This window comes from Notamacropus eugenii, chromosome 2 (assembly GCF_028372415.1).
Source record: "Notamacropus eugenii isolate mMacEug1 chromosome 2, mMacEug1.pri_v2, whole genome shotgun sequence".
NCBI classification, from domain to species: Eukaryota; Metazoa; Chordata; class Mammalia; order Diprotodontia; family Macropodidae; genus Notamacropus; species Notamacropus eugenii.
In genome coordinates this window covers 399,579,235-399,640,182 of record NC_092873.1, presented here as the reverse complement: position 1 = coordinate 399,640,182, position 60,948 = coordinate 399,579,235, and the positions used below count along the sequence as shown (strand labels likewise).

The window sequence follows — 60,948 nt, the reverse complement described above, 5'->3', positions numbered from 1 at the left end:
TACATGTTCTTTAAATTCAAATTAAAGAAAGTTTCAGTACTCACTTATGTCTGAATAAAGGTTTCAGTTCTTTGTTTTGGATGTTGCCAAGATCTTTTTCGCATAAGGGTGTTGTTATTTCTAGAAGCATTAGTTCATTGGTATCACATTACAGACAATTAGTTGCACAGTATTTTCATAAATGATGCACTAGTTTGAAAGAAGTCAGTTTGAAGTATCTGAATTTAACTGTTAAGACATTGATATTAGATTCTGATTATAAAATATATCTCTTTCAAAAACAATGTTTCCCCCTCTTCTCTTAGACTTGACCCTTCTGTGGGTGGTGATATAACTTTCATATGTTACAACTCCTATTACTGAAAATAGATATTGTCTTAGTCTTCAGTCAACTCTCTATTTTATATTAAATTCTAATTATCTGTGTAGTTTTTTTAAGCTTCATTTTTTTTCTTACTCTCATTTCAGGCAAAATCACCTTAGGCATAATTTTTTTAAATGACTAACATTAAATGTATCTTTTTATTCTAAAATCTATTCTTTAAAATAAATTTAGATAGGAAACTTTCTTTTTAATATTTTGTATTCAAATGACTTAGTCACCACATTTATTAAGCATTTACTATGGGCCAAGCACTGTGCTAAGTGCCAGGAATTAAAAGAAAAATAGATTTTTAAAAATACTCTAATGAAGGAAGAGAGTACATAAAAACTGAAAGAAACTGAAAAATGAAATGAGAGGTAGAAGGGAGATGAAGGTACCTAGTGTGAGGCTGTGATAGAGAAAGTCCAGAGGAGGAGAGAGTACAGCCTGGAGAGGAATGACAACATGGCTGACCTTGATGTCCTCCTTACAATGGTGATCAGGGGAGAAACCATCCAGTCAAGGGGATAGGCCTTAGTAGTGGAATATGCTCCACTACTAATGTGAGAGTTCCAGGGGTGAAGTGACCTTCTAGGATCAAGAAGGTTATGGTGGGGGGAGGATTCTGGGAAAATGGAGTAGGCTTTCCAAATTTCCTCCACACACAAAAAAAGACAGAACAAAGCCTTGGAACACATAGAGAAAAGCAATTGTTCTCCTAAAACAATGTGAAAAAACTTCAGGAAAGACAGGATGTCCTGGGGAGAGGCTCAGCCTAAGTGAAGTACAAATACTTCCAGGACAACTCTGCAGAATCAACAAACAACAGTTCTGGAGGGCATCTGGGTTGAGAGTCATTTTCAGAGTTAGAAACATTTTTTGCAGTGTGAGGATCTGATAGCTGAGTAGGAGAAGACTGAAGCACCCAACTCCAAGCACACCGGTGCTGACCAGACAGCTTTGGGGAGAATAGCACATATCTGGTGAGTACAGTAGCAAAGGGGCAGGGACCCTATTGGCTGCTGGCACTTGCAGGAAAGAAGAATACTTAGTTTCACCTCCAGGGCAGAGAGGACAGCTGTAGTTTGCAACCACTAAAGGGACCCTAGAGAGCAAGATAATTTGTTGGATAGTGTAGCTGGGGGCCCTAGCCATAGCTTAGCAGTGGATTGCTCAATGTTGGGTCCCAAAACAGACCTCAGAAAATAACAAGAACTACCTGAGACTTGGGGCATCATTCCCCATACCTTAGGACTACAATTTGATTACAGCAGTAGTAGCTAAAAACAAAATAAAACAAAATGAGTAAATAAACAAAGAAGAAACAATCCAGGTAGTTACTATGGAGATAGAGATACTATGGGTTCATATTCAGACAAAAACAATGGAACTAAAAAAGCCACTCCTTTTTCAATGAGAAATGTCAAATTGTCCCAAGCACAAAAAGAATTCTTAGAAGAACTTGAAAAGGACTTTAAAAATCAAATAAAAGAGACTGAGGGAAAATTAGAAAAGAAAGAGCAATCCAAGAAGGAAAAAATAATTCCTTGAAAACCAGAATTGAGCAAGGGAAGCTAATGACATTCTAAGACATCAAGAAATAATAAATCAAAACTGAAAATGAAAAAAAAAAGTAAAGGAAAATGAATGAAGCATCTCATCAGAAAAAGAACTGATCTGGAGAACAGATCAAAGAGAAATAATATAAGAGTAGTCAGACTATGCGAAAACTATGATTATAGAAAAGAATCTTGATACAGTATTAAAAGAAATTATCAAGGAAAATTGCCTTGATGTTCTAGAACAAGAAAGCAAAGCAGAAGAAAAAAAAACAACAACAGTGATCACTACCTGAAAGAGATCCCAGGAAGAAAACTTACTGGAATATAATCACCAACTTTCAAAGTTCCTAGATTAAGAAGAAAATATTGGAAGCAACAAGAAAAAAATATCGTGGAGTTACAAGATCTGGCAGTAAGGTAGGTCTTGGAATACTATGTTCTGTAGAGTAAAAGAGCTAAAGTTACAACAATGAGTAACTTACTCAGAAAAGTTAAGTACAGTCTTGGGGGAAAATGGACACTTAATGAAGTGAAAGACTTTCTGGTATTTGTGACAAAAAGGGAAAATTTGACATGACATCAAGGAGAAATGACAGATAAATATTAAAGACCTATTATAAGGGAATCAATAAGGTCAATTTTTGTTTACTGTGTGTATGTTAAAGTATTAGTAATGCTCTTATGATTGTCATTACTTGGGTAATTTCAAAGAAAGGCTTGGGCTCAGTATGATGGGGTGATTCTAAAAAAATGAAACTGTGTAGGAAGAGACAAAAGGGAGTAATTATCTCATACAAATGAAGCATAAAATAAAAAAAAAAAAGATACAGAAAAAGCTGGGGGGAAGGGTGGGTAGTCCAGCAACCTTTCATCAGGAATGGATTAAAGAGAGAATAACATTTATATCTAGAATGATATAAAAGTCTGATAAATTCAGAAAGAAATAAGAGGGTAAGGGGATAGGGTGGGGAGAAAAGATAAAGGAGGGACTTTAAGAAGCATGGGTAGATTAAGTTAAGGAATAGGGTGGTAGTAGGCAGAAGTAAATCAGAGGAATAAAGAAGAATAGGGTAAATAGGATGAGAAAGTTAGTGAGGAAAATAGGAAGGAAGAAAATATACAAGTTATTATAGTTTAGGATGTGAATTGGATGAATTTACTCATAAAACAGAAATGTATAGCATATTGAAAATCTGAATGCAACAACACATTGCTCTTAGGAAACATTGTAAAAATGAGAGATACACTCAAAGATACAATAAAGGGCAGGAGAAGAATTTGTTATGTAGAAAAACAGGGACAACAATCATGATCTCAGACAAAGTTAAAGTTAAATACAAAAGTGAAAAATAAAGAAACTATACTGTGTCAGCAATACTGTTCAATATTGTTTTAGATCATTTTAAATATCTAGACAGTGTAAAATACTTGAGTATATATATACCTGCTAAAACAAACACAGGAACTATATGAAAATAAAGATAAAACACTATTTATACAAATAAACTCAGATCTAAATAATTGAAATAATACTTATTGTTCATGGGTAGGTAAAGCCACCATAATTATTAAAATCACAGTTTTACCTAACCTATTTATTAAATCTCATCCTAATTAAATTGCTGAAAAATTATTTTGGTATGTTGGAAAAAATAATAAATTTCATTTGAAAGAGGAAAAAGTCAGGTATTTCAAAGAAACTAGGAAAAAAAATGCAAAGGACATAGGTTCAGCAGTATTAGACATTAAATTATATTATAAGGGAGGGCATTGTTGAAGTGTAAGAAATGATCATTTTGATTATTTGAAATGAATACTTTCTTGTATGAGTAAAATATATGTAGCCAGGAATAGAAGGGATAAATAAAATTGACAAAATTGACAACCTCTCAGATGTGCTGTGATTGGATTGGAATACTGCTGTGGTGTAGGAAATGATGAGCTGGTTGATTTAGAAAAACATGGGAAGTGTAGGAGTTAAGAAGGAAGATTCTATCTACCTTCAGAGAAACAGATGACCGGTGGAAATAAGCATAGTAGTCTTAAATACATGTGTATGAGTGTATATGTGTATATAAGTGTATGTTTATAACTATGTGTGTATATACACACACAAACACACATATATACACACACATTGGATACATATGTATGTTTGTGTACGTGTGCATGTATATGCATAATGGTACACTTTTGGAGGGGGGTAAATGGGGAAAAAAGTAAAAAGTGCACAGCAGAGAAAAAAGAATCCTAACAAGGAAGCAAAGAAAAGGTGGACAGTAACAATGTGTAGTATTTATTACGTTGTTTTTCTGGAAACAGAAATTCATTGCTTTATATTGAATCCTCTCTTATGGTCTTCTGTGTACATGGCAATGCTTTTTTTTTTTCTCATTTTATATTTAAGTTTAAAATTTTAAAAATATCAAAAAAAAAAGAGGATTCTTGGACATTAGAGAGAAAAACATGAGTCAGGAGTCTAGCCTCTACAGGAACTTTAGAAGTCACTATGTTGATAGTCTTGTAGGAATTTTTTTTTTTTAAATCTTTGCCATGTAAATCAATCAACAAGCATTTAAGTGCCTCTTATTTGGCATGGGCTATGCTAATGGGTTATGTATATAAATACAGAAATGAAATAATCCCTGAGTATTTTTATAGATTGCCAACAGGTCAGAGATTAGTAGCCATTTATGAAGACTAAGGGAGAACGGTAAACAAGAGTCCATGGGTGGGATGTAGGTATATAAAGGGGAAATTAAAATTTACTATATTAAGAGGTTTATCATACCAACTTCATATTCCCTTGGATCTTAAATAAGACAGTCTGCTAGGACCTAAGAACTATGCAAACTTTTTTCTTCAGATGTTGGGGTAGATGCAGCCCTGGGCTATGTTTATACAATGAAAAGAATGGATTAAAATGTCGAATTCAATGTTTTTTATTATCTTAACAACTAAAGTATATTGACTGAATGACTGTAGTAGTATGATACAGTGAAGAAATTCACTTGCCAGGAAGATTTAGGGTTCAAATCCAATCTCTGACTTTTAGTAGCTTTGGGAGGATGGGGATATAATTTAAACTTTCCCTGTCTCAGTTTTCTCAACTGTAAAATGGAGATAATATCTATAGTAACTACCTTATAAGGTTGTAGTGAGTTCCAAAGTAGGCAACATATGCAACATATTACAACCTTGCCATTTTCCTTTTTTTAAAAAAAATAAATTTCATTCTTCAATACTATCTAAAAACAATTACACATTTTAAACCCTTTTTTGGGTTCCAAATTCTCTCCTTCTCTTCCTTCTCTCTCCACCTCATTGAGAGTGCAAGCAACCTGATATTGATTTTGCATATTCTGCTATTTTTGGGGGTGAATGATTGCTTACACTTCTTATAAAAAATGATGTATAAATCAATCTAAGAACCTCAAAAATCTATTAATTAAATTAATTAGCTCTTTTTCTCTTTGTGTAAATAATTAAGTCACTGGATAGAAAACTACATATTATAAGTTTTAGACTACATATCCACAAAATGTTAAATATGTCAAGAACAGAAATGTTGATATAAATAATGACCAAGATATACCTAAATGCAAGTTCATGTAACACTGTCATCTGGTTAGTATTGCACAATGGAGATCATGAATCTCCTTCCTACACATGCCAATGTTTGGTTCTTTTAAAGAAAGACTTTGTGCACACAGAGCAGATGTATGGGGGTGTGAAGACAAGATCTACCTTGTATAAAACCAAACTTTTCTAGTTGGTTTTCAAAACATGTTTTATTTTCTAGAATGTGAAAAAAACAAAAAACAATGATTATGTTAGAATATTTTTTTATTTGGATACACTTTAAAGTGACCTTGTGGACAGAACATTTGAACAACTTTAGAATTTTTGAGTTAGAAGTTTTTTAGAGAAGAATTATCTGATCTCCCTTTGCCCATTGTATTGAAAATTGTGGCTCAGAAAATTATGACTTACTTGGGGCAGTGGATAGAGCATGAGCGCAGGAGTCAGGAGGACCTGAGTTCAAATCTCACCTCAGACACTTGACACTCACTAACTGTGTGACTTTGGACAAGTCACTTAACCCCATTTGCCTCATCCTGGGTCATCTCCAGTCATCCTGATGAATATCTGGTCATTGGATTCAGATGGCTCTGGAGAAGGGAGGCTGGTGATCTGCACAGCCCTCCCTCACTCAAAAACAAAGTCAAGTGCAAGTCATGTCATCATTTCTCTGATGGCATGATCTTCTTTGGCAATGAAGGATGAACACACACACAGACACACACGTGACTTACTTAATGTATTTGTCTAGGATTTTCAAGAGTCTTAGATCATTGCTTTTACTAAATCATGTTTGAAAGGATGACAATTTCATTGAGGTAATAGTTATTCTGGACAAGCTTCTGGGCTGCTATTTTTAAATTGGCCCTTTAAAGAGAAAAATCTGATGAGATTTGTTCATGATACAAAATTTATTTTTCTAGGATGTCTGGTTACCTAGATGATTTTTCCTGAATGTCAGAATTTATGGCTTCCTATAATGTGCTGAATGACCTTAGAAAAATGCAATTCAGTTCTATAAATTCAAGACACAAAGACAAAAGTGAAATGGCCCTTTACTTTAAGGAATTTATATTCTGCTGAGGATAATCAGCATACACACAACAAAGTAGCTACAAAGTGTATTCAAAACAATACAAAACAATTTCAAGATAAAAAAGTAGTAACAAATGGGAGAAAATGCTTTGTGTTAGAGTGAATACTTACTTGAGTGGGACTTTTAAAGGAGATAACATGAATTATGAAGCATGATTGTATTCTAGATGTGGAGAATGATGTGTGTAAAAGCAGAGAAAAAGAAAATATACTCTCATGCATGGGTAACAGCCATTAGACTAAATTTTATATTAACAAATTTTATTTTTTAAATGAATGAACAAAAATCAATATTCTCTCCCTTTCTCCCAACAATATGGAGTGGGGGTGGAACACTCATGGAAAAAAATGAATAGTGAAGCAAAATAAATGTGGACATTGGACATGTGTGTATATTATACACACACACACATGCACATTTTTGCATTGTGAGCTTATGTTTCAAGTATAGGATATGGGTGACAGGCTTTCTTATTGGTCTTCTGGAATCAGTTGGTCTTTGTGTTGATTATACTAAGTCTTTCAAAGTTACTTTTTTTAAATAATATTGTGACATATAAAATTTTCTCCTGCTTTTTTACTCTGCATTGATTTATGCATTTTTCTCCAGATTTAATTGAAACAATCCCTTTCATTTTTTCTTTTAGCTCAAGTATATATTTTTGCATTCATATGCCATAATTTGTTCAGTCATTTCCCAATTGATGGATACTGCCTTAGTTTTTTATTCTTGTCACAAAAAAAACTGCTTTAAATGTAGTTTTTGTACATACAAAGTCTTTTCCTCTTCTTTCATCTGTTTTGCATATACCTCTAGCACTAGCCTCTCTGGGTCAAAGGCTATGGAGAGTTTAATGACTTTTAGGGTATAATTCCAAATTTCTTTCCAGAAGGGTTGTAGCAAATCACACCTCCACCAACTGTGCATTAATCTAAAGGTTTTCTGGTTTTATCAAATATTTGTCATTTTCAGTTTTATCAACTTACTAAACTGATGGGTATGAATTGGAATTTCAGAATTGCTATAAAATATATTTTTAATTGTTAATGATTTGGCTTATTTTTTAAGATATCAATAAATAACCTTGATTTCATCCTCTGAAAACTACCTATTCATATACTTTGACCATTTATCAAAAGGAAAAATGTTTCTTCTTACAATTTGAATCAATTCCATACATATTTAAGAAATGATCCCTTTATGAGAGAAAATTGCTTCAAAGATTTTCCCCCAGATTTCCTGTTTCTCATCTAATTTTTACTGCATTGGTTTTGTTTCCACAAAAAGTTCTTAATTTTGTATAATTGTTTTGTCCTTTTTTATCATCTCTATTCCTTGGTTGGTCATGAACTTTTCTCCCATCCATAATTCTGAAAGGTATTTACTCCCTTGATCCTCTGATTTGTTTATGATGCACTCTTTATGCTCAACTCATGCACCCATTTGGACATGTTTTGGACTAAGGTGTGAGATATTTGTCTATACCATCTCTTCTTAAACCATGATGCTATATGGGTTCAGGAAAATTTTGACATCAGTAAAAAATTTATGAATGTTCAATGATAAAAAATTAATTAATAATCAAAAGTATAATGAATCTGAGGTCTTTCTGGAAACACTTGCTGTCATTGTATCGTACAACTTCACTGAAGCCTTGGTTCTGAACACTAAGCATGCTCATTTTGCATTGTGCATGCCCTTATGCACTCTAAGAAGTCCTGGTCTATACCAAGGTTTTGCCTAACTATTTTCCAGTTATCCCAAGAGATTTTGTCAAATAGTGAGTTCTGGGGTCTTGCAGGTTATCCAATAGTAAGTACTATATTCGTTTCAAACTCTATGGTGTGTAATTAATCTGTTTCTCTGAGTAACTTCTCTATTTCTTAACTAGTATCAAATCTTTTCAATAACTGTTCCTTTTAGTACAATTTAAGGTAAAAAGTTACTAGCTACATTTTATTTCTACTTTTTTCCTCATTATTTTTCTTGAGATTCTTGACTCTATGGTTATCTACGTGCATTATCATAATCTGTAAAGAGCAATTATTTGATTTCTCCTTTGGTTATAGAAGGGTTATTTCACTGGGTATGAAGGAAACCATTTTGTTTAAAGACTAGAAAGGTAGGTGGGAGCTAGACTGTGGAAGACTTTAAATATCTGGATGAGAATTATGAAATTTATGATAGTGACAATGGAAAGCAACCAATAAAGATATACATATATATACACATATATATATTTATACACACACAGGGAGAGAGGGGATAAAAGTAATAATTAAAAACTCATCTGAAGGAAGAAGATACCAATAGTAATAAAAAAAAGTAACAATGAAGGGGAGCAGTTCTACTCCAAACTGAACTAAAAGGAAGATTCATCAATATATTATATATACATATGATATTATGTATTATATATATGTGTATATAAATATGTATGTATATATATATAGTTGTGTATATATATATGTGTGTGTGTGTGTGTATATACACACTTATATGTGTTACTTTAGTCTATTTCTTCTCATCACTGACTACTGAAATTTTGGATTTCTCCACATATTTATATCTATAGATATTTATATCTAGATCAATATTAGAAATGCTCTAAACAAATGCAGGACTATGGGAGAAAATTTTATGTAATGGGTTATTCTATAAGCTGCCTACGATCTTTGGCAGAAATCAAAAAGGTTGGGCATATTCAGCCACAGCTGCATCCCTCACAAGCACCTTTTGAGTTTGTGCCTCTTTTCTTGGGCATCCTGGGTGCTGACAGTTTTCAGGTCATTGGAGCATTACTCTCACTTTTTATGCCTGCAAAACTGAGATGCTCAGTTCTTTGTGCCTCGCTAGCAAATCCTGCTGTTAAGTCTCTTGCTCAAGTGCCAGCTTGCTGCACATTTTCTCTCTGCAGTGGGCTGTGATGGAAAGTCTCCAGTTATATTTTTATAGCATAATCTACCATCTTTTCTAGTGTAATTTGTTGCTTTTTTGCCAAATTGTAACAGATCAGCCATTAGAAGATCCTCACAATTACCTAAAGAAAGCAGCAGGTATATTCAACAAATGTCTACAAGCCAGTCTTCTGGAGAAAAAAAAATAATTCACACATAATCTCCTCTTGCTTTTCTTCTTCCTGTTGGCTAGTTATGAGCCACTCATGATTTATCTCTTTCCTGTGCTACTGGAGAAGCCCAGTTCTTTGCATTTCCATTTCTCTTCCCTTCCTACCTGGTCAGATGGTTTTAGGTCTTACATTTACTCTCCATTTTTACTAAACAGGCTGGTATATAATGAGTGCTTTCTGAATTGAATCAGATTCATCTTATTGCTTACACTCTATTGCACCAATATGCAAAGAAAAGTCATCCAGGTAACCTGATTTATTTTTTTTTCCTTTAATGTAGCATTTTATTTTTTGATTACTTGTAAAGACAACTTTAACATTCATTTTTTTTAGAATATAATTTTGAGTTGCAAGTTTCTCCCTTCTTCCTTCCCCTCTCTTTTTCCTAAGATGGTAAACAAATTATTAAACACACACACTTATACACACACACATACACATATATATGTATATACATATGCACACACACATATGTATATGAATACTTATGTGTATATATACACAATCATGTAAAACATAGTCATGTTGTGAAAGAAGAAATGGAGCAAAAGGATAAAAAAAAAACATAAAAAAAATAAAGTGAAAAGAGTATTGGTCTGCAGACTCCATAAGTTTTCTCTCTGTATGTGGATAGAATTTACCATAATGTCTCATGAAATTGTCTTGGATCAGTTTACTGTTAAGAAGAGCTAAGACAATCATAGCTCATCATCGTTTGGTGGACTACCTGATTTCTTGAGAGTTTCACTGTTTTACCATCACCTTTCTTTCTTTTTCTTCTTCCTTCCTACACTATGAGCTACATACTCAATTTAAATGACAGTTTAGGGAAACTAGCTTTCCTAAAGAAAAGACCTACATTGGATTCTAGTGACTCTGCTTTCCTTGCTGTTCCCCAATGCCAATTGGATTGCATTTCTTATTTACTTCTCTCATATTATTAATTCAGTAAGCTACCAAGTTATGCCAACTACTTTTTAGAGCAAAATTGGCTTCCCTATTCTAGCCTTTTTCAAATCCATAGTCATTATCTTACTGCATATTCTTACCTCTTAATAAATCAATATTACCTCTTACCTCTTAATGAACAAAATACTAGCTAGTCTCTACTGCCAGTCTATTTCCATCTCAATCTTACTGTCTAGAAAATGAGGAAGAAGTGAACCTTCTAATCATTAAAGCCCTATTCAAAGTATCATAGATTTAGAGCTGGAGAGGAACTTACAGGTCATCTAATCCAATGCTTTTCTTCTGCAGAAAAAGAAATTGAGTCCCAGTGGAGAGAATCAAATCATAGAAGCAGTAATTCCCAAGTTATTTGGGAATAGAATCCACATCCTCTGATTCCAAATCAATTTCTCTTTCCATTATTCTACACGTGGCCTTGATTCCATCCCTTTTCAACTTCTGCAAAGGATTCCTATTGGTTTAATTATCTCTATACCAATGACTGCCGCCATTGGACTTTGGAGTGATGGATAGAGTGCTGGACTGGGAATCAGGAAGACCTAGGTCTAAATTCCACCTCAGATACTTATTAGTTGTTCATCTGTAACCTAATTTTCCTCATCTGTAAAATGAAGGATGATGAACTTTAAACTCCCTTCCAGTTCTAAATACATGATCATATATTTATGTGTGATGATATACATATGTATATGAGTAGATGTACATATATGTGTAGATATACATATGTGTATACAGATACATCCATTATACATTCACGCACACATGCATACACACGTATATTCTTTTGTTTGGACTATCACAATTGGTCTAGATGTTTTGTTTTTTTTAAACTCTTTTTACCCCAACCCATCTTCCACATAGCTGCCAAAATGTTTTTTCCACTGAAAGTACAAATTTAACCATTTTCTTGTATGAGGCTTTCTGTTACTTTTAGGAATATGTTGAGTGGACAGAGAACCACCTTCAGTGTGTATACTGTCAAGGTTCAAGTCTTGCTTCTTACACATAATGTTTGTCACTCCTTAGCAAGTCACACTGTGTCAGGGCCCTGTGCAACTCTGCAGAATTTGTGGAGAAAATGCAAACTTTTATAGGTAGAAGGATTTCCCTCACCTGATACTTCCCTATACCAGTAAAATCACAGATCTAGTACAATTCATTAACTATAACCTTCTCTGTTTTGTGTTTAAAGCTCTTCATGTCCTAACCCCATCTTATATTTACCATCTTATTACACATTACTCCCCTCTACTTCACAGAACAGTTAAAATGTCTTCCTTCCTGTTTCTTATAAACCATATTTAATTTCACTCTCCCATGCCTTTACAATGGATTCCATCCCCCATCTGGGTGTGTTACTTATTCCTTACTTCCTCTTCTGGTAATTGCTACTTTTTTTTCAAACCAGTTCAAGGACCACTTTCTTCAAAAGTTTTATTTTTCAGCATCCTCTACCCCCACTGCTTGTCACCAACTATTAATCTAAGATTATCTAACATCTCTTTTGTATATCCCCATGCATTTTCACATCACCCCTCCCCCATTAGGGCATGAGCTCCCCAAAAGTCAGGAAACTTCATTTCTGTAACCTAGTCTAGCACCCAGCGTAATGCCAGGCACATAAAAGACTTTTAATTAATCCTTGTTGATATAGAAGAGAGAGCTTAATCTTAATGCACTGGGGAAGAAAGCAGATGGTATTATGTAGTTTTAACAAGCTCCCAACTGTAACTTTAAACACTGGAGTTTCTGTTTTAAAATACAGCACAAAATACTTGCTCTTCAAAGACTATTTGGCTTGGGAGTGGTGGCTGAAGATCTACTACTCTAAGGGCATGTCATTGTAAGATGACCCTGAAAGGAGGAGCACTCAGTCTACACTGCAGTGTCATGGAGATCAAGATTAACAGGCATCTACAGGACTTCTTTTTCTTAGATACTCAAAAGTTTTTGTTGACAGTCTGGCTATAATTGCTTATGGAATATTGTAACCATCAACCTGAATTCATACTACAAGTAAAAGTATTTTTCCCTTAAAGTTGAAGTCCCTTTGCATTATGTCTAGCCAAATCTACCTTGAGAAAATTTAGTTTTATGATTTTTTAGGTAAAATAGCATTTGAAACTTATTTTGTTTTTTTCTCAACATGTTAATAGCATGGGCTATAAGTACCAATTTTTCATAGAGTGAATATTTTTATTTTTAATTTGCAATGGGAACAAATTAGCACTAAGATGGTTTTATTAACTATATAAAAGTGAAGTTTAGAATTTTGAATGAGTTAGGTTCTGTAAGTGAGATGACTTTCAGTTTATTTGTTCAATTAGCATTTCTTTAACTTCAGTTGTGGGGGCATCTAAGCGATTTTATTCATAGAACTAAACTATCTCTGAATTGGAATTGAGCTAAGTAATCCTCTGGATCAACCTATATCTGAGCCAGAATTTCCTCCATAACACCTATGAAATGTCAAAATTCTGAAAATATTTCAAGACTTTCAGCAATGGGGAAACAATTGATCTTCTTCTTCTTCTTCTTCTTCTTCTTCTTCTTCTTCTCCTCCTCCTCCTCCTCCTCCTCCTCCTCCTCCTTCTCCTCCTTCTCCTTCTCCTCCTCCTCCTCCTCCTCCTCCTCCTCCTCCTCCTCCTCTTCCTCCTCCTCCTCCTCCTTGTTCTCCTTCTTCTTCTCCTTCTTCTCCTTCTTCTCCTTCTTCTCCTCCTTCTCCTCCTCCTCCTCCTCCTCCTCCTCCTCCTCCTCCTCCTCCTTCTCCTCCTCCTCCTCCTCCTCCTTCTCCTCCTTCTTCTTCTCTTACTCCTTCTCCTCCTCTTCCTTCTTCTATTTATTTATTTTTTAAAAGATAGTATTTTTCCCAAGTATGGGTCAGGACAATTTTTAGCATTCATTTTTACAAGATGTTGAGTTCCAAATTTTTCTCCCTCCCCTTCCTTCCTTATCTATGCCTCTTCCAAAAATGGTAAGCAATTTTATATAGGTTATACACATACTATCACGTAAAGTATATTTCCATATTAGTCACAGTTGTGAAAGAAGAAATAAATAAAAAGGAAAAAAAGCAAAAAATAATTTTCAGTGAAAAAAATGTTCTTCAATCTGCATTTATAGTCCATAAAATCTTTATTTGGATGTGGATAGCATTTTCCTTCATGAGTTCTTTCTACTTGTATTGAATTATTGTCTTTCTGAGAAGAGCTGAGTCATTCATCATTGACCATCACACAATATCGCTGATATTGTGTACAATGATTTCCTGGTTCTACTCATTTGCATCAGTTCATGCAAGTCTTTCCAAATTTTTCTGCAGTCTGGTTGTTCATCATTTCTTATTGCAAAATAGTATTCCATTGCATTCATATACCACAGTTTGTTCAGCCATTCCCCAATTGATGGGCATGCCCTCAAATTCCAATATTTTGCCACCATGGAAAGGGCTTCTATACATATTTCTGCACATGTCTGTCCTTTCCCCTTTTCTGTAATCTCTTTGTGATACAGACCTAGTAGTGGAATTGCTGGATCAAAGTGCATTCACAGTTTCATAGCAGTTTGGGCATAGTTCCAAATTGCTCTCCAGAATGGTTGAATCAGTTCACAACTCTTCCAACAGGGCAGTAATGTCCCAATTTTCCCACATCCTCTTCAAACTTTATAGTTTTCCTTTTTTTCTCATATTAGCCAATCTTATAGATATGAGTTGTTACCTCAAAGTTGTTTTAATGTGCATTTCTCTAATTAAAAGTGATTTAGAGCACTTCTTCATATGCCTCTAGACAGCTTTAATTTCATTATCTGAAAACTGCTTGTTCATGTCCTTTGGCCATTTATCATTTGGGGAATTGATATAAATTATCTTATAAATTTGACTCAGTTCTTTATATATTTGAGAAATGAGACTTTAATAAGAGACAGTGGCTGTAAATATTGTTTCTCATTTTACTGCTTTCCTTCTAATCTTGGTTATGTTGGTTCTGTTTGTGCTAAAGCCTTTGAATTTAATATAATCAAGATTATCCATTTTTATTTCTCAAGCTCTCTCTTATTTTATCATGAATTCTTCACTTCTCCATAGATATGACAAGTAGACTACTGCTTGCTCTTCTACTTTGCTTTTGGTGTCACACTTTATGTCTAAATCATACACCCATTTTGACCCTATCTTGGTATATGCTGTCATATATTGGTATATACCCAGTTTGTGCCATAATGTTTTTCAGTTTTCCCAGCGGCTTTTGCCAAATAATGAATTCTATCTGCTTCCATTTCATGTGAGAGTCCATCCTATTCACATTCACAGTTATGATTGCTTTATATTTGCTTCCATCTTATTTTTCCTCCTTTTTTCTTCTCTCTCTTTTCATCCTTTCTCTCTTTGACAATATTTTGCTTCTGTCTGCCACCTCACCCAGTCTGCCCTCTCTTCTGTCATTCTCCTCTTTCCTTCACCTCCCAGTCCTTTTCTTAATTTCCTTCCCTCCTACTTTCCTGTTGGGTAACATAGATTTCTTTATTCAACTTATTGTGTACATTATTCCCACTTTGATCCAATACTGATGAGAGTATGGTTAAAGCAATGCCCTTGCCTACCCTTCCATCTTTCTTTCCACTGTAATAGAATTTTTACATTTCTTCATGTGAAATAATTTATCTTATTCTACTTCTCCCTTTTGTCTGCACTCAGTGTACTCCTCTTTCTCATCCTTTAATTTTTTCATGTTATTCTCTCAAATTCAACTTATACCCTTGCCACTGTTTATTAGTTATACCGTTTTTAAGAATTACAAGTATCATCTTCCCATGTAGAAATGCAGGCAATATAGCTCCCCTGAATCCCTGTTTTATTCCCTCCCGCCCTTTTCTTTTTTACCTTTGTAGGCTTCTCTTGGGTCTTGACATTGGAGATCAAATGTTTGGTGTAATTCCAGTCTTCTCCTTATGAAAGCTTGATATCTTTATATTTTCATTGAATGGCTATTTTTTCCCTTCATGAATTATACTTAACTTTGTGTGTAATTGATTCTTGATTATAGTCCTACTTCCTTTACTTTCCATAATATCATGTTCCATGCCTTCCAGTTTTTTAATGTTGCAGCCTATCCATTTTCAACTCAAGTTGAGCTTTTTTACACTTCTATTACTTCTTTTGACTTCCATCTTATAGTCACATCTTTTTGAAATCCAAATTGATTAGAGGGTACTGTACATGTACATTTATCTCTACACAGAGAACTAACCATTTTTTTTCCTTCTGTGAAAATGTGTTTGTTTCTTTGAAATTTTATTCTTGAGAACTTCCTTTTCCTCTCTGGTTAACTTCCCCTTTGAGTATAACAACAACAGCAACAATTGCTCACATTTGTGTGTCACTTTAACGTTTCAAAAAAACTTGATTTATCAGTTCAGCCATGGCAGAACCCTGTGAAATGGATGCTAATATTATTCCAATATTACAGATGAAGACATTGAGGCTAAGTAATTGCCAAAGTTGATATTTAGTCAATTTCTAACATAGGAATTGAATTGAGGCCTTCATGACTTGAAGTCCAATGCTCACTATTCTCTACCAAATAGTTGCCTAGAATTTTTGACCAAGAGATGCTACCTCTCATTTCTTTGAGTTCTTAAAATTCTACTTTCCTCAATTCTAATGTACATTTCATAGTACAACCAAATTATCTCTCATTATCTGTTATTAATTCTAATAAGGAGTGGTTATCTTCTAGTTCTCACAAATTCTTCAGTTGTTCTTTAATGGTCAGGATCACTCAGTACTTATTTCTTAATTGCCTGCTAAGTGACAGGCACTGGAGACACAAACATAAGGACCTGAAAAAGCCTCTCCTCTCAAGGAACATGAAATCTATTGGGAAATAAAAAGTACAATACATACAAGTAAAAGTACAATGCATACAATGTACGTATGAGGTGGTTAGGTAGGAAGACACCAGCATTTGGGGGGAATAAATAAAAGTTTCATGTTCTAGGTGATGTGTACTGCAGATTTAGTCTCTGGGGTCATTCTCCCAAGTGCCATTCTCATTTATAGTCACATCCCCAGCCACTACAGCTTCTCTCAGGGTCTGAAGGTAGTCCTATGGACTAGGATTATTTTAATTGGGGACATTGACTGATTGAGTCTAATTGACCCCCACCTTTACAGATAATTGAGTTATGTCATGAAGGAAAACAAAGATTATATTAGTTGGGGGAATGGTTTTTGCAGGAGCCAACATGAAAAGGTTCTTGAAAACTGCATTGTAAAAATTTCAGCATGAGCATTTATACCTTAGAAATGTGCCAATGTCAAAAATCTTAACTTAATTTCTTATCTTTTTTTTTCTAGAAAATAAAGTGATACACAGACTAGACCAGTGAGTGGAGCACAGACCAGACCAACTTGTGAAGTGAAGACCAGAACGGAGCATCAGGGACAGGACTCAGAACAGGATTCAGGGTACCACTGGCAGCAATTCCCACATTCCTTAACCCACAAATGCCACAGACAGCTTCAAAGGTCAGTGGGAGGGCTGTTCCACCCAGGAGAGGGGAGCATGGTCTGGTCCTCAAACAGCACGCACTGCAATGGCAGCTGTCATTTTCAGACCCCTCCACTTAGAACCCCTGGGGGAATTGAAGGGTTGATCCAAATTCAGCCCTGAGTAGAAGCCCTAGGAGACCTCAGCCTAAAGCCTCTGGGGGAATTGAGCAACTGATCTGATTCTCAGCCCTGAGCTCCATCCAGGGGTGAAGAAGAGCACTGGCTGAGGTGATTGTGGTGAGAGAATTCAATTGCAGATTCTGGACAGAAAAGTTTTTGGTTGCTCCCAGACCAGTGTGCAGGCCAGGAGAGGAATAAACACTTCACCTTTGACTGTGCCACCTTGGAGGAACTGAGAACTTACAAGTCCCCAAACCATACTCTCCTGTTGACAAAGGTCTCAAAAGTCAAGTAACTAACTGGGAAAATGCCCACAAAAGGGACAAAAATAAGACTATAGAAGGTTACTTTCTTGGTGAACAGTATTTTCTTCCATCCTTTTGGATGAGGAAGAACAACGCATATCATCAGAGGAAGTCAAGGCTCCTGCATGCAAAACCTCCAAAATAAATATGCAACGGTCTCAGGCCATGGAAGAGCTCAAAAAGGATTTTGAAAATCAAGGAAGAGAGATGAAGGAAAAATTGGGAAAAGAAATGAGAGTGATGCAATAAAATCATGAAAAGCAACTCAACAGAATGCTAAAGGAGACCCAAAAAATGCTGAAGAAATTTACGCCTTTAAAAATAGACTAACTCAATTGACAAAAGAAGCCCAGAAAGCCAATGAGGAGAAGAATGCTTAAAAAAGCAGAATTAGCCAAATGGAAAAGGACGTTCAAAGGCTCACTGAAGAAGATAGTTCTTTAAAAATTAGAATAGAGCAGATGGAAGCTAATGACTTTATGAGAACCCAAGAAATTACAAAACAAAACCAAAAGAAAGAAAAAAATAGAAGATAATGTGAAATATCTCGTTAAAAAGGAACTGATCTGGAAAATAGATCCAACCAGGATAGACAATTTTCCTGAAATCCATGATCAAAAAAAAAAAAGCCTAGACATCATCTTTCATGAAATTATCAAGGAAAACTGCCCTGATATTCTAGAACTAGAGGTGTAATAAATTGAAGTTGTTGATTCACTTTTCATGATTTTATTGCATCACTCGTTTCTTTTCTCAATTTTTTCTCCACCTCTCTTACTTGATTTTCAAAATCCTTTTTGAACTCTTCCATGGTCTGAGATCATTGCATATTTATTTTGGAAATTTTGGATGCAAAAGCCTTGACTTTTCTGCCTTCTGATTCTATTTTTTGTTCTTCGTCATCTGAAAGGATGGAAGAAAATACCTGTTCACCAAAAAAGTAACCTTCTATCGTCTTTTTTGCCTTTTTGGGGCATTTTCCCAATCTGTTACCTCACTTTTGAGTCCTTTGTCAAGTGAAGGGTATACTTTAGGGACCTGTAAGTTCTCAGTTCCTCCAAGATGGCACAACCAAGGGAGAGGAGTTTGCTCCTCTCATGGTCTGTGCTCTCATCTGGAAGCAACCACAAGTTTTTCTTCCTAGGATTTATGAGTAGAATTCCCTTTCCAGAGCCTCCACCAACTCCACCACACCAGTGCTCTTCCTCCCCCTAGGGCTGCCACTCAAGGCTGAGACCCAGATCACCTGCTTGATTCCCCCAGGGTCTTTAGGCTGAGGGTTCCAAAAATTGGCTCTGTTACTGTTGGCACAATACCTGCTGCCTCCCTGGGATTGTGATTGAGGCTGGTCCCTGCTCCCTTCTCACCTAGTTAAAAGAGCTTTCTCATTGATCTTTGAAGCTGTCTTTGGCATTTGTGGGTTGAGAAATCTGGGAACTGTAGCTGCTACATGGGATTCCATGCCCTGAAACATGCTCCTGGGACATGTGGCTCTGCTCTGAGACCTGTGTGATAGACCTTTCCTGTCAGCCTTCCAGGTTGCCTTGGGCTGAAAATCTCTTTCACTCTGTTGTTTTGAGGTTTCTACTGTTCTAGAATTGTTTAGAGTCATTTTTCGCAGATATTTTATGGACTATGGGAATAGAGCTAGAGCAGGTTGGTCCTTATACTCCACCATCTTGGCTCTTCCCCCAGATTATTTTTTTTCTCCTGTGAATTGCTTGTCCTCTCTATGGTTATTTTTTCTTCTTTGTAGCTATCTCTTTGTATTCTCATTTTTGCAAATCAGACATTCAAAGGCAGTTTCTTGTACCACTTTTCTTTTTAATTTAAAACTCTTTGCCTTGTGATTTGTGATAATTTGGGTAAATATACATTTTATCAGTCTTTATTATGTTCCAAATTTCATTTATTTATTATTGTCAAGTATTGCTTATTTCTATATTTTATGCCATGGTCAGAAATTCAGTTGTTTTATAAGATGTCCATATCTTCAATTTACAGAAGTGATGAAAATTGTACCTGTGTCTTGAGGACTCTAATTTCTTATTAACCAATCAATTAATAATTCTACATGTATTAGTCACAAGCTACTATGTATTACAAACTATTCTTGGCAGTGGGGAGACAAGTACAAAGACTGAAAGAATCATTCCATTTGAGAAACTTCTATTTTAATGCTTCCCAGGCTTTTTTGTTGTTGTTGTTGTTAACATTACTCTCTACATCTGTAGCCAAGAATGGGTAGTGTTCAATGGGTTTAATAAGTGCCAATAGGCTCCATATCAATCCATTCTGATAAGACAATAATCTTTGCTGTTATTCATTTGAGAATGTCTCCCTTGGTAATTCTCAGTTACTAATCACAAGTACTTAGATACTTAGTACTTACTTTGAGCATTAAAGTATGACTTTTTTTCCAGTGGATCCTGTCAGCTCCCATTCATGCCTAATTTCCCATTTTCTGTGTCTGTGAAAAGTAGTAGTTGGGAAGGGCAGAGCTAAGATGGCAGAGTAAAAGCAGAGACTTCTCTGAGCTCTCCCCCAAAGCCCTCCAAATATATGTAAAAATGACTAGATAAATTATAGAGCTGCAGAACCCACAAAATGACAGAGTGAAACAAATCCCCATCCCAAGACAACCAGGAAAGTTGACAGGAAGGATCTTTTGCACCAGATAGGGAGTGGAGTGCAGTCTAGCATGGACTGCACTGGTACAGACAGGCCAGAGCAGGTCACAGGGAACTGAATCATTGAAAGCTATGACAATTTTGAGATTTCTCAACTCACAAATGCCAAAAAGGTAAATGGAAAAATTATGTGGGACCTCAGTGAAAGAAGAGCACACAGTTGGCCCAGGTTGGGCAGCAGAGGTGGCAGAGGCTGCTTCAGGAACTCTGGGTCCACAGAGAGTGAGAGATTGAGTGACTGATACAAAATGCCTGAAACCTGGAACAGTATACCCCGCCTCCACCCCCACCCCCACTGGAAGGAGCATCCTACTTTGACAAAGAGTTAGAGAGTCAATTGTTTGGCTGAGAAGATGAGTAAACATTATAAAAGAACTCAGACTATACAATCTTACTTGGTGATAAGGAAGATCAGGGCATAAAATCAGAGGAGGACAACAGAGTCAAAGCTCCTACATTAAAAGCCTCCAAAAGGAATATGAATTGGTTGCAAATCATGGAGGAGTTCAAAGAGGAGTTTGAAAATCAAGTAAGAGATGTAAATGAAAAATTGGGAAGAGAAATGAGAGTGACGCAAGAAAATCACGATAATTGAGTCAACAGCTTGCTAAAGGAACTCCCCCCCCATACTTAAAAATAGACTAATCCAAATGACAAAGGAAGTCCAAAAAGCCAATGAGGAGAAGAATGCCTTAAAAAGCAGAACTGGCCAAATGAGAAAGGAGATCCAAAAGCTCACTGAAGAAAATAATTCCTTCAAATTTAGAATGGAGAAAATGGAAACTAGTGATTTCATGAGAAATCAAGAAATTATAAAACAGAACCAAAGGAATAAAATAAAGAAGGCAATGTGAAATATCTCATTGGAAAAACCACTGACCTGGAAAATAGATCCAGGAGAAATAATTTAAAAAATATTGGATTACCTGAATGCCATGATAAAAAAAATACAACCTGGATATCATCTTTCAAGAAATTATTAAGGAAAACTGCACTGATATTCTAGAGTCAGAGAGTAAAATAGATATTGAAAGAATCCACTGATTACCTCTTGAAAGAGGTCTGAAAAGGAAAACTCCCAGGAATATTGTAACCAAATTCCAGAATTCCCAGGTCAAGAAGAAAATATTGTAAGCAGCCAGAAATTTTGGTACTGTGAAAATAAAATCAGGATAACACAAGATCTAGCACCTTCTACATTAAGGGTTGGGAGGGCTTGAAATATGATATTTTAGAGGTCAGAGGAGCTAGGATTAGAACCAAGAAACACTTATTCAGCAAAACTGAGTATAATAGCTCAGCGAAAAAAATTGACATTCAATGAAGTACAAGGTAGTTGGAGGAAATAGATAGATAGGTAGGTAGATAAACAGATAGATAAATAGACAGACAGACAGACAGACAGACAGACAGACAGACAGACAGACAGACAGATAGATAGATAGATAGATAGATAGATAGATAGATAGATAGATAGATAGATAGAGAGCACAGGGTGGCTTGAATATGAAAGAATGATATACAAAACTAAAATTAAGGGGTGAGAGAGGAATATATTGGTAGAAGCAGAAAGGGAGAGATAAAATGGGGTAAATTATCTCACATAAAAAAGGCAAGGAAAAGGTTTTACAGTGGAGGGAAAAAAGGAGGAGGAGAGAAGGAATGAGTGAACCTTCCTCTCACTGGATTTGGTTTAAGGAGGGAATAACATACATACTCTATTGAGTATCTTATCCTACAGGAAAGTAGGGGGGAAAAGGATAAGAGAGAGGGATGATAGATAGGGAGGGCAGTTTGAGGGAGGGAGGTAATCAGAAGCAAACACTTTAGAAGAGAGACAGGGTCAAAGGAGAAAACCGAATAATTGGGGGGGTGGAATAGGGTGGAGGGAAATACAGTTAGTCTTTCACAACATGGCTATCATGGAGGTGTTTTACATAACTGCATATGCATTTGAGTTGCTTTACTTCTCAGTGGGAGTGTGTGGGGAGGGAAGAAGGGAGGAAATTTGGAACTCAAAGACAAGATTCCTAGGTTTGATGCTTATACTAGTTTTAGCCTTTGCCAATTGACTGTCAATTTGTTGTCCAAGTGCAAGACAGGATTGTAAATGGAAAATGTATATTTTTCCATTATTATATCTTCCATTACTTCCATTGTACTGATTGGGAAGTTTATCCTCTTGTTTTCTCTTGTGCTTTATTAATCAAAGTTTCTTTTAAAATTGATGACAAATTTAAGGAGTTCAAATTGTAGATACAATTAGAGTTGAAATAATCCTGCTGTTATTTTTGTAATGAAATGCAATTAATTTTGATCTTCTAAAATCCTGAAATGAAAGGAATAGGAAAGAACTTAAGAAATTACAACCAGCACTGTGAAGTAGTATATCCCTCTTCTCTTTAGTTGTATGTGTGTCTATGTGTGTGTGTGTATATGCACGCCTATGCATATGTTTGTATGTTATGTTTGCATACATGTATATCCATATTTGTGCATATATATGTATATGCGTTTGTACATCTGAAACATTTTTAAACCAAGATGGCATTTAATGGTATTCAGGGTATGAGATTGAGAAGTAGAACTGAAATTTACAGCTGCAACATTGTTGTTTCCCATTTAAGGACATTCAACAAAATGATTCTTCAGTAATTGGACCACAAACACTAATGAAAACAATTTCACTACTTTTATAACTATTCAAGGACTTACTGGGTGAGGAGTCAGGACAACTATATTTTCATCCTAGTGCTATTACTAACTAACTCTGTGATTAGACAAGTCCCTTAATCTTTTTTGCATCAATTTTCTCATTGGTAAAATGAGGAGGCTGAACTAGAGTAGCTCTAAGACCCCTAACTCTAAAACCTAGAATTCTCATATGTTAGGATTCTATAATGAATGTCTGATAGTAGTATTATCAAGTCCAATGAACATTTTCATTGTCTATATACTTTATGATGGTTTATATATAAATAGGAATTATAAGGGTAGAAGGGATTTATTGACAGGATTGTATTTCAAAATAGTTCAGAGAGGTTGCAGTTTACCCTTTAAAATTCCCAATGAAAATAAACACATATTTCAGTAAAAAAAAAAAAAAAAAAGTAGTAGTTGGTCTCTAAAATATAATTCCCATTAAGTAAATTACATAGTTTTATCCATGTCCAATGAAATCTTACAGTAATGTGTGAAAATTATAGAGTGTATACCACTTTTAAAATGCTAAATATCACCTTTTATTTCAAGATTATGGACTGATCGTCAAGTACAGTTAGGCAAAAGGAGCATTTTGCTTCCAAACTACTTTGAAGAAAAATATTGCTATATTAATTATGGAGGGAACATTGCTAAGTATAATGAAGCTATACAATAATTTAGATATCTTAGATAATAAGACATCATGGAAATAGTATTGTATTATATATTAAAATAATATATAAAGAATTTCCAACATTCCTAAGAGCCTTCTTAAAACTTCTGGGATTCTAAGAATCTATGTTTCTATGAATTCATATTCAAATCTTTATATTTTTACCCTTAAGACCAAAATTAATCTGTCTGAACTTCAATGTACTCGTCTATAAAGTGAGGAGGTTGGAATAGATGCCTTCGGATCTCCATTTTAGTTGTGTTTCTCTCATGCTATGGTCCTAGCCAAGTTCTTTCACAAGAATCATTGGGAAACAAGGATACAAACATGAAATGCTCAAGGGTTAAATTTAGAGACCTCACTTTAATCAATGATTAATTCACCATTTGGTTAAAAAAATAAGGCTTCTCATTATAATTCTTGGTTAATTTTAAGGTCAAATTCAAATTATTTGCTATGTGACAGATAAAAAGTGATCTTCACTGCTCCCAGGGGGTACAGATATCCTTGTGGGAAACAGGAATGTTCTAATCCAGCTCTTACAGGTAGATGTGAAAATAAAATTTTACCTCTGAGCTACTTGGAAGACAAACTTGAGGAAGGCACAATTATTATGTCATCATTACTGTTGTTAATTATGGAGTAAAAATTGCCATAATAATAAAGAATTAGCTATGAAATCAACATTGAGATGCTCCTTTGAGAATCTGAATTCAAAATTCTTCAGTCAGTTCACATAAGCTCTTGATGGTCAGACAATAATTTTCCTAGCTCACACAGGGGGATCACTGAATTCTGTCTAACACCCTTCTGTGGTCATTTCTCATTGGAGTAGGCAAGTGTGAGGTCAGAGTTGTGCGTGGAGGAGAATACTGAGAGCGGAGAATGAGATCAGGACTGCACAAATGGTACAGTACTGATTGATCCCATGACAGATAGAAGCAGAGAATTCAGTGATAAAGAGAAATGGTAGGTGTGAAAGGAGTCTCTTTGCTTGGGATTTCACTTAAGTGCATTCTGCTATTCTGCAGGTGATGAATAGGCACTGAGATCTTGTCTGAGACCCTATATAAGTCAGTGCAAGATGCAACCCATACTAGGAAGTTTTAGGAAGACAGGATCAAAAGTAGCAAATAATAAAAGAGCAGTGAATGAGGATAAAAAGGAAGATTTGGTGATCCAGTTCTCAATGAAATCACCAATTAGCCATTGGCCCTATAGGAAATGAAGAGTGTAACAACATTTTTTAGGTCTTTGTGGGAGTTACTAATGAGTAAATCTGTGGATGAGCAACTGATTGATGTTCTTTAGTTGCCTGCCTTTAGAGTATGCCTATAGACTACTTAAGGTAAATTTGAGTGTAGGTGAGGTGGGAGTGGGTGAGGAATCCTTGATATGAGCTCACATTGTATTTATTTTAACGTATTTGATTTTATTCCTTTTACATTCTTTGTTTTTCCTTTGGAATGTATGTTGATATGCTGAAGATTATCAATACCTCTCACATAATATTATTTCCCAGTAGAATATGATACTTGAGTGTGAAGACTAATTTCATAATCCTAATGCCTAGTACAGTAATTTGCAGAAAGAATGTACTTAATAAGTGTTTTTCATTGAATTAAATTCAGATTAGAAGGTTTTTAATATCCTGCTATATTATCAATGTGTTAGCTTGTATTATCCTTATTGAATAAAGATACTGGAAGTTTTAGAGACAGCATCATCTAGTAAATAGGCCTATGTGCTTGAAGTTGGAAGGTTAGGGTTTGTGACAATGTACCGACACTATGAGTTATTAGACTATCGACATTAGATCTCTATCATATCAATCTGCTTCCCGTTCCTCATTTCCAAAATTGGCATATGAATAGATTAGCTCACAGGGCTATTTTAAGGAAAGTATACTGTTAACCTTAAAATTCTATATAAATGTAAACCATGATTACTTTTCAATAATCATATTTTTCAACTATCTAAAAGAAAAATACTTTTAAAAATAGACACCAGATTCACTTTTCTAACTTAAGAGGAGAAAAAAAAAAACCTTTCTATTGAGCCAAATTGCTGCTGAACTTAATTTATTAGAAGTATTTACATATAGACAATTTATATAGATAAGAAAGAGAATTAATTCTAAATAACTGAATCCTGTCAAGATATGGACATGAATGACATTCAGCATTAAACATGAAAGAATTCTAACCATTCCTGCTCCCTTTTTATTTAAAAACTTTAAATATTATGGCTTTGATGAAGTTGGAATAATTTGAAAGTATGGCTAATTACTTGTTCCAAATGAGGGGATAAAACTAGTGAATTGGTCTACTCACTTAATGGACTGAACCATCCACGTTAACTACATCTTACATTATTTGTTTGGATTCAAATGAAAACAGTTAATGGTCAGTCATGAGTTACTGGTGCAAAAGTCCTAGATACAAATTTAACCTAGGATTATCATTGACTCACTGCATTATCTTGGATGCTTAAAGGAACTTTCTCATTTGCTAGCTACAAAATAGGTATACAATACTCAAATGGATTTGTGACCCATTTATTTGAATATTCCCTCCAGTGATGAAATAAATAGTCACAGGCACAGAAAGAAATTGAGTTGCATCTAGAATCTAAAGTTAAAAGGAATAAGAAAGAAGTGGGTTCATCTTATTGGAAAGCTTAAACTCTGCTCCCTCATTTTAACTGTCTGTAAATGTTTCCTGGGCTTCCCTCCTATTTATTTTGTTAGTCTGCCTTTCACATTTTCTTCCTTCTTCCCACCAGAGAGGGAAACTACTGAGGTTAACACTTCTAGTCACAACACTTGAATATCCATCCCTCTGTGAAAAGAATAGAGGAAGCAGAGCAAAGTGGAAAAATTCATTCCCTAGAGACCTAGATCCCAGTCCTGCCTTTGGTGCATCCTATTTATGTGACCTAAGGCAAGTCACATGACATCCTTGGGCCTCACTTTTCTCATCTGTAAAACAAAGGCCTGGGATTAACTGCTTTCTGAGGATTTTTCCAGTTCTATGCTCTTTGGAATACTAAACCCTAACATGACAAGGAAGGTTGAACCTGGATTTTGAAATGTTTTGAAGGAGGGATGAATGTTTGTAAGGCATGCTAGAGAGACTTAAAATATAAACTCAGATATCAATACAATTCTTTAAAAAAAAAAAAGGAAAGACTTCCCTTCCATTCCTTAAGTGGTGTTAGTGATTAGAAAACATGCTATAGCTCCATGAGCTGCTTGTAATAATAGGCTATCCTCAGCTGACTCGTTACATCATAGAAATTATAAACTTCTCACAGCTTAGAAAAACAACATGCTGCAGGGCACAGTGTAAACAGCTAAAATATTGATCATTTTCAGATCATGATTTTTAGTTATGTCAATGCTAAATGCTGTATTCAGTTAAGAACAATCAAACCATGTCATCATGATAATTAAAAGTCATTTTTTAAGTGTACACTAGCATGTGGTATTAGGATGAGCACTGCACAAAGTAAATAAATATACATAGGCTTTAGAGCTCACAGAGATATTACTGGTCATTTGCCTTGCCAACATAGCAGTGATTCAGGAACAGCCAACCTGCCAGACCTGTCTCCAAATCAAATGGTATTCCTACAAGAATATATTACATTATGGTTTTTGTAAACCAACAATACTAATTTAGCTGAATGAAAGATACATGATCCCTGAGGAGGATATAATAATAATAATAATAATAATAATAATAATAATGAAATAATAGCTAACATTTATATACTGTTTTAAGAATTGAAAATACATTACAAATATTATATCACCTGATCCTCATAAGAACCATGTGAGTTAGGTAATATTATAAACTCCATTTTATAAATGAAGGAATTGAGGCAGATAGAATTAAGCCACATATTCACCTTTCTATTAATGTCCTCCATTATCTCGTTTTCTTATGGAAGAGATTCTATTCTTGAAGGTTGTGAAATTGGACCACAAATATTGTAGGACCAGAAAGAGGAAAGAAAGTTTAAATACGGGTCCAGTGAAAGACAGCACCAACTAATCTAGTTTCAGAGTGTCTACTACAGCAAGGCATAAACCTATGTTGTAAGGTATATGTATGTGTATATACTCACACATAAAACCTTTTTTCATGATTGAGGGGTCTGAGGTTTGTTCTAGAATGATGAAAACTAGAGGGTATTGACAACACTTGTACTCCTTTAACCAATAGACACCACTGATTCTAGCATGTAACACATAATAATTAGTTAAAATGAAATTCCTAAAGGTGGTGTTTCTCACTTGGAAGTTCACTCCCATACTGAATTTTTCCCTGGCTTATCCCCTTCTTAATTCCACCCCTATGGTTAGCCTCTGTGGTGGTGCCTTCATGATGTCCCAGGCGATTTTCCCTCATGAAGGCATAGTATTTCTCTCAGAGGCCTTCCCCTAACATGAATTTGTCTTAAGGTGATTTGAGGATGCTGTACATGCTGTCTGTCCTGGGAGATATTTTGTATACTTTTTCCAGGTACCAAAAATGTTTAATTTTTATCATGCTTACACATATTAGATATTGTAAAAATCTTTGGTGAATTGAATTTGTTGAATAAGCCAGCACCTTTAATGATGAACTGCCTGAATGAAATACTTCTTGGAAAATTAACAAGATGCTGGATTTGATTTTTGGTTTTTGTTTTTGTTTTTTGTAGGAAAAAAGCAAGCAGATTGGTATCATCTATGAGGAGCTAATACTGATAATTATTTTTTTCTTTTCTAATAGCAGAGTAATATGACTGTAAGTAGATATTTAATAGCAATGATAATGCATAACTTATAAATAAGGGTCCTATGGTTGATACTTGCAATATTGATACTGGAAGCAAAAAGCACAAAAAGGACAAAAAAAGCCAACTTAGTGATTCACAGTGTGAAAATAATAGGACTGGTTAGGTTAAACCCGAGTGAATATGATGAGAAATTAGTCACTGTAATGGCTTTCACATAGAATGTGATTACCAATATAATTTTAGTAATTTTAGTTAATTACTAGTCCTGATGCTAAGGTCAGGATTTTTTCTATTCTACTAAATGATTGTAAGATATTTTTGCTTCCTTTTCATTTCAATGCCCTGGGACAAAGATCTGATGACTCTACCGTAGTTATATCTCCCATCACTGGTTGCCACAGTTTTGTTGTACCATTACTAAAACAAGCTAAGAAACTAATTTTGTGATCCCTCAAGCTTTGTATGGAGGCCATATGGAGAAATAATAATATTCTTGCTTGTGAGAATACCTTAATGATCTGTTGCCAAAAAGAAAACACCACTTATTTTACTAAGAAAGAAAGTCTCAGACTCACGGTACATTTTTCTCTTTGATAGTGATACTAAGAGGCATGTCATGGAAAGACACTGTTTTCTTCATTGACTATAACCTGAAAGGCTAAAGATGTGTCCCAGATATCCTTGGCTGCTTTGGATCTGTCACCTATGAATTTATTCAAACTTTTGAAACAGTTATTCACATTTTCAGACTGTATTCTGTCATAGCTAATTATGGTTTAATAGTAATAACAATATTCTTGTGGGGACTTCCTTAGATGAACAGGGATCCCCCAAACCTAGTAAGTCAAGGAAAAAAAAAACCAATTGATTTTGAAGTGTTGCCACATATCTTACTTCCCACTAAGCATTTGCAGGTTTACTTTGTTTATCTACTTGGACTTTGTGGACCACAGGTTGCTTTGCCCATCATTTTAGCATAGTGCCTATTACAGAGGTGGCACTGAAATATTTATCATGTATTGTACTTCTTTGTAATAATAGAACAGAAGTGAGGGCAGAGCCAAGATGGTGGAGTAGAAAGATGCATATACTCTAGCACTTCCCCCTCAGCCCACAAAATACCTGTAAAAAATGACTCTCAACAAATTCTAGAGCATCAGAAGCCACAAATCAACAGAGGAAAAGAGGTTTCCAGCCAAAGGTAACCTAGAAGGCCAACAGGAAAGGTCTCTCTCATGGGACAATGAGCAGAGCAGAGCCCAGCCTTGGCCATGAGACACTGGGAGGAACAGAACCTGAACAAACCTCTGGGGCAGAGTTCCCATCAGGGAGGGTCCCAGATACCTCAACCCACAAGCAACAAAGAAAGCTCTAAAGGTCAGTGTGGGAGTGCTTTCCCAGCCAGGGGAGAGGGGAATTCTTCCGTCAGTAGCCCCAGGTGATGGCAGCAACAGCAGCAGCAGACTACAGGCAGCTAAGGTGGCCAGGAAGCAACAAGGGTCCATAGTCCAGGTAGCTCAACTTAAAGCCTGTGGCAGTAGGGAGCAGTTGATCTAAACCTCAGCCCTTAGTGACAGCCCCACCCACACCCAAAGCCCTGGGGAATTGAACAGCTGAGTCAAATCTCAGCCTTGAACATGGTACTGGGGAGAGCAGGGGCAATAGGATCATCCTCTTGACAAAGGATTCAGAAGTCTAGTAACTGGCTAGGAAAATGCCCCAAAAAAGGAAAAAAAAATAAGACCATAGAAGGTTACTTTCTTGGTGAACAGGTGTCTCCTCTCATCATTTTTAATGAGGAAGAACAAGGCATACTGTCACAGGAAGTCAAGGTACCTGCCTCCAGGGCCTCCAAAGTGAACTTAAATTGGACTGAGGCAATAGAAGAGCTTGAAAAGTGAGTTAGTAGCTTGCTAAAGGAAAACCAAAAAAATTGCTGAGGAAAATAACACTTTTAAAAAGAGGCTAACTCGATTGGAGAAAGAGATCCAAAAAGCCAATGAGGAGGCTGAGGCTTTAAAAAGCAGAATTAGCCAAATGGAGGAGAAAGTTCAAAGGCACACTGAATGAAATAGTTCTTTGAAAGAGAGAATTGAGTTCAGGGAAATGAATGACTATGAGATAAACCAAGCAGTTAAAAAACAAAACCAAAAGTTTGAAAAAAATAGAAGATGATGTGAAACATCTCATTGGAAAAACAGAAGTGATTTTTGTTTCATTAGTATTTTTTCCAAGTTCCAATTTGTGTTCTCCACTCAGATTCTTTCAAACTTCTGCTGTCATCTTGATCTTCTTAAATTAACATTAAAAAAAAATCTGTACCCTGAAAACTAATCTTTCTTTCCCTATAGAATGAAGTACAACTTTCTTAAGTTGACACTTGAGGAGCCCTTTGTAATCTGTTGCTAAGGCACCTTTTCAGGTATCTTCCATTTCTCTTCTATAGGAAAAAAATCAGTTATGGACATCTTCTAACTATAACCTAAATTTAATTTACACATTCTTAATTTGTGCCTTTTTCATTCTTTCCTATGTGGAAAAACTGCCCCCTAAAGAATTTCTACCTAACCTTCAAAGGTCAGCTCACATCCCATCTCTTCTATGAAGTCTTCTTTGACTATCCAAGTCCATGGTAAAGCTTTTCCTCTTCTTAATCCCTGTATCACATTGTATATACTCCTTATTTTCACTTAGTTTTTTTATTACCTTTTTTTGTTTAACCACAGCTCGGGCTGAATCTTGGGGTTGGGAGTCCCTTTACCACTAAGATCCTTCTAGATGGGGACTCAAAGTTAGTCTTACATTGGAGACTGGAGGGAATTCTGGGCACCAAAGAAAGGAGTCAGGGTATTCCTCATTATCTTTGACTTTTTTACAACCCTTTCTCAGAAGCCTAAAAAAAAGTCATTTAAAATTTAGGTTTGGTTCATTTCTAGGATGTCCCCCTAATGGTAATTAGAAAGATACTCAATATATAGTGTAGAAAAAAAGCACTAGAAAACTATTTCTTCCATAAGAAGCAATTAAACACACACACACACACACACACACACACACACACACACACACACCCCTTCATCATACAAAAGTATTAATAGAACAAATTGCCTCAGTTTCCTAAGCTGGAGTAGGAAATGACAAACCACTCCAGTATTTTTGTCAAGAAAATCCCAAAAGGGTGACACAGATAATCAGGCATGACTGAAAAACACCCGCAGAACAACAAAAAGAGAGAAATATTAAGTAATTTGCTTGTGGTCACTCATCTAATATGTGTCAAATGCAGATTTTGAATCCCAACTTACCTTACTGCCAGGCTAACCTAGCATTAATAAATGTTTTATGCCACCTTTTGTTCCTAAGGAGGGGTGTATTCAGGTGTGCGTGTGTGTGTGTGTGTGTGTGTGTGTGGTTCTTCCCAATTTACATCCTATTCATACACCCTCAAGGAACTCAGTAGACTAAGGTGAAATCTTTTCACATACTCACCTAAAGTTTCCAACTGTATTTGGACTCCCTTGGGTAGGGTAAAGATGATGCAGCCTTTTATTCTATAAAATGTTTCTACATTCTTGCTCAGGTTGTTTCAAAGTTTCCTGTATATCTAATGGAAGCCATTTTCACCTCAGGTACTGGAAGAGATTTGGTTTATTCTGTAGGACAGATAGGTGGGTCTCCACAAATATACACAGTATTAGGATCATCTTGATAATTTCACATTCACATATGACACATAACTTATCCCAGAGCAACAGCTAATCTCCTTTGTGGAAAACAACAGCTATTTGACATTAAGCATTATTACTAAACAATTTTTAAGAGGATGTACAAAGAGTGCTTCTCTTTATTGGAAGTATTATGTAGTTTTCAAATGCAAGAAATAAAATTTGGTTAGGGTTCTAGAGTTTTTAACTCTAGATTTTTAACTCTGATTTTAACTTTAATCTTTGTATAAAAGTGTAACCCATTCATTCTGTAAGTAGTCATATTAAAAAATTGTAGAGATTACAAACAAAACATCCTTTTAAGATTTGGAGTGGTTCCATTCTCAAAATGTAAGGAGCCAATATGAGAGACAATGACATGTAAAAGTGCCACCATGGTCTCACTTTTAGTGTGAATTTGCAGTTTGAAAGGGCTTTACAGAAAAACAGCAAAAACAATAACAGCTTTTCAGAGTTTGAGTGACAACATCATTGCATATGAAAAGATCAGAAATGTTGTCCCTTATCTATAGAATTTCCCTGCCATCTTCTGTCTATCCACTGAGGAAAGGGAGAAATTTAGAGTTTGAAAATTAGGGATTCCTAAAACCCAAAACTATTTGATAATAGTTAAAAAATCATTATCTGGGGGAGGGGGTGGAGCCAAGATGGTGGAGTAAAAAGACACATGTACGCAGGGTCTCCCCACACAGCCCATAAAATACCTCTGGAGAAGGACTCTCAACAAATTTTGGAGCAGTAGAAGTGGAGAAAACAGAGTGGAGGAGATTTCCAGCCAAGGGTGACCTGAAAGGCCCATGGGAAACATCAGTTGCACCGGACACAGAGCGGAGCAAGGAGCCCAGCCTAGCCTTGGCCTGGCTCATGAACAGCCCTTGGGGGAGGAATTTTCAGTCATGGAATCCCCAGTCCCAGCAGCAGCAGGTTCTCAGATCCCTCAACTCACTGGTGACAAAGGTCAGCGATGGGGTTTTTTCACCTGGCCAGGAAGGGAGAAGGGCCTTCCCATAGTTCTAGCCTCAGGCTGTGGCTTGCAGAGGCCACATTGGGCAGGCAGCAGCAGATCTCAAGGCAGCCCCTACAGCAGCCAGAGACCAGTGCTGGATTGTAAAAACCTCTGGGAGCACTGATGGAGCTGGTCTTTGTCTCACACTGAATGGTGGCCCTGCCCCCACAGCTTGACTGAATCCCACTCCCCCAGTGCTAGCTTGGTGGAACTGAAGGTCAGGTTCCTGTGGAGAGGAAACTCTGCCAAGATTCTGGGCACAAAAATCCTTCCCTGCACCTAGACCAGTACACACTTGATTGTGCCACCTTGGAGGAACTGATATCTTACAGGTCCCCTACTCTTGACAAATGACCCAAAAGTCAAGTAACTGGTTGGGAAAATGCCCAAAAAAGGGAAAAAAAATTAGACCATAGAAGGTTACTTTCTTGGTGAAGAGATATCTCCTCCCATCTTTTTGGATGAGGAAGAACAATGCTTACCATCAGGGAAAGACATAGAATTCAAGGCTTCTGTATTCCAAACATCCAAAATATATATTCAATGGGCTCAGGCCATGGAAGAGCTCAAAAAGGATTTTGAAAATCAAGTGAGAGAGGTGGAGGAAAAACTGGGAAGAGAAATGAGAGAGATGCAAGAAAAGCACGAAAAGTGGGTCAACACCTTGCTAAAGGAGACCCCAAAAAGTGCTGAAGAAAATTACACCTTTTCTCTTACAAGGGGTCATCCAGGCTTCTCTTGAAGACCCCCAGCAAAGGAGAAGGACAACCTCTTGAGAGAGTAGCCCATTCTACTTTTGTTGCTGTCATTTGGTTGTTTCAGTTGGGTCTGACTCTGTGACCCCATTTGGGGTTTCCTTAGCAAAGATACTGGAGTGGTTTGTCATTTCCTCCTGTAGCTCATTTTACAGATGAGGAAACTGAGGCAAACAAGGTTAAGTGCCTTGCCCAGGGTAACACAGCTATTAAGTGTCTGAGGCGGAATTTGAACTCGAAGACAAATCTCTCTATCCACTGTGCCACGTAGCTCCTTTTAAGGGACATTACATTCCGTTTGGGGATAGCTCCAATTTTTATTCTTCCTAAGTTTTCTCTTCTTCCAACTAACCAGCCCCTAGTTCTTCTAATCAATCCTCATCTGCCATGATCTTGAGGACCCTTTACCATCGTGGCCATCCTTCAGCTTATTTTTTGGTTATTTCATTGCTTTCGGGAACTCCCAATGAGGAATTCCCTCCACAACAAAGTCACACATGTTGTATAATTTGTCATCTCAGAGAGGTGCCTGGGCTTCTGAGAGGTTAAGTGATTTTTCCAGACTCCCACAGCCACCACAGGTCAGAGAACTTGAACTCAGGACTTTCTGACCCCAAAGCCAGCCTGCTATCAGTTACACCACACTGCCTCTCCCAGGTGGTCACAGTTCTTCCTAAACTGAAGTGAACATAATATTCCCTATGAGGGTTGATCAGTAAAGGATATGGCCAATATGATTGGCAATGCAGTTTAATATCATAATAAAAACTCTTTTGGTTGAAATATAAAAAAAAAAAAATAAATAGGCTAACTCAATTGGTAAGAGAAGTTCAAAAAGCCAATGAGGAGAAGAATGCTTTAAGAATCATTATCTGGCTTACAGTCTTACCTATAGAGATGATTATTTGAGAGATTTATTGGCCAGTCATCATAAATTGTGTGAGATCTCTCACCAAGGGAAATAAGTTCTTATCAAAACAGGTAATTAAAATAAAATACTGAGTGACCAGACTTCTGGGTTGTGTGATCAAGAAAACAGATGACTGGACATTCTTACTGATCCAATTTCAAAGCTTCTTCTATTAAAAATTATATGTGGGAATCAATTATAGCTATCTTTGTAGACCAAGACACCAATAAGTCTAGTGAAGTAAAAACTTAATGATTTAACACCATAGATGGCTAGCCTTCTAATACCTAATAAGCTCACTTAGCTTCCTCCACCAGCTGCTACATTCTAACAGATCTGCACATTCTGACCTAGCAATTCTACTCTGCAATTTCCTCATTGCTACTGTAAACCCTGCCAGAATATACTTAGGTTGTCCTTACCAGCATCCCCTCTTCTTTGGCAGCAAGCAAAAGAATACAACTCTATCCCTTTTCTTTCTCTATGATGGAGGAGGCAGGGTATGGGAAAGCAGAAGAGTTCTCTTCCTTAAGACTAAAGATTAGAGAAAATTGAATTGGTTGCCAGAATGTGTTTGGGCCTGTACCAGGCCTGAAGGAAAGGGAAAGGACATCCAGCTGGGGTCAGTCGTGTTCCCTCAGAAGTCACTGGGGACAGGAACAAAGGAGACTGAAAAGTGAATTTCCAAACATGAGTAGAGTTGTAAACAATTCTGAGGTTCTAACCTTAGGGGTTCTGCCACCAAATGGGCAAGTATCAGAAAGTGATCAATCAGCGAATATAAAGGAAAAAAGGCTGAAATTAACAAAGATTTCAGGAGGAAGAACCATTAAAAACCAGGAGCTTGAGCAGATAAATCAAGAGAGATGAAATTAAAGCCTACAAAAATGAGTTCTCCAGAGCATCTCCATGAGTCCAACAATCTCTGAATCAATATTAAAAGATTTAGAAAACTGAACCAATACTTGATCACACAGATGGTCTATGGATTCTCATTAGAGCATGGAAACATGATAGCATATTCAGGATATGACCGAAAACTTCAAAAGAAGATTGATTCTGAATCATGAAATTGAATTTATGACTTGTATAGCAGAAATAAAGAGGTATGATAGAAAACTGAATCCACAGGAACCCACCACACCACTGAAATAAAAGAGCACAATTAATTGGAAATAAAAATATGCAGAAGTGAAAGACAATGTTGAAGAAAAGAAATGAAAAGCTATAACATTAAACAAAAACATGATCTCTATACAAGCAAAAATATATTGATTTCCAAAACAGGATATAAATTTAAAAATTCTTCCCAGAAGCAAAGGACAGGTCAAAAAGCCCGAAAACCACCATGCAAGAAATAATAAAAGAAAATTACCTAGAGCTTCTGAATGAAGAAAACAAGATGCTTATGGGGGAAAAAAAAGCCTCCAAAAAGACTCCAAAAAAGCAAACACATCAAGAAGTTTTAAAACAAATCGTATGTTGCAAACTCCACATATACATAGTAGTTTAATTTAGTAATTCCAGGGACAAACAATAAATTCTGCAAATGACTAGGAGAAAAACATCTAAATATAAAATGAAAGGAAATTAATATACTCCTTGGGAAACTGAAGAGTTTCATTGCAGATCTGGTGGTGGTCTCTGAACTGGACTTATACTTCTTACTGATCTACATGTCTGGCTAAGTAGAACAGAATTTAAGAATTGAGGAGGAGCTAAACATTTAGGAATTTAGAAACCCTTCAGCTCAGTCAGTTTTGCAACCTGATTGGGTCTGGAGGTAACTCAAGTACTAGTTTCTTGATTAGAGACCAGTTCCAATATACTCCTATATTAAGGCAGTTCCAAGTACCAGACCAGTTTCATTCCTTTTTTCTTTTTTTGTTTTTTTGTGAGGTGCCTCACCTGCTTAATTTTCCTTTTACCTCAAATTCTCTATGATATTCTCACTTGTTTGTTAGAACTGTCAGATCAGAGTTTGTACCTAATATCCTGGTACTCTTTTGGGAAGATATAATCTTGTGATCTTGTGATAATTAAGATAGAATGACTTTTTTCTCAGCCCTCCCCTACCTCCATGTGTCTATCGGTGGAATCATATACTTCTAGTGCATTGCCTTAGGTGACAATAGCCAGCTCCTTAGTGCCTTTTATGAGAATAAATTGTGTTCAGCATTCACCCACCTACCCACACATACACCAAAACAAAGTAATATTCCTTATAATATCCAAAAGAGACAGTGTAGCATAACAAAAATAGCAATAAGGAATAAGAACTAGGGTTTGTTCTTGACTCACTAAATGGCCATTATATTTGTGTATTATATGTATATATACAAATATGTATATATACATATATATATGCAGTTATATAAACACACACGCATACATATAACACACCCTCTTTCCTATACTGCAGGAAAGAATTATCCAGTCATTGTCCAGAACAAAATTTATATTGTGACTTCTTATTGACCAGCTGGCAGTATGTGATTTGGATAAGAAGAAATAATACATTTCTCTTGTTATACGTGGGCAAACTGAGTTTAATATATGAACATTGTGTTTATGTCCCCAGTGCTTAGAACACTGCCTAATACATAGTGGTATTTACTAAATGCTTTGTTGTTTAACTATTAAATACTTCTTGAACATACCCGAGATCACTAAACCTATAGACATTGCTATGACATAAAATTATCACTTTGGTACCTGTGGTGATGATTGGTAGAAGAGTTAAATTATGGAAGAAACTTCAGCAAGGCACTAAATCAGAAGGTTTTTCAATATTTGAGTTGTCTTAATGTGGGCCTGAATGAGTACAGAGAAACGATGAGGTAAAATTGAAAAGGCTAAGCAACTTCTTGGATATAGGATAAGAGAAAGTGCAGAATTGAGTTTTTATTTTTAAAATTATTTTTATTTATTTAAAAAATAACTGTATTTTTCTTGCTCCTCACCTCTCACCATTCATTGAGAAGAGAAGCAATAATAGATAACTTTTTCATGTGAAGTCGTGAAAAATTTACTTCCATATTAGACATTTCAAAAAGCAAAACAAGCAAAAAATTAAGGAAGTTTAAAAAAATATGTTTTAATCTGTACTCAGGCTTCATCAGTTTTCTATAGAGGTGGATAGCATTTTACTTTATGGGTTCTTTGGAATTATGTTAGATGGCCTTTATTAGAGTAATTAAGTCTTTTATACTTGATCATTGTACAATACTGTTGCTACTTTGTATCTTGTTCTCCTGCTTCTGCTCACTTCAGTTTGTATCAATTCATAACAATCTTCTCAGGTTTTTCTGAAATAGTCCCTCTCATAATTTCTTAGAGCACAACAGTAGTCTATCAAATTACATAATGCAACTTTTTCAGCCATTCTCCAATTGATAGGCATCTCATTAATTTCTAATTATTTGCCACCACAAAAAGATGTTATAAATATTTTTGTACACGTAAGTCATTTTCCCTTTTCTTTGATCTCTGTAATATAGATCTAGTAGTTATATTGCTGCATCAAATCATATGCACAGTTTCATAGTCCTTTGAGCATAGGTCCAAATTGTTTTTCAGATTGGTTGGACCAGTTCACAACTTCACCAAGAGCACAACTTCACCCCCCATCTCCTCCAGCATTTGTCATTTTCCTTTCCTTTTATCTTAGGCAATTTGATAGGTATGAGTTGGCACCCTACAGTTGATTTAATTTGCATTTCTCTAATCAATTGTGATTTAAAACATTGTGATTCTAGAGAGCTTTGATTCTTCTGAAAATTTCCTGAATATATCCTTTAACAATTCAATACTTAGAGAATGACTATTATTTTTATAAATTTGATTCAGTTTCCTATACATTTGGGAAATGAGTCCTTTATCAGAGAGACTTGCTTTAAAAATTCGTTCCCAATTTCCTGTTTTCCTTCTAATTTTGACTCCATTGGTTTTGTTTGTGAAAAAAAAAACAAAAACTTTCATTTCATGTAATCAGTATTATCCATTTTGCTTCTCATGATCTTCTTTTTTTATATAATCATAAACTCTTCTCTTTATCCATAGATCTGACAGGTATATTTTTCATGTTGCCATAATTTACATATGATATCATCCTTTATGTCTAAATAAATTATCCTTGTCTTGGTCTGTGGTATGAGATGTCAGTCTATGCCTAGTTTGTTCCAAGCTGCTTTCTACTTTTCCCAACATTTTTTTGGTCAAAGGATGAGTTCTTACTCCCAAATCTTGGATCCTTAGGTTTATCAAACACTAGAATACTATGGTAATTTACTATTCTATTATGTACCTAATCTATTCTAGTAATTCACTATTCTATTTCTTAGCTAGTAGCAGATTGTTTTAATGATTGATGCTTTGTAACATAGTTTGAAATCTGATACTACTGGGTCTGCTTCCTTCACTTTAAAAACTGATTTCCTTAATATTTTTGAGTTTTTGTTCTTCCAGATGAATATTTTTTCTAGCTTTATAAAATAATTGTTTGATACTTTAATTATGGTGGCACTGAATAAGTAAAATAACTTCATAGAATGTCATTTTTAGTCTATTGGCTCAGTCTACCCATGAGGAATGCATATTTCTCTTTATTTGTATGAAATGTAATTTGTAATTTTGTTCCTGTAATCCCTGGGCTTGTCTTGGCAGAGAGACTCCCAAGTATTTGTACATAGTCTTCAATTATTTAAATGAATTCATTTTTCTACCTCTTCCTGCTGGGTATGGCTGATAATATGTAGAAAAACCAGTGATTTACGTATATTTAATTTATATCCTGTCACTTTATGAAATTTATTAATTACTTCAGCTAGTGTTTTTTTTTTTAGTTGATTCTTCAGGGGTCTCTAAGTATACCATTATATCATCTGCAAGGAATGATAGTTATATTTCTTTGCCCATTTTTATTATTTTGACTTCCTTTTCTTGTCTTCTTACAATAGCTAACATTTATTTTCAAAAACATTTATTTATTTTTGTTGTTTAGTAGTTTCGCTCATATCCAACTCTTCATGGCTTCATTTTGGGAGTTTTCTTGGCAAACATACTGGAGTGATTGCCATTTCCTTCTCCAGCTCGTTATACAGATGAGGAACCGAGGCAAACAGGGTTAAGTAACTTGTCCAGAGTCTCCTGTACTAAATGTCTGAAGCTGAATTTGAACTCATAAAGATGAGTCTTCCTATTTCCAAGCCCAGTGTTTTGTCAACTGTGCCACTTGGCTGACACCATTTATTTTTTCAAAAATTTCCAAGTACATGAAAAATAACATTATTTTAATAAAAATGACTTCCAAATTCTTTCCCTCCTGCCCATCCAATCTCATCCCTTGAGCAAATCAGCTATATGATATTGATTATATCAGTGAAGTCACAGAAATCATATTTCCTTGTTAGAATGTTGCAAAGGAAAACACATATACAAAAAAATCCCAAGAATAATGAAGTGAAAAATATGTGCATTAATCTGTAATCCATATTCATCAGTTCTCTCTCTGGAGATTGGCAGAACTTTTCTTCTTGGGACATTTGGAATTGTCTTTCTTAGATTATTGTCTTGATCAGAGTAATAAGGTTTTCCACTCTTGATCATCATTACAATAATGCTATTACTATCTGCAGGGTTCTCTTGGTTATACTTACTTCCCTGTGCATCAGTTCATATAAAACTTCCCAGGATTTTCTGAAATCATCCACTGCATACTTTCTTGTAGCACAATAGTATTCCATTACAATAACTTGTTTAGCCTTTTCCTAATTGATGGGGATCCCCTCAAATTCCAATTGATTGCCACCAGAAAAAGAGGTGGTCTAAATATTTTTGTACACACAACTACTTTTACCTTTTCTTTGCTCTGTATGGGATACAGACTTAATAGTGACATTACTGATTCAAAGGGAATATACTGTTTTTTAGCCCTTTGGGCATAATTCCAAATTGTTCTCTAACATGAGTGGACCTGCTCACAAATCATCCAAGCATCCATTAGTGCCCAATTTTTGTTTTGTTTTATTTTGTTTTGTTTTCTATATTCCCTCTAGCATTTATTCTTTTCCTATTTGGTCATCCAAGCCAATCTGATAAGTATAAGGTACTACATCATTAAATTTGCATTTCTTTAATCAGTAGTGATTTGGAATATTTTTATGTGACTGTGGATAGTTTTGATTTATAACTATCATTCTGATACAATATTGAAGAATAGAGGTAATAATCAACATCCTTGGTTTATTTCTGATCCTATTTGAGAGAGGAAAGCTTCAAGTCTATCCCTATTGTAGATGATGCTTGCTCTTGATTTCAGATAAATAGTATTTGTCATTTTAAGAAAAGTTCCATTTTAAGAAAATTTCCTCTCCTTTCTAGTGTATTTTTTAAAAATAGACATGTGGTTGTTGTATTTTGTCAAAAGTTTTCTCTGCATCTGTTGAAATAATCATACGAATTTTGTTGTTGTTGATCAATTAACATGGTCAATTACCCTTATAATTTCTCTAATATCGAATCAACCCTGCATCCTGGTATAAATATCACCTCATTTTAGTGTATGATATTTGTGACCTATCGCTATAATCTCCTTGCTAGCATTTTATTTAAAATGTTTGTACTGATATCTCTTAAGGAAATGGGGTTACAGTTCTCTCTCTCTCTATCTCTTCCTCTCTTTTTTTTACTTTCCCTAGTTTAGGTGTCAAAATGACATTTTGCAATGAAATGAATTCTATAGGACTCCTTTACCTGCCTTCCCCCCCCCCCAAATGTTCTTATAGTATTGGGATTAACTCTACCTTAAACGTTTGGTAGAATTCACCTGTTAATCTATATAGTCCTGAGAATTTTTCTTAGGAATCTCATTGATGACATTCAAATTTTTTTCTAAGAAAAAGTTATTTAAGTATTCTATTTCCTCTTCTATCAATCTGGATTTTGTTGGATAGGTTACTGGTGGTTGTGATTCTAGAGCTTTTGCTTTCTGGAATATCACATTTCAAGTCCTTCTTTTCTTTAATGCGAAATCTTCTAAATTTTGTGTGACCCTGACTTTGATTCCTTGGTATTTGAAGACTTTCTTTCTGGCTACTTGCAGTATTTTCTCTTGGACCTGGGACCTCTGGAATTTGGCTACAATATTCCTAGGAGTTTTCATTTAGAAATATCTTTCAGAGGTATTGGTAGATTTTTTCCAATTACCATTTTATCCTCTCTTTCTAGGATATTGGGGCAATTTTCCTTGATAATTTCTTGAAATATGATATCTAGCCTCTTTCTTTTATCGTAACTTTCAGGTTGTCCAGTAATTCTTAAATGATCTTTCCTCAATCTGTTTTCCAGGTCAATTGTCTTATTCTGATGAGACATTTGAACTTTTCTTCAATTTTTTTTCATTTTTTCTTTTGTTTTGTTGTTTCATTATGTCTCTTGAAAGTCATTATGTTCCACTTACCAAATTCTGTTTTTTCAGAGATTATTATCCTCAGTGAACTTTTGAATCTCTTTTTTTCATTTGGGCAATTCTGATTTTTAACAAAGGAGTTATTTTTCATCAATGAATTTTTGAACCTCTTTTAATATTTGTTATTTTTTCAAGGTGTTACTTTTTTTCAGTATGTTTTGTGCCTCTGTGTATGCTTTGTGCCTCTATGTATGTTTTCAGTATATTTAGTGCTGCTAATTGTCTTTTCATAATTTTCTTCCTTTGCCTGCATTATTTTTCCTGTTTTTTCCTCCACCATTCTTATTGGATATGGAAAATAATTTTTAACCTCTTCCAGGAATTCTTGTTGGGCTTATGTCAAATTCATAATTTTTTTTTCTTTTAAGACTTTACTTGTAGATGTTTTGACATCACTATCTTCTTCTCACTTTGTGTCTTGATCTTCCCTCTCACCATAATAGTTTTTATATGGTTATGGTCTCTGTCTCTCTGTCTCTCTTTCTCTGTCTCTCTCTTCCTTTTTCCTAGCCTGTTTCTTGACTTCAAACTGTATATTAAAGTTGGAATCTGTTCCCAAAATGGGAGTGGAAGAAACGTCCATATGAAACTTTAGGTTTGTACTGCATTTCTGGAGCTAGTTCTGAATGTTTTGAAGTTTTTGGTGCTTCCAAGCTGATATATTCTAGTGAGAGTGGCAGTCACATTTCTCCTGACCTGCTTTCTGGTCCATACCCCAAAGTGGCCCCACATCCCTTATCCTGCAAAGTGATACTACTTTTCAGGATCTCTGACCCCTTAGGACTGCAAATACTCCTTTCCACCTTTGACTTGTGGCTCCAAAGTAGATATAAGCAACAGAACTGGCATATACTGGTCCTAATACATTGGTTCCCTATAATCATTTTCTGATTAGTTGCTAGATTCCATCAGTGTCTCTGGTTTCAGAGATTCTGAAAATACTGTTGATTCTTTTACTACCATCAAGTCTCACAGGTATGGGCAAGACCCCACATCAGAGCCACAGATCTCTCTTTTTAACTGCCTTAGTTTTCTTGGTCTGGAAAAAATGTCTTACAGTGATCTTTTCTTGATTCTGCTACTTAAGAATTTGATTTTACCAGTTATTTCAAAGTTCGTTCAGAGGGTGTTATCATTTCTCTCACTATCTATGCTTGCTATAGATTTATGTAAAGCAGAAATTCCATTTTGGCCTATTTTAAATCTATTTTGAATATACCATTTTCATTTAATTATGCTAGCTTCTTGTGCATGTCCAATTCTATGAAAATACATCTAGGTCATAATTGGAATTCCAGACCTTAGTATTATTTCATGTCCCAAAGTCAGTCTCTATCAAAGTCCAGGGAAGCTAGGTTGTGCAGTAGATAGAGCACCAGTGCAAGAATCAGGAGGACCTGAGTTCAAATCTCACCTCAGATACTTGACACTCACTAGTTGTGTGACCTTGGGCAAGTCACAACCCTAATTGTCTCATCCTGGGTCATCTCCAGTCATCCTGATGAATATCTGGTCACTGGATTCAGATGGCTCTGGAGGAGAAGTGAGGCTGGTGACCTATAAAGCCCTCCCTCACTCAAAACAAAGCCAAGTGCAAGTCATGTCATTATTTCTCTGATGGCATGGTCTTCTTCAGCAATGAAGGATGAACACACACACACACACATACACACACACACACACACACATATACACACACACACACACACACCCCAAAGCCCAAAATGCAGCTAACAACTGCTTTTCAAAAGGGATATATTGAGTTCCAGGTGAAGGGAATTTCCTAGTCTCAAATCCTAAAGGTACATTTCAGATTTGTTGTTTTTGCCATAAACTTCAATTGGCATATTCATCCAGGACAGTCACTTGTAATTCCACTGGGCCACTTTGCATAGGCCACAAATCTAGGAACAATTGAATAGCAGCTTTAGCTTCATTAAAAACTTTACTCTACTGAAGTCCTCAATCAAATTCATATTTTTTCCTAGTAATTTTATATAAGGGTTTCAAAATTTGTCCTAGAAGCGGTATATGATGTCACCAATATCCAAATAATCCTATAAATTTTGAGGCCTCTTTCTTATTGGAGGGGGTTAGGCAAATCCTGAATCTTTTGTCAGGCTTGTGGGGGAATCTCTCACAGTCCCTGATTATGTCATATTCCCAAAAACTTTACTGTTTGAGTTGACCCTTGAATTTTTGCAGGGTTAATCTCCCACCCTTTGCTTTATATTCAATTAAAAATGTCAAACTCTTCTCTGCTTCTTCTACAGGTTTTCCTTGTATCATAGCATCATTATGTAGTGGGTAAGCTATATATCAGGTAGCTCTAATTCATCCAAATGTTCAGCCACAATCCTATGACAAATAGTGGGGCTACACAGATATTCTTGTGGCAGGCATGGGAAAGTATATTGTTGACCCTGCCAAGTGAAAGCAAATTGGTCCCATTATTTTGAATCAATTGGGATAGTAAAGAAAGTATTGGCTAAATCAATAGCTGTGTACCAAGTCCCATATTTCTGGACCTTTTCTATTAAGGTAATGGTATCTGAAACAGCAGCATACAAGGGAGGAATAAATTTATTCAATTGTCTACAATACACTGTCATCCTCTATGTCCCACCTGACTTTCATACTGACCAGGCAGGATTATTCCATCAAGTGTTTGTAGGGACTAACACTGCTGCCTCAACATATTCCTTTAGAGTATTGATAATCTCATCTTGTCCACCAGGCACACAATACTGATTTAAAGTAATCACTTCAGAAGGTCCAGGTAAAGTGATTGGGTCCCTTTTATTTTACTCATGAAACCTGTATTAATTCCTGTCTTACTTACTGCAAACTGGTATCTCCCCTCAGGTAAATTTAAAGTCATATCTCTCAATATATTAATTCCAATGATGTCTTCAGGAATGAGTACAATTACCATGGTATTTTTTTTAGGTAACTGTCCGATTTTTATTATCAGGTTGACTTGTCTGTCTGATATTTTAACCCCTCTCAATCCTGTGATGGTGATAGGAGTTCCATGTTTAAACTTATGAGGGTTTCCATATATAAGGGATGCCTCCATCCCAGGACCTATTAATGCCCTAATATTTAATCCATTTTTCCAATATGTGGTCAAATTGATATGGGGTCTGTAATTCTATCCGTGTATTACTTTATTCTGAGCTGGTAGGTATTTGGCCAACTTCCTATTCTCCCTGAAGGTGTGACAAACTTAGATAAAAGGGTTCAGCAGGATCTGTAGGAGCATTTCTTACTTCTCTAATTTGTCTAGTATCAAGTCCCTTTTCTCAATACATTCTGGATAGTTCATTGGTTGGAATACCATCTGTGCTTCCAAAATTTAACCCTGATCTCAGTAGAGTAGTAAACAATTCTCTCCTTTTCAAATTATTCTGATTTTGAATCTGCTGGTTGTTTACTCTTCTTTCTCTAGGAATTTTGTCTTTCCCCCAGTGTCCTAGGTCACTTAACCGTGAAATATTGTCTAGGACATCTGAAATAGGGTGCCATATTTCTTCAATTATTACAGTCAAAATCAAGTACTTCTAAGTAGGAGGAGTGATCTTCATTATTAGATTACTATGGGAATTTGTAAAAGGGGTTTCATAGTAGGCATGTACATTTTTGATCGCTTTGGCAGTCTTCATTACCTCCTCTTTTAACTTTCTTATACAGTCCCTAAGTGAATACTAGGGTCTGTCTCCGCTAGGTCACATAGAGTCTAGGATACTGCCTACTGCAGCCTTCTGCAGCCAAAGCTAGCAAATTAGTTGTATTGTTACCTCTTTGCATATTGTAATCTCTAAAAACTTGCTGTACAAAAGTATCCTAATACCTATAAATTTTAAACATCCCATGATATCTATAGATATTCCTCTGGCTCTTTCATCACTGATTCTTATCATCTAAGATATTAACTATTCTCCCATCCTTTGAGTGAATTGACTCAAAATTTCTCCTCCTGCTAAGTAAAATTCTCAATTATTTCCCTAAACACTGTGTTACCTCCTTGGTTCTCCTATTTCTGCCTCACTATTAGACATGCTTCTGCCTGAGAAACTTCTCCCTCTAAAATTATTTCTCTTCCTTAGTCATGTGTCAACTAGACTGGGTCTGTACCATGTTCATATGGACATTTCTTTTGTCATCCTTCAGCCCCTTCTGAGCAAAATGAGCAGCCTTCACCCTCAGACTGCTTTTGTAAAGGAGATCCTTAACACCAAGAATTTCCATCCAAACTAGCTAACTCTTTTTCCATCTGAATTTTTTCCTTAAGCAGAGTGTCTTTGTTTTTACACATAATAAAATTAATAAAATTAAGCCTCTCCTACTTACCCTTGCCAACTCATTCCCTGGTCTTATTAGTATTCCTGTATTCCTTGCAAACACCTTTCCACATTTCCAGGTTCCCTCTATTGTAACCTCACTTCCTAGTTTTTACAGGGTCCTGTGCTTTTTGGACCATTCTCTGGTTAGTGATGAAAAAGTTAAATCATCCCAAACTGGCATACTAGTTTCTTCCTCTAAATCCTTTCTGCCTCCAAATAGAGATTTTACATGCCTTCATTACACCAAATGTATCACCAAGGTAATATTCACAGCAGTGGTGGTGACTATGAATATGCTAGCACAGTTCTCAATCATAAAACATAAAAGACTCCCTATATAGAAGGCAGAAGAAAAACGTTTATTTAGACACCAAAAAGCCAAATCCCAGAACCAGAAAGCAAAATCTGTCATGGTGACCAAAAAGTTAATAAACATGATCACTGCAGGGAGCAAAGTCATTTCCAAGGTTCCCCCATTCCCCTCCCTCAACCCCAGCCAGGGCCTTTTCACAAGCAAACATGCACAAACCTGAGCCTTGCCATGCCTGACTGCCTGCATGCTCTCTCTTCTGATCCGACCATACTCAATCACTTTCTTCAGGTTCTGCTCCACCCTTCCTGTTCTACCTGTTCAGCAAGCTCCTCCCACCACATGTGACTTAGACTTCCAGGTGATTTAAGCAAATCATATGGACCTACTAATGAATGAGAAAGATCTTTCCATTTAAATTACTATTACAATCCTCAATCCCTAGCAAAATGCCAAATACTTGATAGACAATAAATGCTTTTTGTTTAATTAAATGAACCTAAGTCTAAAACTCAATTTAACTTGTATCTTCACTAAACTGCATTATCAAACCAAAGTATGATCATTTTTTCCCTTTTCAATGAAAACATATTAATCCTATGCTATGTTTTAATTGAATGGAATAAAATTGTATAGCTAGTGAGACATTGTAAAATCTTTTCTACAGGTGTACATATCACAGTATTACCCTTACCCAGAAACTGACAGTTGTTCAAAATATGAAATAATTTTCTCTCATTAGAGTTCTTGGGAAACTCAGTTAGGTGGACAATTTTTCTTTTAATTTTGTTTTGTTTTGTTTTTTTAAACTTGGGACACCTGCAACAATTCTGCATCTCACCAACTAATACCACAGGTTGACTGGGAGGTGAGGGACTTGGCAATAATTACAATGATGCTTTGTTCAATTAGCAAGCTCTAGGCACATGGTTTCACTTGATCATTTGATCCATACAACATCTCCCTGTGGGAAAATGGTGCAAAAATTATGGTTCCTAGTTTTCTGATATTTAAAATAAGACTTAGATATGTAGTGACCTGTCAAACTAACTAGAGAGTAAGCAACAATGAAAAAATATGAATAATGAAAGAAAACAACAAATAGATAAAAAATAATGAAGCATTTTTAATTGAATGACAAGAAATTTTTTTAAAAAATATCTTTTTCCTAGTACATGAATATATGTATGTAGCATATATTTTAATCTAATGCATATGAATATACACGTACATATATTTGATTATTATATAGAATTTTTTTCAAAAAGGTATTATGATGGAGTAGGTGAAAAGTTGGCCTAAAAACCAAATGAACCTGAGTTCAAATCCTCTTTATAGTATTAGTTATATGACCCAGGCCAAGGCACTTGAGTATTTTAGACCAATATTGTCAAATTCAAATAGAAACAGAATGGGCCTGATATTAACCTAGAAAACCACATATTAACTTTATGTTCTATTGTCTTTTTTATTTATCTTGTAAAATATTTCCAAATTGTATTTTAATCTTGTTCCTCTATAACTCTTGCTTTCTAGGAAAAGGTTGATTAAGGTGATCACTTGCATTAGTAGAGAGAGTTTTCTCTCCTGACAGGTCCATATACCAAAAGGATGACAGATTCAAGCCTTATTCTATTTTTAGTATACACAAACACACACATACATATGCACACACACATATGTATGTGTGTGTGTGTGTATATACATTCTTTCCTTTCAAGGCAATCTCCTAGATTCTTCTTTAATAAGATCATGGGATTAGGGGATATCTAATAAAACCTCTTTATTTTACAGACAAATAATTGAGACTAAGAAAGGTTCAATAATTTGCTCATGGTCATATGTCTTATGTCTGATGAACAATTTAATCCCAGATTTTCCTAACTCCAAATTCAGCTTTCTATTCCACCATGTTGTTTTTCCTCTCATTTAGCAATGTTATTTATGTACGGGTGTAACTCACAAATCCAAAATGATGTTCCTTATTTAGCGATGGAAATCAGTAGGAAAATGAGTTTTGCATCTTATGAATTGATTATACATTTATTTTGTAAAGGTAGGGATACTTTAGACCTTGATATGTTCCTTTAATTCTATTTTAATCCTCATTAGGGGTTTTGTAAGTGAAGTTTCTACCCAGCAAGGGTTGGCTTAGGATAATTATTTCCATACATATACTTCTTACTTCTTTCTATTCTGCTTCCCCTAATCAGTTCACTTATTGGTATTTTACAATAAAATAGAAAATCTTCCATTTCACAATGATTTGGTCCATTTGACTCCATAAGAAGAAATTATCTTCAGCCAAATATATTAAAAAGGTATAAACTTGTTTTTAACAAGCCCTTAAAGAAAGGTAAAACACAATTGTGTTATCTCCTTTGATTATTATCCTTATGAAGCATGCAGTGATGTATTACCACTGACTTTTCCACTGTACTCTAAGGATGGTGGGTGCAAGTAATTCTATCTGACTTACAGATGAAAATTTTATATGTTGTTTCCCTTAATAGAATGTGAGCTTCATGAAAGCAACGACTTTCTTACTTTTCTATTTGTACTTAAAGCACTTGACACCATTTTTTTATACCCAGTAATCACTTTACTTGAGAAGGGGTATGTGGTTACATGTAAACACATGTATGTATGCATGTATGTATACAAACACATATATGTATGTATTGTGTGTATATATATACATGTAGGTATATGTGTATATATGCATATATCTGTTATATGTGTATATGTATGGGATTAGGTTACTTCCTTCCATTATGCTTTGTATATGGTATGTAACCAGAAAACTTTTATTGAATGAATGAATGGAAAAATATGTTGGAAAGGGAAGAATGGAAGTTATTTGGTTATAAATTCATAGGAATACAGAATATAGAGCTGGAAGTTATACTACTAATTATCTAGCATCACTTGTTCATTTTAGAGATTGTATCCCCAACCAAACTTTTTTCTTGAACAAGTCTGACGTGAAGAGGTATATCATATATTACATGTGGACCCCAATATTTAAGATGCATTGGACAATTAATTTCTTTACTTTATTATGCTTTTAATAATTTAAGCCAAGATCATGTCCATGGAAAGTTGAGTGCTTAATGACCTCACTGTTCAATACCATCTAACTAACATTTATTAAATGCTTACTATGAACCAGACATCATGCTAAATTCTGAAGATACAAAGACAAAAATGAAATGGATTGTATCCCTAAGAAGTTGACATTCCACTAGGACAAGAAAACATATATGCATATAAATATATTAAGCAAGTAAATTAAAAAGAGTGCTAAGAACTGAAATAATCAGGAGGAGTTTCCTATAGGAGATCACATTTGTGCTAAGTTTTAAAAGAAACCAGCAGTTTCAAGAGGGAGAGTTAACTCCAAGGACGGATGACAGTCAGGACAAAGAGACAGGAAACAGCATGTTGAGTTAAAACAAAAATCTATTAAATAAACCTAGACTAAGTAGTATGTAAAATGGAGTACTAAGAAATGCCTGGAAGGATAGTTGGTAACCAAACCATGAAATTCTTTAAATACCAGACTCAGTAACTCATATTTATGGTGTTAGAGAACCACTGAGTATTTTCAAATAAGGGAATATGTGTTGTTATGAATGCTGATTTGGTAGGTGTAAAAGGCAGGAATTTGAAATTCAGAAGCCAATCAGAAGGTTACTGCAATTGACTATGAAGTACTGAGGGCATGAATGGGGTAGTGGCTTTATTCTCCTTTAGCCAAATAAGATAACTGGCAGTTAACCACAGATTGTCAGTATTGGTGTTTTCATTGATGTCTTCTTGGGCAGATGGCAAATATTAGATCCAAAAGATACCATCTAAGGATTCCCTATTCATTCTCAAATAGTGAATATAGAACACACAATATTCCTATTAGTTCATGTTCAATTTATTTAATAAAAATGTATTACTTATCTACTCTGTAGTTCTCTCAGGAACTAACAGAAATACAAAAAATACTTATCCTCATAGAGCTTATAATCTCTCAGAGGGACATAATTTCTACAAAAATAACTAATACAACATGGATCATTAGTACTGCATGTGAGAAATGCAAAAAAAGCAGCAATACATAAAGTGATAGAAAATTTTGGAAGAACAAAGAAGCAATGGAGAATTATACAATGTCTGTGATCACAGGACAGCAGAGATAAGAAAAAGGGAGGAAAGAAAGGAGAAAGTTGCTGCAAAATAACTTTATCAAATTTCCTTTTTGCTGACAATTTTGGTTTGTACCAAGCTACTAATTGCAGCCCAAATGCATTTTTGGTATAAACACTGCCCTTTCTCTGCCAGTAGTCCTAGGGAATCTTTTAGCAAGAGACCCAGAGTTCACTGTGGGGAGCTAACCCTCATGCAGAGACAACTTTGTTTTACAGGAGAAGAGAAGTATTTAATTAATTCTTACAAGCACATTGACAGTAGGAGAAATGCCTAGCTAGATAAAACATGAATTTCCATTAAAAATGACTTTTATGAATCAATGATAATTTTTTAAGATAGTATTTGAGAGAGACAAAGACAGATAAAAGGAAACAGAGAGACAAGAAACAGAACAGAAAGAGAGAGGGGGGAGAGGGAGGGAATGAAGGAGGGGGAGAAAGAGACAGAGACAGAGAAAGAGAGAAAGAGAGGGAGGGAAAGAGAGAGAAAGGGAGAGGCAGGGAAGGAGGGAGAAAGAGAGGGAGGGAGGTAGAGAGAGGGAGGGAGGGAGATAGAGGGAGGGAAGAGAGGAGGGGGAAGAGAGAGAGAGGGAGATAGAGAGGAGGGAGGGAAAGAGAGAGGGAGAGGAGGAGAGAGAGAGAGAGAGAGAGAGAGAGAGAGAGAGAGAGAGAGAGAGAGAGAGAGGAACTACTTGTTTATTCTGCTTTTCCCACCACAGAAGATATGAAAAAATGATGTAGATTTTTTACTTTTGATGATTTCTGTTCTATTCAGGCTACAAGTAATTAATAATTATGTTAGGCCAGATCTAACTCAGATCAGACTAGTCATATCAGTTTGATTTTGGAATGAAATGAGACCCACAATCCATCTAACCGTTAACAAAAGGCTTGTTTAACAATAATAGGTGAGAAACATTTAGAGTAGTTGAAGAAATTTCAAAACAGGGAAAGGATATTCAATGAAGATATACCTTCACTTCAGCTGAGTACAAGTCTGCTGTGTTGATGTTGGTCATGGTAAAAAATGAGAGAGAGTTACTGTAACCCCTTGTGTATTGACTGTTTTTGTACAGGAATTTTGGTCAATGAGTTAAGCCTTAATCAAACAACTCTATTAAATTTGTTTAACAGTTACAGTGCCTTTAAAGGAAAAAACACCCAACAAAATCTAGCCTAATCTATATGGGGATGAGGGGTAGTTTTAAGACATTGTTCCTACCAAACTGCAAAATACCGCATCTTTCTCTGGGAGTTGAAGGTAATCCCTTCCCCTCTTTTTCATTCCAAAATCAATGCTAAGCTTGATGTGATTGATGCTGCAGTCTCCTTTACATGGACCAATCCAGAAACAGAGATTAAAGAAAGAAAAACATGTCTCCTATATACCAAAATATTTATACCTAGGGTGAGCAAAGAACTGGCATCAAAGGTCGTGAAATGGATGAGAAATGGCTAAACATTGTGGCATATAAATGTAATGGAATATAATCTCACACTATGGAACAATGAATTTGAAGAATTTAGAGAAACATGATAACTTTGATCTGACACAGTAAAATAAGGAGACCTCAAATGAAATAATCACAGCAATACAAATAGAAATAATTATAGCAAAATGTTAATTTTGCGTAATTATAATAACCAAACTTGCCATAGAAGTGATGAAGAAAAGAGGTGGCAGATCATAAGTAAAATGTTGCAGATGATGACAGATATATCCAATCCATGTGACCTTTGTCTTTAATGTTTTTCTCCTTCATTTTAAGGTAAGGCCAATGGTATATCCAGAAATTATTATGTGTTAAAATTGGGAGGATAAAATAAAGATTAATCATAATAATAATCAAATTCAGTAAAGAATAATTGGCTCAAAGATCAAGTGATAGAGACAATTAAAAAGAAAGATAATGGCAATGATGATATATATATATATGTATATATATATATATATATATATCATAGCAAATTTATGAGACAAAATGAAAATTGAACTTGCAAGCAAATTTACCTCCTGAATGCTTATATTAAAAAGTTAAGATTAATGAAGTGAACTTGCAGTTAACAGCATGCATAAAAAAGCAAATTGCTAAAATACAAAGGGAAGCCAAAAACTCCAGTTGAATTAGTTAATAAACAAAACAATGGGCTGTCATATTTAACAAATGAAATTTATCAACCATTACTAACAACTAGTTAGGCAATAAACATTTATTAAACTCCAACTACGTATGAAGGCACTGTGCCAAATTCTGGGGATGAAAAGGAAGATAAAAAACAGTTCCTGTCCCTGAGAAGCTCATAATCTAATAGGGGAGACAACATTTATGAGTAAACCAAGGCAATCAGAGTGACTTGTACAGGGTTACCCAGGTAGACAAGCATCTTTAGCAGGGATTTGAAATTAGGTCTTCTTTACCCAAGTATAGTTCCCTATCTAGTCTGCATTCTAGCTGAGGATGATTAAGAGAGGACTTGGAGAAAACAGTATCTTCCTTTAAATACTTGAAGTTCTCATATATGGAAAGGAGATTAAAATTTTTCTGCAAAGACCAAGAGAATCGAACAAGAAGCAACAAGTGGAAGTGTCAGAGACATAAATTTAGGCTTAATGTAACAAAGAATTTCCTACATCTGAGAGTAGAATGGGATGTCTCAGAAACTGTTTTTCTCCACATGAGGTATTCAAAGGATAGATGATAACGCATTAGATGTGTTGTAGTGAGGATACATTTTTAGGTGCAAATTACACTAAATGGCATCTGTTGTCTCTTACAAATCTACAAATCATAATTCTCCAATATTACTTCACAATCAATTTTATCTATTGACTTACTTTTGCAGGAAAAAAGTATATCTTTCTATAGCCATACTGAGGTCTTGAGTCCCATTCTACCAATTGTTAGTGATTCCTATACCCAAAAATTTTACACCTTTAATTAGACTGTGTAGTTCACTGTCTTTATTATTATATTTTATGTATCTGGGTATTAAGATTTAAGGCCAACATGACTTTGCATGAAAAGGCTATAGATTTTGACTGAATGACTCAGTTTTATCCAAATGTTTAGCATAATGTATGTGGTACCATTCAAATGTTACTGTGCTGGCTGCTTTCTTTGAAAAGAGTTTCCTCCCTGCTTCATCAATAAGTCCAAGCATAATTGATTAGACTAACTGGCTAATGGAATTGAGATCATTAAATATAGGAATTATGCTTAATGTGAAATAGATCTCAGGGTATCACTTTAAATCATCAAAGTCAAATTGTGACTTCAAAAATCTGATTTCATTACTGTTCTTCTTGAAAGCAGTATCTATGTCCTCTTTTTTATTCTCAGTGCTAAACAGAATTTCATTTTATTGTTGTAACCTTGTTACATATCTTCTGGCCTCTACTACTTCTTCTCCAATCCTACTTTTCTTATGTCTAGATTAAGTCATGTCATCCCTCTACTCAGTGATCCTGAATGATTTCTTATTGTCCACTGAATAAACTTTGGAGTCCTTTTTTCTGATATTTGTGACCTCCACGGTATGACACCACTATACTTTTCTAAACTCATCACTAGAATCATAGTCATGCAGAGCTGTTGGGTAATAAGCTTATAGCATCAGAGATTTTTAGATGAATCTCTCTTAGATGCCATGTAGTGCAAACCATTCATTTTACAGCTGAAAACACCAATGCCAGGAGTAGTGAAATGATTTACTCAAGAGTATAAAGTTAAAAGGACATGTTAGGAAACGGACAAATTGAGGATATATCTAAGAGCCCTTCCAGCCCTATGACTATGATATGAAGAACAAATTAGATAACGTTTGTAAATCACTAAGCATAGTACCTGGCACATAGCAGGTTCTAGATAAACTTTATTCTCTTCCTTTTCTTTTTTTTTAATTCTTTCCTCTTTCCACTGCATCAGCCTCTCTATCGCACTTTAGTTGATTCCGTGATCTAGCTAGCCTAAACGTTTCCCCCTCTGAACATGCATTGATCTTTTATTATCTCTGTGCTTCCATTCAAACAGTTCCTCTTTCTGGAGAAATCTCCCTTTCCTTCTTTACCTATTAAATCTGTCCCCATACTCATTACAGGGACAGTTAGGTGACACAGTAGATGGAGCTCTCAGACTTGAGTCAGCAAAACTTAAGGTCAGAGACTTCAGGTGCTTCCAAGCTGTGTGAATCTGGGCAAATCACTTAATCCTGTTTTCTGCACTTTCCTCATTTCTAAAATGAGCTAGAGATGGAAATGGCAAACTGCTCCACTACTTTTATCAAGAAGACCCCAAAATGGGGTCATGAAGAGATGGACACAACTGAACCACAAACAGCAATACTTAATACAAACACCACATTCTTCAGAAATCACCCTTTGATTCCTTTCTCCAGCATCAAACTTTTGCTGAAACTTCACATGACATTTGTTTTGCAGTTTTCTATATTGCAAAACAGCTGTCTGCATTGGGATCTTTTAAGATCTGACTGTACTTTCATATGTAAGATACACTTTTGTTCTCCCCACTTGCTGAGCACAATTGGTGTTTAATGTTTGGTTTTCTGGCCTCTTTGTTGATAAATTTATGTTGAATAAAAATGAATGTCAAAGTATAACATTTCTGCCTCTGGCCATTGTCTATCCTTGTTCCACTACTTAAGATGCAGCTTAGTATAGTGGAAAGATGTTTGGAATCAGAATCAGAAGACATAGGTATGAGTCATGACCTTGCTGTTTACCAGCTCTGTGACTGGAAGCAAATGATTTAAACTCACTGTCCTTCAATTTCCTTGTCTCTGGAATGAAAACAGCATTACTAATAGTACCTGCCTCACATAGTATCTTTTCTGTATGAAATATTGAGGCTCTCTCTCTCCATACACATGTGTATAATACATACGTGTGTGTGTACATTTATACTATAAAACACTGTACACATCTAAAGTATTATTGTTACTTTTCACCACTTCTCCCCTCGGATCCACCCTCCCCCCATCCCTTAAGCTAGATCCTACTCATGCTTCAAGGTCTAGTTCAAGTGCCTTCACCTCTAATATTTCTTGTAGTGTACTTCTATGTTGAGATTATTTAAGAAAATTATTAATAAAGAAAAAAGAGCAATCATAGCAAAGCATGTCATTATTCACAGGCAGATAACAAGCAAAAAAGTGCAAGGATAAGTTAGCAACTCTGGCCTGGATTGTGTGTGTGTGTGTGTGTGTGTGTGTGTGTGTGTGGTTTGTGTGTGTGTGTTTGTGTTGAAAACACTATCTGCTGTGCCTACATGCAGTTTATTCCTGCGTGAAGCTCCCATTGCCTTCAAAGGGAATTCTGTGCTCTGATCAGCTTTTGAAGGTCCCAGTAATTTTGAGAGAGGAAACTTTATGGACAGTTTAGAAACTAAATATATAATAACACTTTCTTGAAGATTGGGTAATCATGTATTTACATAGTAGTAAGCCATAGGTTCACTTTAAAATATGATATTGTCTAATCAGAACCTAGTGTTATATATATGGGCACATAGAGGGGTGTATTACTATTCTCATGTTCCTGTAGTAAAATCTGGGAAGGGATAAAATATATGGGCTCTTTTCTACTTTATTTTATTGTGTCTCAAAATTGTTGATGCTTTTGTAGCATGCTGGCCAATGTTTTGTCTGAAACCTAGCCCTCCCAGGAAGCATAGAGCTTCCCTCCTTCAACACTTTTCATTGGCCAAGATACTGAATCCCAGATTTTCTTGGAGGCTTGGCAAGGCAACAGCACTGGGCAGAATTAGAAGAACACAAGTGTATGAACTACTAGGTACTGAGCATAGTTCTCCGTCCTCCTTCGTTTATTAATAGAGGACCTTTCTTGAAGCAGAGATGTTCTTATGAATCTGATACATACCTGAAGCCCACTGTTAGCAAGATACTTGTGGAGATTTGTACTTTCATTCCATGCGAGAAATTCATAAGGAAGCTTTACTCTTGGAACCTGAGAATCTTGGAGTGGGGGTTTCAAATCTTTCACCTCCAATGATTATGCATTTGAATATGTATTAGGCTTAATTATGCTTTTTCCATAGAGAGTGCATACAATAACTTAGTAATGCCTAACATAAACTAAGAATGTAATAAATGTCTCTAGATGATAAATTGGAAAACTACCTCCTTATAAAGAATGTGAGAGTCCCAAAGAGAGAGGAGTTAAGGGAGAAGAGCAAGATGGAGGGAGACAGAGAGAGTATGTACAATGTAGTATTTTGGTATTTGTAACTGCAAGGTGATACAGAAAGTTTATTCCTGAATTAAGATATGTGTTATAATCCCTCCCTGGTGTGCATGGCTAGGTATGTGTAAATATAGAATACACCTGTGTTAACAATTGTTTTATTTCAGTCTTGAGGATTGCATGACAAATGTCGATCCCACTATTTTCAGGAGCAATATGTCAGTGTAGCCCTAGAGGTGTACTGTAAACACACTCACAGTCACATAGAACAGGGCAAATAAGATGTCAAGCTATTTGTAAATTCCATTACCACTGAAACAAACAAAAAATGTGATACATTATCTTCCAATTTTAGTTGTTACCTAGCTTCCAATTTTCTCCAAAATATTTAAAGAGTCCTTATGCATAGAATTTAATTCCCTCATCAATCAACCAAGAATTTATTTGGTCCCTCTAATGTGCAGATCACATTGCAAGCTATTCACTATGCAAGTTACAAAAGGGGTAAAGACCTAGTCTTTGTTCTAAAAAGACTCCAAATCTATATAACTCATCAAAATGACTGACAAACACAAAATAATTATCTAATGATAGAAAACAGTTAATATTTACAGATAGGTTTCTAACAGGAATAATATTAACACCTTAATATTCTCTATTTGATTGTTCCTCTCTTTAACTGAAAAATGAAATTCAGTTTGTAAATTATAGGAAAGCTATAATTAGCCAGTTATTCTTCCCTTGTGTTTAGATTAGCTGTTGAGAATAGCAAGTGTTGGTATTATTTCTTTATCCATGACTTTTTTAATGTACGGATAGAAAAATGTTTATCTTGTATATTTACATTATATTTAAAGTTAAGCAACTGGTAATGTCTAACAATTAATTGTGCCTTTGTTTACATTTATTTACTTATTTACTTAGCTTCCTTCTTAGGAAAACTATGGCACATCAAGAAAATGTTAAAAACCAAAAAGGAGTAAACAGAAGTACTGCTGATCTTTTTGTTGAATTCAATAATCATTATTGTTATTTGAAAATAATAGACTTAAGGATAGCAAGATTGTGACCCAGATATTTGGAAGAGCTACCAAGGTATCAGGCAGTCCAGACAGAATTCTCCTCACATGGCGAGTTATAGAGACTTTGGTTCTTGTGTAAGGATAAAGTCCCAAGGTGGACTAGAAAGGGCAAGTTTGAGTTCTAGTCCAAGCATAACTAGGATAAAAGTAAGAAAGCCATAGCGCGTTCTTGCATTGAGGGGAACATGGATATGACATAGCCCTGAAGTATGAAGTAAAGGACTTATTTATAAAAGACAAAGCAACAAAGACCCAAATGCCAGGAACAAGGAAGTAGGTTAGATTGGGACCAATATATAATCTGACACAAGACACATGCAATAAGTTGTGTGAACTGCGGATCCATGGATCTTATCTCTTTCTTGTCCAAGGTTCCAATTAGTTCAGGCTCTGAGATCCTACTAAACTTGCCACAGAGGATGAAGTAGATCTTGCTGTGGAATTGAAGGAATGCAGACAACAGATAATCAGGTTGGAAACAACTGCAAAAGGCTAATCAGTCCTAATGATGAGAGTGACCAATAGCTATTGGCTTATGAAAGGGAGTGTCAGTAGAAAAGTAATCTACTAGACTGTACTGGATAGAGCTGCTGCACTTATAGATAGGGAGACCTTGATTCAAACTGATTTCTGACATTTAATTTTTGTGTAACTATGTTACCTTACCTCTATGAGCCCCAGTTTTCTCATCTGCAAATGGGAATATTAATATCTATAATTGATCTTTTATAGGTTTCTTTTGAGACTCAAATTAGATAATGCATTTAAAACCATTTGAAAACTAAATTGCACTATATAAATGACAATAATTGTTCTTGCTATTTTCATTTTTCTGTATTATTTGGGCACATTTACAAACCATAAATGGAATAAAAAGGCTTAACAAATTATTTAGTTTATTTGGACAGATGAAAACTTCCAACTTGTAAAAACACCATGAAACCTACAAATATGGAAATATATATTTCACTTGGATTATTCAGATTCAATGAGGACACCGCCTCCATTCATAGGATAAGTACTTAACCTGATTTGATTTGACTGTGGACACCACTTTTCGTGGGCACTGAAAAATCATTGGCTTTAATCAGAATTCTAATTCTGGCTCTGCTACCAAGTTTCTATAACCCTGGGAAGGTCATTTAGCCTACCTCACTTGCAGATGTCTCATCTGTAGGACAGAGAGAATAATATTGATCTACCTCACTGGTCTGTCGAAATGAACAGCCCGTAACAGTAACTGCCAAGCACTCTACAGATATAAACTGTGAGGGATATACTTGATAATGAGAGCTTCCATTTCAAACACAGAGCTGAAAATACTCTCTGTGCTAAATAAATGCTTATTTTCTTGTTCATAATAATATTCCACTCAGCAACATTTTCTTTTCTTTCTTTTTTAACCACCCACCTGGATTCATCTGTGATGTAGATGTCTGTTCACTTCTTGAATTGTCAGCAGGAAACCCCCAACTCAAAAATGCCGGCTGTGTAGAAAAGTCATTATCAAAACTCAATTTCACTTTCTGCTCTTGTAGAGAGTTCACCTCATCGTCAGGCAAAATGTACAGCTGTGCTAGCTGACTCCCACTACTGGCATTTCTTACACATCATCTACAGCATTTCACATCCTCCCTCATCTGAGGTAATTGTCCTTAGACTTCCACACAAAGAACTTTGATTTCAAAAAAAAATGACTTATATGGTATATAAGCAGTACCCTGCTGGGGAGAGAGAGGTTTAGAAGGTCTGATCTGCAAATGGATAGAGTTGAGAAAGTATACAAAGTTTTTTAGATCCACATGATGATTTCAGACCAAGGTAATGTACAGAGGCAGCATGGAGTGAATATTATGGCGTGCTGGACTTGAGTCAGGAAAACCTGAGTGTTATTCCCTTGTAAATTTTACTAGCTATGTGACTGTGGACAATCTATATAATTCTCTGATTCCTACCTTATTTATCTGTAAAAATGAAGTTAATATTAGAATTTACCTCAAAGGATTTTGAAAATATTTAAACATTTTGTTGATAATAATTGTCAACAACAAGCATTTATTCAGCACTTGCTATTTGCCAAACACTTTCCTAAGTGCTAGGAATACAAACATGAGCAAAAAAGAGAGATTCTGTCCTCAAGGTACTTATATCTCTGTCCCTTAATAGTATTTTTCCCAACTACCTGTAAAGGTAGTTTTCAGTATTCACTTTTATAACATTTTGAGTTCCAAAATTTTCTCCTTCCCTCCCTCCCCCTCCCAAGTCAGCAAGCTATCTGATCTAGGTTTTACATGTGCTATCATGCAAAGCATATTTCCACATTTTTCATATTGTGAAAGAAGAATCAGAACAAAAAGGAAAAACCAAGAGAAAGAAAAAAAAACAAAAA

The 60,948-nt window shown here is 35.5% G+C and overlaps 1 long non-coding RNA gene across 2 annotated transcripts; it reads left to right on the top strand.

Moving 5' to 3' along the window:
• The first annotated feature begins 1,187 nt into the window (after positions 1–1,187).
• Positions 1,188–34,012, top strand: LOC140529141 (uncharacterized). 2 transcript variants are annotated; one of them, XR_011975437.1, is made up of 4 exons: positions 1,188–1,347; positions 2,167–2,343; positions 17,062–17,232; positions 28,458–34,012. It is a non-coding gene; the product is annotated as an uncharacterized lncRNA (long non-coding RNA). The 2 variants fall into 2 exon arrangements; XR_011975436.1 differs by lacking the exon at positions 28,458–34,012 and having other exon boundaries at positions 17,062–19,572.
• The last annotated feature ends 26,936 nt before the right edge of the window (positions 34,013–60,948 follow it).